Source organism: Eschscholzia californica, unplaced genomic scaffold, assembly GCF_041429995.1.
Source record: "Eschscholzia californica isolate CP2 unplaced genomic scaffold, dmEscCali1.0.p SCAF_5, whole genome shotgun sequence".
Classification (NCBI taxonomy): domain Eukaryota; kingdom Viridiplantae; phylum Streptophyta; class Magnoliopsida; order Ranunculales; family Papaveraceae; genus Eschscholzia; species Eschscholzia californica.
Window position 1 is genome coordinate 42,230,166 of NW_028238472.1, and position 70,803 is coordinate 42,300,968.

Consider the following 70,803-nt stretch of genomic DNA (forward strand, 5'->3'; position numbering starts at 1 on the left):
TATGTTTTGTTATCTTCTCCATCAACAATTTCTTCATCACAGTATATTACTAAGAAGTCAATTGTAAATTCAGTGGAGAGGAGGGAAAAATCAACTGAAACTATTACAAAGATGCCTACATACAAAGTAATTGGCAGAGAATCATCATCATCATCTTCAATGGCTTCATCACATGAGAGTCTTTACTTGAGAAACAGGGAATTAATGAAAGGAGGTGGATGGAGCTTCACCTTACCACACGGGAGGCCAAACATGGGAATATTAATTGGTGTCTCTAACGTGTTCGAGAAAATGCTCCTTAGAAAAATCAATGGGATACTTGCTACATTAACAGAAAAAAGTAATGTGAAGAAAAAGAAAAGTATCTCACCACCAGTTCACTTTTTAGCTTCCGGTGAACACAAAATCGTGATATATTGGAAGATGATTTTGGAGGTCCGATTTTTCAAAGAGGCTATTTTGGTATGTGCAATCTTCTTCATCCCACTAAAAGATGACGGTCGATGTCACAATTTGTTGGATGTTTCTTCACTACTGTGGATTTTACGAATCTCGTCGTGTCAAGGGGTCCGGATTATATTGGGTTCGTTAGTCCATCATTGTCTTCTACCGACTGTCTGCAAATTTCGTTCGAAGTGGGAATTACGGATCGCCATGGCGGAATTCAGAGTATACGGGTGGCTCACATTGTTTCCTTCATCGAAACGGTTCGGGACAAACCTTCTGGGGAAAGGGGAGCTGATGCAGGCGCATACGGGTCAAGGCGGCAAACCCACGCGCCCTTGCCCTAGTCGGCCACGTTAGTGGTCCTAGTTAGTTTAGGATTATGAAATTGTCTTATGTTGGTATTTCTATTATTTAGGAGTTTCTATGCTTTAAGTATCTTTAATATTTAGGAATCCTAGTTTGAGTCTATCTAGGAAAGTTTATTATCCTATAAAAGGAGGTCTAGTCTATTTTGATATTCAGATTGAAGAGAAAAACCTTTGAAGTTAATTAAGTTTTAGTTTATTTATCGTTTTCTTTACAGTTCTTCGTTTATTTTATTGTTCTTATTTTAATTCCGCTGCGTCTACATCAATTGTACAAGCTCGTAATGAGGGACGTGATCGTGCTCGTGAAGGCAATGAAATTATCCGTGAAGCTTGCAAATGGAGCCCTGAGCTAGCTGTTGCTCGATACTGTAGGGGAGGTCCTGCGGAAAAATAGCTCGACGCCAGGATGATAAAAAGCTTAACACCTCTCATTCTTATTACTTATTCAATATGGGGGAAAAAATGAAAAGGTCGTCTTATTCAAACCCCAATCATGACATCCCTTCAAAGGTGGATGCTCCCGCGCGAATCTCAGCAATTACTTGTTCGGATTCTACCCGGTTGCTTACTGTCCATATAATGCATACAACTCTAGTTTCTGGTTGGGCCAGTTCGATGGCCCTATATGAATTAGCAGTTTTTGATCCTTCTGACCCCGTTCTTGATTCCAATGTGAAGACAAGGTATGTTCGTTATACCCTTCATGACTCGTTTTGGAATAACCAATCCGTGGGCGGTTGGAGTATCACAGGAGGGACTATAACAAATTCAGGTATTTGGAGTGCTTTTGCTAATTCGAATTGAAGGGTGATATCAAATTGGTCTATTTCTGGCGTCATATACATAGTTAGGGCATTCGTCATAGTTAGCAGCTCCGGCCTGTTCTCCTCGGTCGGAATAGGTGAGTAAATTCATTTCCTTAGAACCGTACTTGAGAGTGGTTAGGTTTCATGTCAATAAAAAGATTGATTTTGAAACAATCCTACACAATGGAGCGACAAGCATTTGCCGCAATTGGTCGTGTGAACCAAAACCCTATTAATAGATACGAACACGAACATATATATATATATATATATATATATATATATATATTACAAATGTTAATGATGTTCAAATGAAGAGATAGAAAAAGAGAACCTTAATGAACTATAAACTTGAAATAATTGTAATCTTTTATTGGACAAAAAATGGTGTAGAGGTCAAAAAATAAGGCTCTAATAGTGCTAATAGTCCACCCATCTTCTAAAATGTATCAGAAGCCCAAAAATAAATTATAAACCCACATCTAGTCGAAACGAAGATCTCAATGCACCAAATCTCATCTCTAGACAAAAACTTTATTCCTTCTTCCAACTTTTCCACGCTATATATACATATAGACTTCTGCATTCAATATTTGGAATAGTGCATAACTCAATTTATTCATAACCTAATTTTTCAAGTGCTTAGAACATAAATTGACTAACTAGTATGTATTACGCACTAAAATATGCATTGTACAAACTACCCACATAAAATACACAAACATTGAATTAGAAATGCATTACATGTAATATTAATACAAATTCATTTATGTACTCGACATTCTAATAGTTTTTACCTAATTTTTCAGATGCTCAGAACCTAAAGGCATTGAATAGTATGAAGCACACACTTAAAAATGCATTGTACAAACTACTAAACACAATATACAAACATTGAATTAGAAATGTATTACATTTAAATTTCATACAAAGTCATTTATGCATAGTTCGTAACTAATTTTTCAGATGCTAAGAATTTAAACTAACTGAATAAAATGGATTACACATTTAAACATGCATTATACAAACTACCAGATGCAATATACAAACTATCAAATGCATTATACAAACTATCAGATGTATAAAATCTTTTGACTGAGGGTATTTTAGGCATTTTAGACAAAGGACTAAGAACCTATAGATCTTTATGGGTGGATCTTGGACCAGATTTTTCCTAACTTTTGGACTTCCAACCCATGGCCCCATCTTTGGATGGAAAGAGAGAGTAATTGAAAAAAACATTGTAAGAGAATATAAAGAAGAAAAAACACAAGGCAAAATGCAAAGAATGAGTTCGATCTATCCTTAACAAAAAAAAAAAAGATTTCGATCGGTTGATTTCTTCGACTATCAACCATAATGAGAACCCATTTTGGGTGTAAGGGTACATACCCCACAAACCCCTTGGTGGGTCCGCCACAGTTTCTATTCAATCTGAGTCGATTACACCCGGTGTTTGGTGCGGTTGATCTTTATTTTCTATTCAAATTTTCTAAAATGTATGAATAAAAATTAAAGAAAAATCTCATTTTATATTCAGAAAGTGGGGGTCTAAATCAAAAGTTAAAAAAAAACGGGGCGTGTTCCTAATATTGATATAAAAATGGGGTCAATGTCAAAATCTCTCATTCAGAAATGGGGTTTGCTCGGATTGTAAATGAGGTTTGGTTCAGATCACGATCACACCTCAACAACGGATGTGGTTGGCATAGATCTTCTCTCTTAGATACTTGGCCGATCTGAACTGACCGCATCTGTTGTTGGGCTGCTGCGATCATTCCATTTTTTTAGGTTAAGCTTACGAGACCAATTTGGTGGGCTCAAATTTTGGGTCAAGCATAACTATTGTTGTTTCTCTTACTCTTTGTGACAAACATTGAGTTGTGAATTGTGGTGTTTGAGATATGAGAAAGAGGATGAAATAAGATAGAAAGTGAACAGAGAAAGAATGAAAGATAAACGGTTGTGATATAGGCACGTGTAGATGCAAAATTTACTATGTTTCTTGGGATATCTTTTGCATTTATGGACCCCCTTGTGTCCAAAACAGACTTCCCTTTTGGCGTAATTTATTACGCAGAATAGAGAGTATTAATAACCCCTTTGTCTGTATTGGGGATTTGAATGCCTTGGCTAATCGAGAAGATAAATGGGGGGGCAGTTCTAACATTCCATTTATGAATCATTTTCAGAAATTTATTCAGGATGCGCAACTTCTGGATCTGGGGTTCAATGGACCGGCCTACACTTGGACCAATTCGAAAGCGATGCACCATCTTACAAAGGAAAGACTAGACAGAGTTCTTAGCAATGCTAGTTGGCTTATGCAATATCCGGAGGCTGGAGTATTTCACTTGCCGAGATACAACAGCGATCATGCTCCCATCCTGTTAAAGTTAACCACACAAGGAATCTCCACCACAGCTCTGTCCAAGTTTGAAGTTTATTGGACGCACCACTCTGACTATACTAAGGTTTTTCAGGAAAAGTGGAACTCAACTATAGGATCGTTTACAAGCAAGACAAATGACGCTAAAGATGCCATCAAAGGCTGGAGTAAACAGGCATTCGGGACTATCAAGAATCGATTAAATATCCTAAGAAAAAGACTTCTGGATATTCAGGGCCTTAACCCTTCTATGGAAAACTTGGAAATTGAAAGCAAAATTCAGGAGGACATTTTGCATTTGGAAAACATCCAATGTACAAAAGCAGAACAGAGAGCCAAGTCGAAGTGGGTACATAATGGGGATCGCAATACCAGAGCTTTTCACTTAGCTATGTCAGTGCGTAGGCAGAAGAACAAGATTCATCAATTAATTACAGAGGATGGTCAGACTATTAAAGAAATGGAAAATATTTCTAATGAATTTATCAACCATTTTCAGAATTTATTCTCAGCTGAACCAGTGGATCAGCCACCAACCGAATTAATGCATGGTTATAAGGTCTTTTCGTCTGAGCAGCTGACCAACATCTCAAGGGTCCCAAATTCGGAAGAAATCAAGTCAGTCGTCATGAATATGGGGTCGATAAAAAGTCCTGGTCCGGATGGACTTCCTTGCTTCTTTTATCAACATAACTGGGACACAATAGGGACGGAATTGATCCAATATATTCAAGAGGCGTTCATTTCAGGCTACATTGACCCTTCTATTAACCAGACGACAATTGCTTTAATTCCGAAGTTGAAGAACCCGAGTATGGCCTCGCATTTCAGACCCATAGCCCTTTGCAATACGGTTTATAAATTCATCACCAAATTGATTGCAAATCGGATTAGACCATACTTAGATGAATGTATTGCCTGGCCACAAAACGCCTTTGTCCCCAATAGACAGATTTTAGATAATATAATCATCACCAAAGAGTTAATGCACTCCATGAAGAAATGTACAGACACTGTGGGCACTTTCTCTTTAAAGATGGATATGGCGAAAGCGTATGACAGAGTCAATTGGGACTTCCTGTCTCAAGTCCTCAAAGCTACTGGTCTTGATGGACCGATTTTACAGCTGATCATGTCGTGCATCACAACTGCAAACTTCAATATTCAGGTCAATGGGCAAAGAGTTGGTAACTTCTCGGCCTCTAGGGGCCTCAGGCAGGGATGCCCCCTTTCTCCCTACCTGTTTATTCTATCCTCACAATCACTCTCTCTCTTATTTCATTACTATGAATTACAAGGTTTGTTTACAGGTTACAGAATTTCATCGGCCAGTCCAAGCATAACACATCTGCTTTTTGCGGACGACCTAATTGTCTTTGGTAAAGCTAATGATCATAATCTTAACACCATAGTACAACTCATGAATCAATATTCAGCTTTCTCGGGGCAAAAGGTAAACTTCTCTAAGTCGTCCCTTCTATTTAGCAAGAATGTGCCTCAGGAAGTCCAAGATCGATTTGTTCATCTATTAGAAGCTCCTGTGATGCTTGACCACGAGAAGTACCTGGGAGCATTAATTCTCAAAAAAGGAAACCGTATCCAGAGTTATACATGGCTTATTGACAAGTTCAATAATGCACTTTCAAATTGGAAAAACAAGTATATTACTCAAGCAGGTAAGACTACACTGATTAAATCTATATTATCAGCTTTTTGTACCTATCCTTGTAGTTTTCAGTTACTGCCAAAGAAAGTAATTGCAGACCTTGAAAAGGTCGAGAGAGATTTTTGGTGGAATCATTCTCAGCAGAGGACTAAAATGCACTTCATTAGATGGGATATACTAACCAGTCCCAAACACAAGGGTGGTCTAGGTATTAGATCAATTGAAGAAGTCAACCTCTCACTAATAGCAAAAATGACATGGAGGTTTGTGACAAACCCTAATTCGGTTTGGGTCAAAATTCTAAAGGCAAAGTATCTTAGAGAAGATGATTTTTGGAATGAAAACAATACAACCGGCTCTTCTCATTTTTGGCAAGCTATGGCCAAGACTAAAAATGTCATTAGAAACAATGTTCTATGGATAATTGGTGATGGTTCAAGTGTCAACATACGTTCTGATCCATGGATCCCTAACATTCAACATAATACTCCTACAATTATTGTCACTCTACCTTCAAACACCTTTTGGGTTTCGGATTTGATAGATACTCATCAAAATAGATGGAAAGAGGAACTAATTAAGCATCACTTTGATGAGGTAACAGCTACAGCTATTTTAAATATCCAATTACCCACATACAATCAGAGAGACAAACTTATCTGGTGTCCGGTTGATAGTGGAAAGTTTACAACAAAATCATTCTATACTCAAATAAAGAACTTACCCACAATTTCAGAACAGGCAGTAGTGTTCCCATGGAAGCTTTTTTGGAAACAGAAGGTAATGGAACCAAAGGTGCAGTTATTTATTTGGAAAATGGTGCATGATGGATTACCATCTTTAGCTAATATAGGAAAAAGAATCAATCATTTGGATCAAAGGTGCAAGATGTGTAACACAAATCAAACAGAGACTCAACATCACCTTTTTGGAGAATGTCCGACTTTCATTGACCTCGCAACAAGGGCTGGTATTACGCAGTACCTACAACTAGATCTAAATCCGATTACTATGCTGTCTAAACTACTACAAAACAAGGAAAATGAAGAAAATGATTGGCTTAAAGTAGTTTACCTGTTGTGGGAATGGTGGAAAATGAGGAATGAGTTTCATTTCCGGACTATAACCCCTGATCTCTCGAGATGTGTATGGAAATCGATGGATCAAGTCAGGTATATCACTGATCTTAACATTAATGCTAACTCAACCTCGAATGTGCAGGTTAATAGATGGATACCTCCTCCGACTGGAAAGATTAAAATTAACTTCGATGGATCGTACAGAGAACACCAAGCTTCATGTGCAGCTATTGCAAAAACTTCTACGGGAGAGGTGATTGGATCAAAGGCTAAAGTGATAATACCAAAATCTCCGATTTTCAGCGAGTTGGAGGGATTCAAGTGTGGACTGGAGCTGGCGACGGATTTAGGGTTGGAAGAGTTTATAATGGAGGGTGATGCTAGGGTTTTAATTGACGCAATCCTGACCGTTGATGAAGACATACCGTGGCGCTTGATTAGAGAAATTGAAGGGGCGCGTGTACTGATGGCTGAGAAACGCGTGGACTTGTCCTATTGCAATAGAATATTTAATAAGGATGCCCACTCTTTGGCTGCTTCCTTGTTAACCCCTGTTTGTTAATTTGTTTTCTCTTTTGGTCCGACTTTAACTTGTAACTGGTTTGGACGTTATTAATATATTGATTTGCTCTCAAAAAAAAAAATGTACCACATCTCTCTTTTCAGTACTATAGTACTACTAATGGTTTGAGGAGATGCTTTGGATGCTTAATTTCATTAAATTAGTAATTATATCTTCGAATATGGTTTTAATTACATCATGAGAATGCAAAACTGGAATACAATATGGTGACGAAGAGAGTACACTACCATAACATAAATATTTGTATTTTTAGCAGTCATACCAAGACTCTAAAACCGACAGCAAGACAATCACAGGTCATGATTCTTGTCACATAATATAATCAAGCAAAATCGAAGAAGACTGTTATAACATAGATAGTGGGATTTTTATAGGCCATACCAAGACCCTAAGACTCACAACAACACCATCAAAGGTCACGATTTTTGTCACCGTAACATAATACTCAGACCAAAAGCTGAAGACTGCTATAAATCAAATACTTTAATTTTTGAAAGGCGATATGAAAACCAAACAAAGCCATAACAAGAGCATTACATGTCATGATTTTTGTCGTCATGACATGAATACTCTAGCAAAAAACTGAAGAATACTGTTGTCGCTATGTTCAAAAGTTGATTATTCAAAAAGGCATAATCAATTTGATATTGCAAAAACGAGAATGTAGAGGAGATAGATAATTGATAGAAGTTTGTGGAGAGGAAAGTAAGGGATATTCCCTTTCATGAATGAAAGAGTATTTGGCGAATGGATATTGGTCAACCTTCACCAGTCAAGAAGTCAACCGATTGACTTGGATTACATATGCTGAAACCCGAAATATGCACAAGTGAGACTTTAACAAAATCAACAAATATGTGGATCCGAAAGAGCTCTGCCACCTGAGCCCCAAACGATAGGTTGACACGAATCTCCTAATCACCTAGATCTCTGTCATGACTTAAAGCCCAACAAAAGGTGGATTCAAGTCTGCTCTGCAATCTGAGTCCGGGAAGGTAGGTTTAAAGAAGTATGCTCGACATATTGAGCTCTACTCTGTCTAACAGAAACGAAATTTAAGCGGAAGGGCAGAAAGCGCTGAATATTTGCTTGCCATCTCCAGAGATCCGATCATATCGACTACCAGAAAGGTTCTATTTACTGTTTTTGTTTTTAATACAGAGTGACGCCTATCATACCACTTTTTTTTTTGTTATCCATTTAATATTCTGCAAAAATTGTAAAGTATAGGTTTATAACAATCAATTTTTCTTATAATCGTATTTTGAGTAAGGGACAAGACATTTCTAATCGCTTTTGGACTACTATAACAATTTTGATAATTATATATTTTTCAGATAATTTTACCATCATATTTTAGTATCTCCTTTTGATCAAGACAAAGCTGTACGAGTAATGTTTTATAGGCAATGCACATACTGTTGCCATGGTTTTTACACATTTGCATAGATTTACAACCAAGACCAACATAAAATTGGATGGATGAAATTTGGACATCCCTTTAACCCGACTGAATAATTACCCCAACCAAATGGGGTAGGGCCAAGTCCAGAAGCGATTCTCATCAGCACATATTGGGCGAATCCATCACTAATCAGTACCTCCACTGCTGAAGTTCTAGGAGCCTGTACAACACAAGTAGAAAAACAGTCTATTTTCATTCACAAGCTGCAAGGGGTCCAAATGGGCATGCGAATGACACGACAGAGAGGGATGACACACATTGAAATCAGACTAGATTCGATGAATATAAAAGACCTACTTACTAAACCAAACCAGAAAGTTACGTGGAAAGCGCGAAGATTATGGAGTAGAGTCAAGAGGTTTGCGCGACCAATTTGCGAGCATAAAGATCAATTACATATTTCGAGAGTCCAATCAGGTAGCAGAGTTCTTATCAAACATGAAAATGGGTATTGGGAAACTTTTCTGAGCAACAACCAACTACCACCAGAGTTAGTTAATATTATTAATTCAGACACAATTTCAACAAAAAAAAAAAAAATTCAGACACAAGGGGAACTGTAAGGATGAGGAAAGAATGGGGTTAATATGAGTTGTTTTTCCTTTTGTTGGTTTTATCTTGTATTTCCTTTGTAACGGTTTCGACCCTTTAATCCGCTTATCAATTTCAAAAAATAAAACGTAAAATTGGATCGTCCAACTAATCATGTATTTCTTTTGCCCCTTTTGAAAATTGTGGAGGGCATACCAGCAAAGTAACGACATAAAACACAATGTATATAATAAAACAGAAGGGAAAAATGCTGACCGAGACAAATATCAGTTTTTAATAAAGGATATTGATAGAAATCCTTCTCAGAATTTAAAATATAGTCCTTAGAAATAAAATATCCTATCTAAAAAAAATAAATAGGATACTAACACCCGTATAGAAAAAAATAAAATATAGACGTATTGGCTTAGAATTTCGTCAAATTTGATTGATACAACTGTTCATGCTCTAGGACACAGGATATATAATAAACAGGTTTGAAAATAAATGGGGGTGAATTTATAATAAACGGGTTTGATACTCTACTTTAATTACCCCAATTTTGACTAATTAGTAATGACAAATGCTAAATGAAGCTGCATAATTGCTTCAAAAAGCTATTTGCTAGACACAATTGAATGGAGCTATCTGGAGAACGTTATGAATCTGATGGGGTTTTCAAGCACTTGGATCAATCTCATTCAAACTTGTATCTCTACTAGCTCTATGGCGGTTCTCATCAATGGGCGTCCGGGCAGTACTTTCAATGTGAGCAGGGGTATTAGGCAGGGTGATCCTCTCTCCCCATTTCTGTTTGCCATAGCCATGGAAGGTCTTAGTCGTCTTCTAGAGAAAAATCAAAATGCTTCCTCTTTCATTGGCTTTCCCATTCCTCACGCGAACTTCTCGATCAAACATCTCCTTTTTGCGGATGACTGCATCATTTTCGGGCAAAACTCTCTTGAGAATATTTTCAATCTTAAACAAATTCTTAAGGAGTTCAGCGAAGCATCAGGTCAGATGATTAACTATGCTAAATCGAATATCTTTTTCTCTAAAAATTCGCACCCTAAGTTCAAACGTATGATTATCAGAGAACTTAAGGTTCATCAATCGTCGTCTGGGGACAAATACCTGGGCACTAAACTTTTTATAGATCGTAACAAGAAACAAGCTTTTAACTCCCTCATCACCCAAATCAAAAATAAACTTGCCAAATGGCAAACTCATCTCCTCTCGCAAGCTGGCCGCTCGGTAGTTCTCTCAACTATCGCAGCGGCTGTTCCCCGATACCAAATGCAGTGCTTTGCTCTTCCTAAAGGCATTAGTAACGGCATTGAGTCTATTCAAAGGACTTTTTGGTGGGGAAAATCCAAAACTTTCCATACTATCAACTGGAATTCTATTTGCAAACCTCGCAAACATGGAGGGCTTGGTCTTCGCCTACCTCAACTCGACAATCAAGCTTTTTTGCACAAACTTAACTGGCGTATTATCAACAACCCGAATGCTATTTGGGTACAAGTGCTTAAAGGGAAGTATTTTCATAACTCTCATAAACCCAAGCCTCCCAAAAATCACCATTCTTGGCCGTGGAAATCAATATCGAAATACTATCATCAAAGTGAGAGTCTTATTTTTTGGAACATTAACAAAGGAGAGCAAATCAATATTTGGACTGACTATTGGATACCTAATCATCCTCCACCATTTCCGAATGATAGAGGTTGTACTTTTGTTCGGGTTTCTCAACTTATTACGAATGGTAAGTGGAATTTAAATGTCATAAATACGTATTTTAATAATGATATTTGCAGTGCTATTCTCAGCATCAATCTTAACCCTAACGAGGAGGATAAAGCCATTTGGACATTGACAAAATCAGGTAATTTCTCTCTTAAATCCATGTACAATTTTTTACGTAATAATACACTTTATAATACTCAAGACCAGATGGACTGGTTCTTTATATGGAATATGAACACTATTCCCAGGATTAAACTATTTCTTTGGAAATGTTGTACGAACAGCTTACCAGTAAAAGCAAAGATTGGCAAGTTTATTGGTAATAATTACTCCTGTGTTAACTGTAATGAGGAGGAGACTATTGATCATGTTATGCTGCATTGCCCTTTTGCGAAAGCAATTTGGTTTCATTTCCAAGTTAGAACGGATCATATCACTACCACTATTCAATGGATTCAACAATGGAAACCTCTAGAGGAAGAAACTATTAATCTATATGCTAAAATTCTATGGTTTCTATGGAAAGCCAGATGTGAGAACTGCTTCACGACGAATAAACAAAATCTATTACAAATGATAGAAAGGATAAACAACACCACAACTACTCCACTCAGAACGGAGTCTAGCATTACCACTAAATGTAAGGAAAAAATGATTATTCAAACATGGAGACCTCCATCGACACCATATATTAAAATCAATGTAGATGCCTCTTTTGTTAATTTAAATGAACAGGCTGGAATCGGTTACATTATGCGAGATGCAGATGCCAACTTTATAATAGCGGTAGCAGATACTATACGAGGGCAACATGCAAAAGAATGTGAAAGCTTAGCGATATTAACTGGTCTCCTATGTGCGATGCAACTTCAATTATCTTATGTGCATTTAGAAAGTGATAATCAGGCAATAATCCAAGCTCTCAATGGCAATGGAGGAAGTCTTCAATGGCAATCTCAAAGTATCATCCGACAGATTAAAGACATCAAGGACAAATTTACAGGAATTATATTCTCACATGTGTCTAGGAATTGTAATACTTATGCAGATGCTTTAGCTAAATGGGGTCGAACTCACGGTCATAAGAAAACTTGGAATGATGTCGCATCTTTTTTTTCTGAATTTTAGTTGGTTTGTAATAGACGCTTTTGTTTAATGGTATTTCTCTTCATCAAAAAAAAAACACTAAAAATTGATTTATTGGTTTTATCTAGCAAATAATTTTTTGCACCTTAAATTGCTAAATACAACTATGTTTTAACTTCCCAAAATTATTTACTAGACACAACTTTTTTTTTAATTAAATTATTAAATAAAAATAAAATTGGTTGTATTAGTGTTATCTAGCAAATATTATATTGAGGTTCTAAAAAAAACATTGCTACAATTTAGACCCGATAAACAAAAACTACTAGGATTATAGAAGATACTTTGTGATTTTATGTATGATTTTATATATTGCCCTTGGACTTGATAAACCAGACTTCTAATCTATAAATACCCGTTTGATTTAATTTAATGAAATATACACTATTAACTTTTAAACCAAGCTTGACTAAGTCATAATAGTTAGGATTATAAAAGATACTTGTGATTTTATGTATATCCATTGGACTTGGTAAACCAAACTTCTAATCTTTAAAAACCCATTTGATTTAATGGAATATACACTATTAAGGTTTAAACCAAGCTTGACTAAGTCATAGTAGTTAGGATTATATTTGATTTTCTTGTAGTGTTGGTTTAGCAATTTAAGACAATATTCGATTAATTTTATTTAGTTATTTTGTCTAATAATTTTTCTAGAGTTGTGTATAGAATGGAAGAGAAATTCAGTTATACTTGATTTTTACTGTTGGTGTTGGTTAGCAATTTAAGACACTATTTTAATTAGTTTTGTTTAGTTATTTTTGTCCAATAGTTGTCTTTAGTAAAATTGAAGTTGCATATAGTAGCATCCTTAGTAATAAACGGGTTTGATAACTCATACTTTAGTTGCCCTCATTTTGAGTAAGGCCGCGGCTTTGGGAATAAAGAAAATTCTCCAGGGAATAAAGACTTAGTCAATTTTCATTGACCTAGGGGTATATTAATTTTTTGATCCAAAAAATTACCAACTTATCTCTTGCTCCCTAATCTTCATCTTCCTCTTTTTTTTCTCATTCTTTATCTATGTTCTTCAACTCAGATTAACATGAATGGAAGATGAAGATGAATGATTTTCTTTTTTTGCCCAAAATTTTACTTTCTTCAAATCAGATTAGGGGAATAAAGATCTGCTGCCCTGCTGCAATGGAAGACGAAGGGGAAAGCCCCTTCATCCTCCATGAATGGAAGACGAAGGGGCTTTCCCCTTCGTTATGGCTGGAGCAGGGCAGCAGATTTGCTGCCCTGCGGCTTCATAACTAGGGTGAAACCCTTCATCTCCCATTAATGAAAGAGATGAAGGGTTTCCCATCATCTTCTTCAACTCAGATTTTTCCGAGTTGATAGTCTTTAGAGAAAGAAAGAAAGAGAAAAAAGAAGAGGGAAAGAGAGAGAGAGAGAAAAGAGGTGAGAGGAAGATGAAAATTAGGGAGCAAGAGATAAGTTCATAATTTTTTGGATCAAAAAATTAGTATGCCCCCTAAGTTAATGAAAATTGACTAAGTCTTTATTCCCTGGAGAATTTTTTTTATTCCCTAAAGCCGCGACCTTTGACTAATTAGCCTAGCCTATCAAAACATAACCAAAATTGAAATTGACAAGAACTAATGGAATCAGATTCCTTTAGTAGAGTTCAAAGGGTCGTGATATTTTATTTCTTTCTTTTTAACTTCCACCATAACAAATTTCACAAAATTATTTTTTACAGTATATTAGAAAATGGTCCAAAATGCAACTCTGTGATAGGATATACATCTTAGTGAGAGAAACAATAAGTTGTAGGTACTTTTTGTCTTTTCCAGATAAAAAAACTGTGGAAGTGACAACCAGTTTTATTTAACCCATAAATCAACTTTATCTCTTTTTTCTTTCTTTCTCCAAAGTATGGTGTCCATTCATCTCCCTCTCTCTCCAGCGTGTCTCTCTCCCAATTCTCTCAATGTTCTTCCCCCATTCTTTTTTTATCTCTCTAAAAATGACGAATATATAATTAGATGGCCGCGACTCTAGGGAATAAAGAAAATTCTCCGGAGAATAAATTCTCGAGGGAATCCAGATTTTTTTGAAAGTTCTCCGGGGAATAAATTTTTATGGGGATTACAAAATACATTTTTTTGAAAGTTCTCCTCCATCTCATCTGTTCTCTCTGCCACTTCATCTTCTCGCCACCTCATCATCTTCTCCGGCGAAGGTTGCCGGTCGGCGATTTTCAAACATAAAAAAAAAAAAAAAATTCTCTCTCCTCTCTCTCTAAATTTAAAAAAAAAAAAATAATAATAATTTGGAGAGAGAGACAGGAGAGAGTAAAAAAAGTTTTTTATTTTTTTTTATGTTTGAAGGTCGCCGGCCGGAAAATTGGCCGGTCATCGACCTTGCCGGAGAAGATGATGAGATGGCATGAAGATGAGATGGTAGAGAGAGGTGATGAGATGGAGGAGCCTTCTAAAATTTGTTTTATTTTGAACTCCCAAAATTAGAAGCTCCTTAGCAATAAAAAGAAACATAAAAGTCAATCTTATTTGACTAATTTTAATAAAAGTCTTTATTCCCCGGAGAATTTTCTTTATTCTCCAAAACCACGGCCTATTATATTAATGGTAAAAAAATTGTTTAGTTCTTTTTCTTCTAATTCTATTTATCTCCCGTGAATGAAACTACCAAAGAATTTAATGGTGAAGAAATCTGATGATTTTTTAAGTAGTGAAGGGAACAAATTTGTTTTTTTTTTTTAACATGATGAAGGAATCATGTCTAGTGAAAAAAAAATCCCATATCAGTCTATTGAATATTCGAAAAAAATCTGAAATTTTATAAAAGATTTGAATAATTGAAGATTCATACAAGAGCTTAAAGATTCAAACAAGATATGAAATTACATTCCTTAAAAACTGATGAGAGAATTGAGAAAATGTTCAGTACATACGAAATCATTTTATACAATATAGAAAAAATTCACAAAGCAAAAAAATGCATAATAAAAACTTTAGAGTATGTACGGTGTACATTTGTAAATGTCCTCTATATTTCCATATGTCCTATTTGTTTGGGAGTTTCTTTTTTAGAATTTCCTTTTACATTTGATTATGTCAAGTATAATAAATTTTTTTCCATAGAATACAAAAGTTGTACCGTACAAAATAATTTGAAAAATTAGAATATGTACATTACATTCGTCAATGTCCTAAACTTTTACATAGATGTTTGTACAGTTTGAGGAATAAAAAACATTTATGTAGAGGAAGTATGAATTAGAAAGATAAAAAGAAATGTAAATAATAATTGAGATACAAGAGAAATAAAAATTAGAGAGGGTAATTAGAAATTGGAAAGATAAAGTATAAGTTAATGAGAGAAGGTACACGACACCCACCTGGGGCGCACCAATGCTTGCTTGCTCTAGGGGCACCCCTAGAGCACACTGGTGCCTGTTCAAGGCACACCGAGCTGCTCTGCTGCTCGGAGCGGCACAGCGGGTGGCCCAGCATATCCTATTTGTGCAACCCTGTCCGACTGGTTGATTTTATACAAATATTTTTCCTTGACATTTTTTACATTAACTGGCCCAGCTCGGCCTATACTAATTTCGCTGGAACAATAATTGGGAACTTCGGCCTATACTAATTCTTAATCATATATATCTATATAATAAAACAGAAGGGAAAACGATGACGGGGACAAACATCCTTTATTAAAACATCCTTTTTTGATAAAGGATACTGTCTAGAAGCCCTTCTCAAATTTAAAATATAGTCCTTCGTAGAAATAAAGTTACATATTTAAAAAACAATAATCCTTTCTTTCTTAGAAATAAAAATTCTAATTTAAGAAAAAAAATTAAAATCTCTCTCTCAATAAAATAATAACTAACTTAAGAGAAAATAAACAAAAAAAATAATAGAAAAACATAATAACTAATAAAAATCTCTCTTTCTCAATAAAATAATAACTAATTAAAATCTCTATCTCAAGTGTCCGTGCCCTAGGGCACGGGATATACCCTATTATATATATATATATATATTCATGCACAAACATACTCTCTGGCTGTATACATCTTATTCATTCAATCAATCATTTAGACTTATAATCCAAGTTAGAAAATTACTAGAATCTTCTACAACACAAAGTTCACCTAAAAAAGAAGTTAAGTAGGATCATTAATCAGTTCGTTATCAATTTAATCCCGATCTTGATTTATTGTATGTGAAAAGGATTTAACCGGTAGTTAAAAGGGATCTGGGAAACGACACATTTTAGAATGGAATAATGGATTGCTTGTAAAATCAATCAAGCCGTAAGTTTCAAACACAATATGAATAGTTCAAAATTTGACAAAATCATGGGAAAAGAATGAGAGCCCATCATGATTTCTTTGTTTTAAAGCAAATGGATGATGGAAAGATGAAGAAAGAGAAATTTTCTTCATTTTCATTTTGGTTTTATTTTTCTAAACATATTTAAATTCTAAACAAAGTTGTTCATTTTGGATTGGTAAATTCCTTGGGACACTGAGACTAGTGAGTTTGATTCAATGCAGTGATATATTCCAAAATTAATGCAGTTGTGGCTCTCAATGACAGGTCAAGGGTTTATATCTAACTAATGTTTAAATTCTTGGCAAACTTGTAACAGAAACTCCCAAAGAATTTAGTGTTTTAAAAGAAATTATAGTTTTTCTTCCGTTTGCTCCCTCTCCCAGCCTTGCGCCTGATGTAGAGCGACGCCTAAATTGAGCATATTTTATCTCTATTTGCTCCACGTTTTTTTAGGTGTCGCCACATCAGTCGAAAGATTGGAAGAGAGAGCAAATGTACAGAGAAAAAAAATTCTTGATATTTTTGAAGATCACAATGGATCAGTTTGATGAGAATGATTGCAAATGAAAATATACTCTTTTGAGCAGAGGCATAGCCATTAGTAGGCGGAATTGGTCAGTTTGATGAGAATGATTGCAAATGAATATACTCTTTTGAGCAGAGGCATAGCCATTAGTAGGCGGACCCGAGCTGCAACCTGGGATAAGTACTCGTTTTGTTGCCTACTCATGCAAATGTATAGGTAGGACGTTAGTAAATATCTCTTCAGGTCAACCCTTCGATCGTGCTTCCTCCATCCGATCATTTTTCTCACACATTTTCGCCACTTTGATCCCAATTTATTAGATACTTTATAGGATTCTTCAATAAAAAGCCCAAAAAACGGGCTCAAATAGAAAAAAAATACTATCAGAAATTTTTTAAACAAAAAAACTCACTTGTTAAACAATTTTTTAACTGTTGACAACATATATGATGATGTTGTTAACAAGACAATCATATTTTCCCATAATTCTCCTTTTACTCTTCTATTTTACCTGACTTATTATAAACTGTTGACAACATATATAATTGTGACATTAACAAGACCGACTATGTTAACTGTTTTTACTGGGTTTGTCAAACAGTTGCCCCGACTTGTTATAAACTGTTGACAACATACATACAATTATACCATGACTTGTTATAATATGTTGATAACATATATAATTATGTTGTTAACAACGTATATAATGCATTAGCCAAAATGTTATTTATCTGTTAATGGGTTTGTCGAATACAAAAGATAATATACATAACATTTTAGTTTTTGCAAAAGATAAGTCTAAATATTTCTGTCAAAAGCAAAATAAAAAATGCGAAAACCATTGCTTTCTCCGCAAGTCAAATCAATAAATGCTTTAGCCCAAAATGTTTGTCAAATAAAAAAAAACAAAATGGAAGACATTTTGCAAAATCTTTTTTGAGCAAACACGAATTTGTTAAAAAATTTACAAATTTATTAAGAACAAACTAAGATTTGTTTAGAAATTTTCAAAAATGTTTTCACGTTTATTTGGTCAGGAATTGTAGCAGGGACGAATTCGACAACAAATTTCATTTTAGAGGCAAAGTTGTACTTTTACGAAATGGTATCGTATTATCCCCAAGAATTTTGGATTTTTAATTTATCCTCCCTATTTTATATGGGTTTTCAGGCCCCCTAAGATGACTCTAGGAGTCTTTATATGACTTTTAGGTCTCAAGATGTAGTGATTGACAGTTATAGTGCTCATCCAAATTCATGATGTAGTGCATACTATGTTCATGATGTATCAATGCCATTGAGATGTAATGGCTCTTCCAGTCCAATCTTAAAAAAGAAAAAGATACTTTATTACTTTTGATTTTTTTTAAATTGGTCATATTAATTGATTATTTATTTATTTTTTCTAACATTTTTCATTCTAATAAATAAAGTAAATTCCTCAACCATATTAATCAATCGGTTATTTCCCAAGTAGCCCCTAACTTTGTGACCAGCTTCCTGCCTAGTCCCTAACTTTATAGAAAATTCTCAGGTGACTCTTTTTTTCAGTTACCGTTAGAACACCGTTAACCAGTCATCAACTCTCTCTCCTACATCTCATCACCCCTCTCTCCTACATCTCATCACCTCTCTCGTCCACCTCATCTTCTCGCCACCTCATCGTCTTCTCCGTCGAAGGTCCCTGACCGGTCAATTTTACGGCCGGCAACCTTCAAACATTAAAAAAAAAATATTTTTTTTTCACCTCTCTCCTTTCTCTATCTAGATCTGGTTCACCATGAACCAGATCTAGAGAGAGAGAGGAGAGAGAAAATAAATAAATAAATTTTAATATGAATGTCGTCGGACGAAAAATTGACCGGCCGACGACCTTTGTCGGAGAAGACGATGAGGTGGCGAGAAGATGAGGTGGCAGAGAGAGGTGGTGAGATGTAGGAGAGAGAGGTGATGAGATGTAGGAGAGAGAGTTGATGACTGATTAACGGTGTTCTAACGATAACTGAAAAAAAGAGTCACCTGAGAATTTTTGATAAAGTTGGAGGATAGGCAGGAAGCTGGTCACAAAGTTACGGGCTATTTGAAATAACCTTAATCAATTTCTTAAAAACACCCAATTAGATTTGGACCCAATAGTAGAGTTATTGAATAGTGTGAAAAAGATTTGCTTTTGAAATCATATGTTTTCTATTTTACACATTTGAAATCATATGTTTTCTATTTTACACAAAATAATCTTTTGATTTTATATACAAATTATTTTTTAGTTACGCGACGATATTTATCATCCTGCCTCTCCCTAAATTCCCGTCTACGCCACAGCTTTTGAGAAAAAAGAACTTTTTTTTTTTTTTTTTGAAGTGAGAAAAAAGAATTTCTCAAAAGAATTACTACGTACTATTGTACTGCATGGATATATATTCATGTAATTACTTTGTAGTGAAGATATATAAGCAAAAATGAAGTAAAAGGAAAGAAATAAGTGGAGTGCATGTACATAATGTTCAACAACTTCCACCTGTTTTAACCAGTTTCTTTTCCTTTTTTATTTTAGATCTGCTTTTAGACTTTAAGTTTTGCTTCAATACACATTTTTAATTAGGTTTGGGCATTCTGCAATGGTTGTTGCTTCATTCTTTATCTTTTTCATGCGGCACATGATAAATCAATCATTTTGACATTTTTGAATGATTTCAAGACTTGTTTAAGTCAACACTTGGTTATTTAAGTGGTTGATAAGTGTTGACACAAACTTTAAATCTTAGAGATCCCAGATTCGATTTCCACAAGATGTGGAATCCATGATTATTTTCGAGGTTATTATAAGTATAAATAATGTAATAAGTTTGTCGGGTTTTAATTAGGTCTCTTTCAAGTTTTTGGGTTTTAGGCCTCTTTTATCATAAATTTCGCTTCGGTGGTTATCGTGTTTATCCCATCTTCATGATGTATCAACGTGCCTTGTAACGCCTACGTAGATCGTAGTCAATTTCTCAAAAGAAAAAAAGAAAAATCAAGAGAAAAAGACTTGTTTAAAGACCTATTGCCACTCTATCACTATCACCATTATCCACAAGTGGCCATTATATCATAGTTGGCCAGCCCCTGGAGACGGCGGAGATTTCTTGTACCAAGGAGTTCAGAATTGCCCTTTATTAACCCTAAAGAAGCCCAGTTTTGGTGGCGCCTATTATTTTCCTCGACTTGAGTCCTTTTTGATCTGAGAATATTCTAAAAGGAAACAAAAATTGGAGATGCGGGGGATCGAACCCCGTGCCTCTCGCATGCAAAGCGAGCGCTCTACCATTTGAGCTACATCCCCATTTGGTACTTGTAGAAATATTTATACATAAATTATATTTGAACACCAACCCACAATGAAATAAAAACAGAATACAACACAAAGGTTAGTTCTCCCTATCTAGGGTGCAATTTGATTTTAAGAATATCACGACCCAAAAAATATAAACTAAACTAAATAAGAAGAACTAACATGAAGCAAAACAAATACATACGCGAAGAAACATCAAGTGTAAGAAGAAAACGCAAAGGAAATAGAAATAATGAAAATGCGAGAACAAAATATCAACATCACAGCATAGATCCAAGGATCTTATTTGGGAAATTTCATATAGGCTAAACATTTCTAGCTGCTACACTCACATCTTCTTTGACTTGAACAAAAACCACCTTAGATGTGATTGTATATAACAAAAATGATGAGTTCATATAAAATTTCCCATCTTATTTTATCACTGGAGTTTGGTCCAAGAGGGAAGTGTTTAAAGGCGCTCTCAATTTTATTAAAGCCACAAGTATCAAGGATATCACTTTTTTGTTTCTTTTCCTAATTTCTGTCTGCTACACTCAAAACCAATAAGCGATTCACCTATGAAGTGGAGAGCCGGTGGAGGGTGAGGTCGATGTTTTGGAAAAATAAGAAAAAGTTTTGGAGAAAAAAGTTTTGCGGTAAACAAATTATTTTTGTTTCTTCCAAACGTTACCCACTTTTAATGTTTTTATGTTATCTTCTTCCATCTTCTTTTCCACCACCATCAACTCTGACGACCATTAATACCGGCGAAAATAACTCTGACGATCGTCTCTCTCTCTCTCTTCATTTCTTTCTCTTTTCTCTTCTCTCTCCGTCTCTCCTCTCTCTTTCCCTTTCTTATATGATTCCGGAGAAGGGGAGGTCCCTTCGCCAGAACCCTCATCTGGTAGAACCACACTGTTTCACCTGGATCTAGAGTCCAGATCCAAGTAACCTTCGTCTGTTTTCCAACGACTTGAAGGGAGAGGAAAAGAGGAGAGAAAGAAGAGAGAGAGAAAAGAGGCATGTCGGCGATTTGAAGGGTGTGTTTGAAAAATAATTTTTGGATTTTCCATCTTCTTTCCAGAAACAATTTTCGTTTCACCAAAAACAGACCTATAAATATATATATACCCCAAATGAAGGAGTAGACTGATTTTGTTCCATAAGACTGTTCTCTTCTTTAGTGAACACATGTGTTTATAGACCAATTATTGATGCTCCCACTTTCCTTTCATGTCAAATTTGTGTGTTTGGAGCTTAAAATGGAGTACATGTTATGAAACTAGTTCATGAACTCACCGACTTCGAATGGGCTCGTTCACGTACATAACAGATTTACTTTAAAGTCACAATTTGCCGATTTTGTACTATTTCATTAAACTTGCTAAAAAATTTGGATTTTAGTTAAAAAAAGATCAGTCAATTTTTTTTAGTTTTCAACTCCCTGAATATTTTTTAATTTGCAACACCTTGCGACATACAACTTTGCAATAGCTGTAGAGCGCCTTGAGACAGTTTTGCAACACTTTTGTGAAAAATATTGAATTTTTAATCAAATAAAAATACAAATATTTGGATTTTAACAAAAAAAAAAAAAGATTTTAACTTGTCTTTTCAACTAAAAATATTTAAAAATTGGAAAAGACCCAATTTCCTGATTTTATTAAGACTTTTTATTCATCAAGTGGCACTAAAAATTTAATTGAAGTGTGAGAAGGAGAACAGAGAAGCTCGTGCCATTAGTAAAGAAATAAATCTCTCCTAAAATATTATATTCTAAAGAAATCTCCTGTTCTACCTATATAAAAGAGTATGAACTGTATTTTCTTTTAGTTGGAAGAGTATGAACTGTATTTATGTGATGATAATTAACCAATATTACACTATAACATTACAAAAATATGAAATTGAAAACTCATCTTATTTGATCAAGGCGAGTGGTAGCTATTTCTTTAAGACAATCATGTCCCCGCAATGGTGTTAAAGATTTTACAAACATTTGTATCTCAAGATACAAGGATTGTTTCGTACATAAAGATGTACTATAATTATATACGCTCAAACGAATTTTCTAGTTACTATGTTCTTTCATAGATCACCCAACTTTTGACTTCAAAACTTCAACAAAAAGGTGTCCAAAAAATTTAGAAGAAAAAACAGACCAAATTGAGTATTTATAAAATCACTCTCAAGTATCCATTGGACCTAATTTCATTCAAATAAGAATATATTTATAAACAATGGCGGATCCCTGTAGGGTTTAGGGGGGTCTATACCCCCCTCAATTTATACGGTTTAATATACGACATGTAATAAAAAAAAATATGTATTATAATAGAATAAATACATTCAGGTTGCTCCTATTAACACAACTTGTCATTGGCTCAATGGATAAAGGGTCACTTAATGTCCTAAGTGGTTACGGGTTCAAGTCCGATAGTCTTGTTTTTGTGGTGGATTAATTTGAATTTTTAGGGTTTCTAAAATTGGTCGAATTTTTCAAGCCAATTTTAAAATTTTCTAACCTTAGAAAGACTAGTTTATAGATATATCCTAACTAATCTTCAATTCCAGAAAGACCATATCTTTAATCTATAAATTATTATCTTTTTTCTCTCAATACAGGAGTGTCCTCCAAGACTAAGAGATTCCAAAAACACCATATCTAAGTATATAAATTAGTCTATTTGCTTTTGACTTTGGCATTGGTGTTATCTGTCGCAACTACTATAGTTGGGAGATCATTTTCAACAATGAACATTATTAAAAGTCAACTGCACCATGGGATGAGGGATGAATGGTCGAGTGATAGACGTTTGTATACATTGATAATGATATATCTATGGAGATTGATAATGAGATAATTATGAAGAACTTCCAAGCAATGAAAACTCGTAGAGATCGATTATGAATGTACGGAATATTAAAGTATGTAACCTGTCTAAAATATTAAGGTTTGAATCTCTTAGTATCAATTATTTGTGGTTATTAATTTTGTGAATAAAATATTGTCAGTTGCTTAAATTCCTGTGATTGTAATTTTTAATAGAGATTTTTTAGACCTCTCAAAGTAAATTCTGGATACGCAACTGTTTATACGATAAATAATTTCCAATAATAGCGACTCAATGTTTAAAGGATGGATGAAATGAAAACATACAAACAAAGCAAGACAAAATGAAAACGTACAAACAAAGCAAGACGAACAAAAAGGTACCACATAAAGTGAAATGATAAAAATTAGAATAATTTTATTAGAATTTGTGGGGGCATACAAATACTTTTTTTGATTGAAATATTTGCAGGTGCTACTATTGACTCGTGAGTAAAGGTCCTTCCAAAAATCTCACTATTTGTTAACGTGAATTGGTTTTCTGGCTTATAGTCAAAACCTACTCATTTATAATAATGTTATTGCTATTATTATTATTATTATTATTATTATTATTATAAAATACAGTGACTTTCAACTGTTTTTTAATTCTATTCTCTTACTGTAAAATCTAAACACAGAAATCTTTTGCTACACATCAATTGCTAGCGCGAACTAGTTGTAGCTATTAAAAGACATTTGCCATGAAATTCCAATAATCGTAGCAAATGTCGACCAGTAGTTGCAATAGTTATGCGCAATTCATAACTCACTTTAAATAAAAATCATAGAGTTCTTTGATTTAAATGTACACATAATTTTTTTTGTAAATTTTGGGAAGTCTTCCTGTTACAGTTTAAGGTGCATAGGTAGTGCCCATCATTTGTTATGGCTTGACGATGGCTAATGGTCTAAAAGGGCGTATCCGATACTTGTCCTCTTACCTGACACTTTATACAGGTTATATATGTTCTTATGTTTCTTCACTATTTCTTTTATTAGGCTTTTCTCTTGTAGAACTAGTGAAGAAGGAGACTCTCATTTAGTTGAGTGGAATGAGAGTGAAGGAGCAAATAAAAGGTCATATTCAGGTTTTAGGAAGTGTTCCTTAGGTGAAGTGTAATTCGATGCAACAAAAAAACAATTACCGTGGTGTGTATGACCAGATCAAGTTCTTTTCTTGCTAATACTTTCGATTGAATGTTGATGACACTGTAATAAAATGTATACTACTTGCAACTATGCCCGAAGTTGAGGTTCAACAAGGAAGAAACATTGTTATCTTAATCCTTAGTTGATCAAATCTTAAATCTTTTTTCATTGTTTTGCACTCTTTTGTTTGAGTGTACACAAGTTATTATATGGTGGTGTTAACTTCAAATTCATATTTTTGTAATCACGTGGTAAATATATTTGGAGAGCAATGCAACATATGTTTGTCAAAGTATGTCTCGACAACTTCTTTTCAGCATCATTTAGAGTGTTTATTTTAGGTACAATATTTTGTTATTTCCGTGTTAGACTCTTACGATGGAAGGATTTTGGTGACGTATTAATGGATGATCAATATGATTTATTTTTATCTTTATGAGTTTGAATGTGTAGCTTAATTATTTAATAAACTATAGGCTACTGATTGAAGATATATTTATGTTTAGGAACATATTTGCTGCAAGCTTTGTACTACGTCTATATTGTAGTTGAAAAAATTGATATGGAGGTCTTCTTGCTACGCCCACATTGTAAATCAAACACAATTAAGATAGATTTTTTGTTATGCCTAAACTGTAATTGAAGAGAAAATTGATGAGGTACTCTGGTACGTAAATGACATAACAAAAAACATGAGTTACTATCATTTTGCTACGAATTTGTTGTAAGTAAAAAGTACCAACGGTAATATTTCTTAAAATAATTTCACCTATTGTTATGGGTTATGGTGTAACCAAAAGCTACACATTAGCCCTGAAATTTAAGGTCGTAACAAATAGTTCATAACACATATTATTTGTTACGGGACTTTCAACTACGGATAGCGGTCAATAACAAAAGCTTATTTACTACGGATTTTACATATTTGTACGGTTTGTGGCTGTAGCAGAATTTGTGTAGTGAAACTAAGAACAAAAAATGGTGTCTAGGTTGGTCCAAAATGATTCAGTTTGCCAATAACCATTCCTCCAGTTGATTATGTAACTGTTTCAAAAATTTGAAAGTCAGAAGTTCGATTCATAGTGGAGGTAGGATCCGCCCGTCATTTTTTGTTTGTGCTCAAGATTATAAATAAGATGAAGGAAAGATTTAGTTTTCATGTCTACTAGGATAGCCATAGTCTTACTGGTCTTTATATAGCCTACAGGGGTCAAGATGTCTTTGATGATGGTATTGATAAGGTTTATTAAATCTTGTATGTATTCATTATTTATACATGTCATATTAAATGTAATGACTCTTAGAGTATATGCAAAAAAATAAAATAAAATAATGTGTTGGTAATAAAACCTACTACAATAAAAAAAAAAATTAAACACCCTAAACCTAAATTACATAATAACGGTCGGATGTGTGTTATCTTGGACCGTCGGATGTGGTAGAGGGTCGGGCCTCTTAGATGGTTAGATGGTCGATGGTGTCATTGTTTAAGAGCACCCTGCCCAATAATACTACAATAACAATACGCCAAGTCCTTAATAATACGGTGTAACAAAAGCTTATTTACTACGGATTTCTACATATTTGTACCATTTGTAGTTGTAGCAAAAAAGTCTATTGTGTAGTGAAACTAAGAAAACAAATGGTGTCTTGGTTGGTCCAAAATGATTCAGTTCGCCGATAACTATTCCTTTAGTTGATTATGTAACTGTTTCGAAAATTTGGAAACCAAAAGTTCGATTCATAGTGGAGGTAGGATCCGCCCGTCATTTTTTATTTGTGGTAAAGATTATAAATAAGATGAAGGAAGGATTTAGTTTTCATGTCCACTAGGATAGCCTAGTTTTAATGGTCTTTATATAGCCTATAGGGGTCAAGATGTCTTTGATGATGGTATTTTTTTTTTTTTTTGATGATGGTATTGATAAGGTTTATTTAAATCTTGTACATATTCATCATTTCCACATGTTATATTAAATATAATGACTCTTACCGTCTATGCCAAAAAATAAAATAACTTAATTTGTTGGTAAGAAAACCTACTACATATAACAAATTAAAAACCCTAAACCTAAATTACATAATAACGGTCGGATGTGTGTTATCTTTGACCGTCGGATGTGGTAGAGGGTCGGGCCTCTTAGATGGTTGGAAGGTCGATGGTGTCATAGTTTAAAGGCACCCTGCTCAATAATACTACAATAACACTACCCCAAGTCCTTAATAATACGGTGTAATAGCCATTTTGTCCACAATAATTTGGGATAATCGCAATATTTCTTCCAAAATTTACACCACGCTATGTAAATAGTCATTTTTTCAGAATGCCTAGACTGCCCTTCGTTAGTCTAAAGAATAAAATTATGGTTTTACTTTTAATTTCTTTTTTCTCCTATTAACATCGACTCTATATTTTTTTATGGTCAGCGCTTTGGGGAAAGCTAAATAGTTTCCGGGGTGATGAAATTTTAAAGGAAATATGTAGAATTTTAGAAATTTTCCGGGGAAATAAATTTTAAGGGGAAATAAAAAAAACACTCCACCTCACCTCACTCTTTCTCCACCTCACCTCTTTGTCTTCTACGATTATGTCGCCGGCCGGAAAGGCCGGAAATTTTCCGGCCGGCGACCATGAAAAAAAAAAAAAAAAAAAATTTCACTCTCTCTCTCTAGAAACTCCGGCGAAGGGGTTTCCCTTCGCCGGAGTTCCGGTCTGTTCTTCAACAGACCGGATCTGGCCTGTTGTAGAACAGACCAGATCGGTCTGTTGAAGGAGAGAGAGTGAATTTTTTTTTTTTCATGGTCGCCGGTCGGAAAATTTTCCGGCTGACGACCTAATCGGAGAAGATAAAGAGGTGAGGTGGAGAGAATGATGTGAGGTGGAGAGAGAGAAAGCTGAGGTGGAGAAGTATTTTGCTTTCCCCCTAAATAAAATTGTCAAACAAAATTGACCAATTTTTGACCAAGTCTTCACACCCCGGAAACTATTTAGCTTTCCCCAAAGCGCTGGCCTTTTTTATTTATTCAATCTGTTTCTTCCCCAATTTAACATGACTTAAAGAAGACGAAGATTGAACCTCAACATTGTCTTCTTCAACGCATCTTCGTCGCCGTATTTTTATGTTTTCTTTTGAGGAGGGAAAATAGTATCAGTCATTAAGAAATTCAAAGTGGGGATGGAAGCCAAGATGGCTAGCCAACCTTGCAACCGACAATACAAAAAGATCATTTACAAATGGCTTAAAGCCTACATATAACATCTCAATCTCTAATTAATTGACTAAAGAGAGTGCTTTTAGACCAACTGCGGGGGCCCCTTATCCTCAGCGTCTGGTAGAACCTAAGAAGAAGTCTCAGTTTGAGGAGATAATGGAAATGTTCAAACAGGTTAGTATTAACATTCCATTATTAAATGCTATTAAACAGATCCCATCTTACGCTAAGTTCCTTAAAGACATATGTACTAGAAAGCGTAAGATGAACGTGCATAGGAAAGTCTTCTTGACTAATTAAGTGAGCTCTATTATCCAACAAACCCTTCCATCGAAGTACAAAGACCCAGGAAGTCCTACATTACCATGCATCATAGGGGAACATAAGATCGAACGAGCATTATTAGATCTAGGTGCTAGTGTTAACCTTCTTCCTTACTCGGTGTACTTACAGTTAGGTTTAGGAGAAATAAAACCCACTCCTGTAATTCTCCAGTTGGCGGATCGGTCTATTAGGCGACCACGTGGAATAGTGGAAGATGTTTTGATAAAAGTTGGTGAATTCATCTTTCCTGTGGATTTCATCATCTTGGATACCGAACCAGTTCGTGATACCCAAAGTCAAATTCCCGTCATTTTAGGACGACCATTCTTAGCTACATCTGATGCTGTCATATATTGTAGGAGTGGACTCTTAAAATTGTCTTTGGGAAACATGACTGTAGAGATGAACATCTATAAAGCTGGACTTTTCCCAGATGATGTTGATGATTTTAGCGAATTAAATCTGATAGATATGTTCGTTCAGGATTCTTTACCTGAAACTTTGTCCGAGGATCCCTTAGAAACACTGTTGGCTCATTTTGGCTTAGACTTTGATGAGGAGGGAAGTATCAATGAGGTAAATGCCTTGTTGGATTCTACCCCATTACTGGATACTGATAAGTGGAAAGCGAAAGTTGAACCCCTCATTTTGTCAAAGCCAATTGACTCGCCAACTTTAGAGACAAATCAACTATCATCTACCAATGAGTCCAGTGGTCCTTCTATCCCACAGTTGTCGACATCCACAGAAAAATCATGGATTTTTTAGATCTTTAAATATTTTGAACTCTTCTTAACATGGATTTTTCCCAAAGTTGGTGAATTCATCTTTCCTGTGGATTTCATCATCTTGGATACCGAACCAGTTCGTGATACCCAAAGTCAAATTCCCGTCATTTTAGGACGACCATTCTTAGCTACATCTGATGCTGTCATATATTGTAGGAGTGGACTCTTAAAATTGTCTTTTGGAAACATGACTGTAGAGATGAACATCTATAAAGCTGGACTTTTCCCAGATGATGTTGATGATTTTAGCGAATTAAATCTGATAGATATGTTCGTTCAGGATTCTTTACCTGAAACTTTGTCCGAGGATCCCTTAGAAACACTGTTGGCTCATTTTGGCTTAGACTTTGATGAGGAGGGAAGTATCAATGAGGTAAATGCCTTGCTGGATTTTACCCCATTACTGAATACTGATAAGTGGAAAGCGAAAGTTGAACCCCTCATTTTGTCAAAGCCAATTGACTCGCCAACTTTAGAGACAAATCAACTATCATCTACCAATGAGTCCAGTGGTCCTTCTATCCCAAAGTTGTAGATATCCCAAACATATAAACTGAATTTTTTAGATCTTTAAATATTTTGGACTCTTCTTAACATGGATTTTCGTCCTCGTGATCCGCTATGTATCTCACCCATCTTGTTACTAACTTCAGCTAGTACAAAATCATGGTGTCTTATTTAATTATGGAATTTTGTTCCCAGCAAAAACTCGAGAGACACACCCAAAAAGATCTCTACACTAACTACATGCAAACATGAACATATAACCCAATATCTAGGCGTTCTCCCAAAGAATGTAGGATTGTCATGCATGCCACTGAAACTGATAAATTATTCATCTTTTAATGCATGGCCTAATTTTCATTTATTGGTGAATAGTAATTATTGTTGAAAGTTAAGGCAATGCCCACAATTGTTGGAAGGTCCACTCCACTCGGCCAAACCGAGTGGACTTGGTCCAAATAGGGATCCTACTACAACTAGGATTCCTTAGATATTAGGATTATAGTTTAGATTAGTTTTAGATTAGTTTTGTTATTTTAAAACTCTATCATGTAAACCTATATAAAGAGATCATACATCATGTAATATACAAGTTGTAGTGTTAATAAACAAGGTATTTACCCATCTCTCTCTCTCTCTCACACACGATCAACAAGCTCACCAATCTTCATCTCTCGGTTTCACCCGAGTTCATCAACAATCATCATCGGTTATAACCGAGAGCACCATTCTTCCCTCTCGGTTATACCCGAGTACACTCATCATCACTCTCGGCTTCAACCGAGAGTTGTCATACACCTTCTCGGTTATAGCCGAGACTAATACCTTCTCTCCTCTCTCTCGGTTATCAACCGAGACAATCATCTTCTTCGTCTCCACTCGATCATATTCGAGTGTGTTCATCATTCAAAGGTTTAACCTTTTCACATGGTATAAGAGCCTTCAAATTTTTTTTTTTCTCTCTTAAATCATGACTACTCCCGAAACTTCGGAAACTTCTCAAATTCACACTAATCTCAATAGTGGGCCGTTTGATGTTCACCATTCGGATTCTCCTACTACTATTCTTATTACACCACTTCTAACGGGTGATAATTACTCCTCATGGTCTCGAGGTATGTCAAAAGCTTTAAGAGCAAAAGGCAAACTAGGTTTCGTAGACGGAAGCATCGATAAACCCACCGATCCTAATGAATTAGAACAATGGGGACGATGTAACGATCTCGTTTCTAGTTGGCTTATTAATTCGGTAGATCCACCTCTTCGATCATCTATATTATATGATGAGACGGCATCCGATATATGGAAGAATCTTTTTGATCGATTCCATCAAACCAATGCTCCTAAAATCTTTCAATTAAAGAGAGCTATTTCTTGTCTCAAACAAGAGAATTTAGACGTTTCTACGTATTTTACACACCTCAAGGCTCTTCAAGCTGAACTCAATTCCTTGCTAATCACCGAGCCTTGTATATGTGGACATGGTCGCTCTTTGGTTGAAAGAACCAACCAAGATAGAGCTATGGAATTTCTTCAAGGTCTTAATGACCGGTTCTCATCAATTCGGAGTCAAATCTTATTAATTGAACCCTTCCCTTCAATTCTTCGAATACATTCACTTATCAAGCAAGAAGAGGTTCAACAAAATCTCGTTACTCCTATGAATGTTGACTCCAATACTGCTGCCCTTGCCGTTGGTTCCAACGATTACTCACATAACCGATTCAACGGTTCCGATAGACAACGTACTAAACGTCCTCGACCCTTTTGCGAAAATTGCAAAATTCATGGACATGATGTTTCCTCATGCTACAAATTACATGGGTATCCACCCAACTATGGTCAACATGGAAGGAACCGAACACGACAAGATGCCGTGACTGCCTCGGTTATGGACAACAATGGTTCGACCATGAACCATAATGGTTCGGGGGTGCCTGCAGCGTCATCTTTTACTAATGAGAAATATCAAGGTATTTTAGCATTGTTGGACCGAAATAGGCAACCAACCGACAACTCTAACGGCACCAACAAGGATCCCCTCATCAATCTCACAGGTAAGTACTTTTCTTCTTCTCATCCTCCATGGGTTATTGATTCGGGAGCCGCTAAACATATTTGTTCCAATCTTTCAAGATTCTCTTCTTATTCCCTTGCACCACCGGATTTATACGTCCGATTACCGGACGACTCCCGAGTCAAGGTTGATCATATTGGTACCATCTATTTTACGAATAGATTTTATTTAAAGGATGTTCTTCACATCCCTTCTTTTCAATTTAATCTCATATCTATATCTCAGATTTGTAAATCACTTCGTTGTACCGTCCTATTTGACCGTGATTTGTGTCTTTTTCAGGACCGAAAAACGAAGACGGAGATTGGGCATGGTAGTCTTCATGACGACCTTTACTTCCTTCGCATGGAGCGTCCCATCCTTTCAGTTTCAAATCTAGTTCGAGATAATTCTAGTCATGAGTCTTTTGTTTTATGGCATTGCCGTCTTGGCCACCCATCTTTTTCACGTTTTCAATATTTTAATTCTAGACTTCCATGTATGAATTTTAATTTTTTATCGAATAAAGTACCGTGCGAATTATGTCCTCTTTCAAAACAAAGTCGCTTACCTTTTCTAAATAGTACTACTACTTCTTCACGTATTTTTGACATAGTACATATGGATTTATGAGGTCCCTTTCGGGTTCCCTCCACCTCCGGGTGTCGTTATTTTTTAACCCTTGTTGACGATTTTTCACGTTGTACTTGGATATTTCTCATAAGTTCCAAATCGGACTCAAATACGTTAATTATGAATTTCTCTAATTACGTAAACACACAATTCAATTGCAACATTAAGACAATTCGATCGGATAACGGATCCGAATTTATGAATAATTCTTTACAACGTTGGTTTCTTGAAAAAGGAATTTCCCACCAACGTAGTTGTACCTATACACCTCAACAAAACGGAGTTGTTGAGCGCAAACACCGTCACATTCTTGAAGTGGCACGATCTTTACGTCTTCAAGCTAATCTCCCTCTTTCCTTTTGGGGAGAATGCGTTCTAACCGCCGTCTATCTCATTAACAAGTTACCTACACCTATCCTTGATGGAAAATCACCTCATGAAGTCCTCATGGGTTCCCCTCCGAATCTTTCACACTTACGTGTATTCGGATGTCTTTGTTATGCCCGAATCCCTTTGGTCAAAACTAAGATGGACGTTCGTTCCTCCGCCGGCATCTTCCTTGGTTATCCAAATGGACAAAAGGGTTATCGAATTTATGATATCTCCACACGACGCATATATATTTCGCGTGATGTGACCTTTTTTGAAAATCGTTTCCCGATGTCATCCAAACCGACGGTCAAACCCTCTATCTCGCGACCGGAACCCTTCATCTTCATCGATGACGACGACACGTTTGTCTTTCCGGCAAACGATAAATTTCAATCCATCTCACCGCCGGACAGCAGCAGATTCACTGATGAATCTGCTGTTCCTGTTCCCGGGAGTCTGGATCCAGCGACAGGGGTGCCTTCAGACACCCCTGCTGGCCCGACTTCAGGTCCAACTAACAGTGGACCGCCTTCCCCATCAGGGGTGCCTTCAGCAGACCGTGATGAAGACCCTGGTCCTGGTGTGCCTCCAGAGCAGTCTATCCCACCACCGAGCAATGACTCCTCATTGCCGAATCCTTCACCCGACGTCCGGAGCTCCGACTCCGTCGTTGCCGATTCCGGCCGACCGGTTCTGTCTCGCCGCCCACCTAGTCATCTAGACGACTATGTGTGTTCCAATACAAACACTATTAAATATCCTCTTGAAAACTATTTTTCCATAAATTCGTTTTCCAATTCTCATCAACAATTTCTCTCTTCGGTTTTATCAACTACCGAACCAACCTCTTTCACTCAAGCAATGAAGTCCCCCCATTGGAAAGAGGCCATGGCCAAGGAAATTTCAGCCTTGGAAGAAAATAAAACCTGGACAATCACTGGTTTACCACCCGGCAAAAAGCCCATCGGTTGCAAATGGGTGTATAAAATTAAATTCAAATCCGATGGATCTATAGAGCGATATAAAGCCCGCCTAGTAGCCAAAGGCTACACACAAATCGAGGGGTTGGACTATAATGACACTTTTGCTCCGGTTGCTAAATTGGTAACCGTTCGTGTCCTTCTTTCTCTTGCCGCCATTAAAGGGTGGAGTCTCCATCAACTGGATGTCAATAACGCCTTCCTTCAAGGCGATCTTAATGAAGAAGTTTACATGAAATTACCCCCCGGTTTTTCATCTCAGGGGGAGTCTAAAGTATGTCGTCTCCATAAATCTCTCTATGGTCTCAAACAGGCCTCTCGACAATGGTTTTCAAAATTTTCCTCCGTTCTCATCGAACGTGGCTTTTCTCAGTCTAAAAGTGACTATTCTCTTTTTACTTTTAGATCTCACTCCACTCAAATCTATGTCCTTGTCTACGTAGACGATATAATTATCACGGGAAATAATGATCATGCTATCTCCCAGTTAAAAATATTTCTGAATAAAGCCTTTTCACTAAAAGATCTGGGCCGTCTACAGTACTTCCTTGGTATCGAAGTATCTCGATCATCACAAGGCATTTTTCTATATCAAAGGAAATATGCTCTTGATATTTTGAAAGATTCTGGACTCATCGCTGCACGTCCTTCTGAGTTTCCCATGGAACAAAAACTCCGTCTCAGTCCAACCGACGGTACACCTTTACCAGATCCGTCAGTTTACCGTCGTCTCATCGGCAGATTACTTTACCTAACAGTTACACGGCCAGACATCACCTTCGCCGTAAATAACCTCAGTCAATTCATGCAAACACCTAGCCAAGTACACTTAGACGCAGCTCATCGCGTTCTACGATACTTGAAGGGTACTCTTGATAAAGGAGTCTTCTTATCCGCAGACAGCTCTCTCCATATTACAGGATACTGTGATTCGGATTGGGCTGGCTGCCCTTCAACCCGTAGATCTACAACTGGATACTTCACAATGTTGGGATCCAGCTCTCTCTCCTGGAAATCAAAGAAGCAACCCACAGTTGCCTAATCTTCGGCAGAAGCAGAATATCGAGCTTTAGCCATCCTCACATACGAATTATAATGGCTCACGTATTTACTACTTGACTTTGGAATCAACCACTCTGACCCGATGACAGTTTACTGTGACAATCGGGCTGCTCTCCACATTGCTGATAATCCCGTCTTCCACGAACGTACAAAACACATTGAGATAGATTGCCACATCGTTCGTGAAAAGATTAAAGACAACGTCATTGCCACACGCTTCACCAGTACAGAAAATCAGTTAGCGGATATCTTCACAAAGCCACTTGGGGCAGAACCGTTCAAGAACATAATTGGCAAGTTAGGCGTTACTTCCATTCCCGCTCTAACTTGAGGGGGAGTGTTGGAAGGTCCACTCCACTCGGCCAAACCGAGTGGACTTGGTCCAAATAGGAATCCTACTACAACTAGGATTCCTTAGATATTAGGATTATAGTTTAGATTAGTTTTAGATTAGTTTTGTTATTTTAAAACTCTATCATGTAAACCTATATAAAGAGATCATACATAATGTAATATACAAGTTGTAGTATTAATAAACAAGGTATTTACCCATCTCTCTCTCTCTCTCTCACACACGATCAACAAGCTCACCAATCTTCATCTCTCGGTTTCACCCGAGTTCATCAACAATCATCATCGGTTATAACCGAGAGCACCATTCTTCTCTCTCGGTTATACCCGAGTACACTCATCATCACTCTCGGCTTCAACCGAGAGTTGTCATACACCTTCTCGGTTATAGCCGAGACTAATACCTTCTCTCCTCTCTCTCGGTTATCAACCGAGACAATCATCTTCTTCGTCTCCACTCGATCATATTCGAGTGTGTTCATCATTCAAAGGTTTAACCTTTTCACAACAATTAATATCTATGTCATATAGGCCTAGTATGACATAAGTTGGGAAATGATTTATTTATCAAAAAATTATATACATCCCTCTATTTGGTCTCTCTCTCACTCTCAGCCCTCCGTTTAATGTGGCGATGTCTCATTGGAGTATATACTCTTGCTATTCTCTCCATTTATTCCATTTATTGGTGAATAGTAATTATTGTTGAAAGTTATTGGTGAATAGTAATTATTGTTGAAAGTTAAGGCAATGCCCACAATTAATATCTATGTCATATAGGCCTGGTATGACATAAGTTGAGAAATGATTTATTTATCAAAAATTCTATCCATCCCTCTATTTGGTCTCTCTCTCAGCCCTCCGTTTAATGTGGCGATGTTTTATTGGAGTATATATTCTTACTATTCTCTCCATTTATTCCATGCTCAAGTGAACTGTCGCCACATCAGTTGAAGGTTGTGGGAGGGACCAAATGAAGAGATGAATATAATTTTTCTTTATTTATTTATGAGTGAATTTATAAGTTGTGAATAATATGTAGAGCGATTCTATTAATACAATAAACAAACGGGAAATATTAGATAACCCATCAAACTCAATCCACTTGGTTGACAAGTATAGATGGACCTAGTGGCGGATCTAGAAATTCATTCAAGAGGAGGCTAAATATTTAAGAATTCTTTTGACGAAATCCAGAGTTGTTGAAGAAAAGTTTCCAAAAATGATTTAAACTAAAATCACTTATAAATGCAAGACTAGTATCTTATTTGACCAAAAAATTATAGTTGAAGTCTTAAAAGAATTACGTAAATAAATTACTCTCAATTTAATTCTAATTTAGACTTGTATTTGTTATTTCGTATTTATTTAAAATTTAATTACATTATGTATAACAATAAAGAACAATACAGACTCGAATTTTCACCCTAAAAAAGAAGAGGAAGTCCAGAAAGATGGTGCAGTATAACTTACGATAATAATTACAACAATTAAATTTTATTTGTGGAAAACACTAAAAAGTATAATTGTCAAACAAACTTATTTTGGTTGAGTAATCTTAGTTTTAAATGATAAAATAAAATCAAGCTAAAAAAGGTTAATGCAATAAGTAATTTTTGTTTGTGGCGAATAAAAGTATTGATGGAAGAAGAGTAAAAGAAAAAAATGAAATGTTGGGAGAGTTTGAAGCCAGAAGGATACGAACCCTGCCAATGGCACCCCGAATCCAACATACTTCCATTGGGCTAAACACCAGTTTTGTATATAATCTTCAAAGCGGTAAATATTGTACATTCAAGAGAGGTATAATCGTCTTTCAACACTAAACCGTTTAGGCTCTGTATAGGGGTGAGTGGGCCTATAGACTCCCCTCGCCCCTATGTGGATCCGCCACTGGCTGGACCACAAAATAAACGATCCAGATTTTATCTTTTGTTTTCTTTTTCCAAGTGTGATCCAGGTGTACTCGTCAATCAAGTAGGTTGAATTTGCTAGGTTATCTAGCATTTTGGTAAACAATATATGCAATAAATTCTATTCGTGTAGTTAATAGTCTCTCGTGTAGTTAATAGTTTCTTCAACAGTCCAAAAATGAAATGAAAATTAGGTGGATGAGTGGATCGATCATACCCAACTCTAATTGCAATTTGTTTCTGCTTTATTTGTAACTATCAAAGTGGTTGATTAGAAATCAATGGTAATTAAAACACCATATTTTACACACTAGCAAGGGAGATTAAAAACATTGCTTTATTCATGAGCCCACTCCGACTAGACTTCCACTAAAATTTTCCATTCTTTGTTTTACTTTTTTTACATAGTTTGTGACTAATATGTACTTACTTTACTTATAACCTTCTAATGCTTTCTCATCAACACGTTTGATAATGTATAATCTCTTCTAAATAAAACAAAGCTTTAATTACTTTTCGTGATAAATACATCCCAAATGGGTGAAAAATTCTTTAAATTTCAAGAAAAAAATGCTATCTCTATTAATGATATTTTAAGTGGACACCGTTGTAGATCAAAAAATTAAAGAAACGATTTCATATTGTACTCCACGTACACGATATGTCAGAAGGGAGAATTTGACCTGTTCATAAGAGAGAATGACAAAATTTGTGAAGGTTTAAGAAAGAAATCGATTTTGTAACATATGATTTATTGGTGAGGACCATTTTATAACGATGGCATAAACGTACTCGGTTTTTTAATTTTGTGTTTACTTTGGAATGGTTTGGTCTAGATGTAACTTGTCTAACTTTTGAACTGATTATTTTGTCTTACCACAATCAACCTCTTTAGGAATAAAATTCTAAATATTATCAAAAAGATTTAGAGAGAAATAGTTAATTCATGACATATGAGTCACATAAATAGTACCTTAGGTAGTTGCCTAATTCAGTTTGATACAATGTTACTATGGTATATAAAAAGAAAAAGATGTACATCGGGTACGATTAATTGAGTGACATGGAGAAGTCTTGTGAAGCCCACTTTGGTTAGACGATAACTTCATGTGTATCTGTCGAATATAAAGATCAGTGAGTCGAATCTTACTGTATGTACAAAAATCTAGCCGATCGGCTCAAATTGATCAACCAACATGCAAACAAAATCTCCAAGAAATTTGCTGAGGGAGCAAATTTCCAGAGAATGCTAAGCAAAATCAATCCCACCTTGCATGAGATAACTTAATTAATTATTTTTACATGTTTTACATTCATAAATGTTTTAATCATTTCTGTCCTCATTCAATTATTGATCTGGTGCATTATCTTCACATATATAGAGCATGGTCTTATTACATTGGTTGAGCTCGGCACATGTGGATTATACGTGTGAACATGATTGAAAAATCTATATAAAGGGCCTTTCCTCAGTATATGTTCTTCACCACCTTTCTTACTTTCCTAGCTACTTTATGGTGCCCTAGCTTTCTTTCCCTGTTCTCTCCTTGTTAATTTCCAAAACCCTAATTTCAGTTTTCTTCTATCTAGCTATCTTCCCCCATTATGGGTTCCACAAAGCCTTACGTTATTTACCATCCTGAAAAACTAAGACTTTTGGACATAGTTAGTATCTTGTTCTTAAGAAGAAAGTTATCAAGTTCTGAGTTTGTCGAAATTCAGACTGATGATGCTAAGCTTGAAGCAAATGTTGCTCTTCCTAACTTGATAACCCTAATTACTTTGATCATTCAGAAGATCTTGGCTTTAATTAACACTCCTATGGCTTTACTTGGGAGGATAGTAGAGTTCATCTTGAACTTGGTTTCACTTAACGGTGGAATCCTTAAGTTGATTTTTCACATTATCACATGTAGGTGTTAACTTGATATACTATTTTAGTTTCATTAACAAATTCTACACATTATGCAAGAACTTATATATAATAGCACATATATACATATTTATATACGTATATACATAGATACATATCTATCTACATATATATATATATATATATATATATATTTCATTATATCTACATATATATAGAGTCATTATTTGTGCATGGAATTATATTATCAACCATGATAGCATGCCCGACCGTCTCCTGGCTGAATCCGGACCAGAGGTCATTTGTCAAATATTATAAAGAACTCCATGCATAATCATCTATATAGCCCTAACTTGAGTACGTATAATATTAAGCTTACCATGCATAAGTCTCTCTCTCTCTCTATATATATATATTATGGAAAAAGCAAAATAGTCCATTAAGAAACGAAGAAATGGTAGCCGAAAATGCTACAAAAAACTCTCTACAACGATACACGCCAATACAATGAAAGGCTTAAAGCCTAGATAAAGCAACCTAATTACAAATAAAATCACTAAAGTTTGTGTTCTTGATCCATGGTTGTTTGATTGCCCAATGGAACACCAACCCCTTGATCTTAACAACTATATTTCTCTGGTTTCTTCTTTTTCATTTTCCGCTTCAAGCAGTCTAGTATTTCTTTCACTCCAAACGGTCCAAATTGTAGCCGGTATATACATGGTTTTTGTTGTTATTTCATTTTATTTATCTTGTTACTACTTACTACCAATTACAGTATAGAAAGTTAATTATGCACTAATGCAGATCCAGCATTGTCACTCTAGGGGAGGAAATAAAATGCAAGGGCTTGCAGGACTGTGTCAAGCCATTCTTACCCTTTATGTCTCATATAATAATTAAGAGCATCTCCAATGCAAAACTCAATCTTAGAAACTCGGAGTGCCACATAGGATTTTCTGAGTTTTTCTTAAAAAATCATCACCAATGCAAAACTCAACTAAGATCTCAAAGATGATGTGTCGAGAGTGGAATAGAGATATCTCAAGAGGACACTCTATTTTCAGAGTGTCCTCTTGAGATATCTCTAATTGTCCAACTCACCAATATTTAAATTTCAACCAATAGAAATCCAGTCTTTGTATATTTCCAAAATAACTAATTATTTTTTTACAAAAATAACCATGACACGTAAGTAAAATAAAAGAGTTTAGAGTGTTGCATTGGAGACATACAAGAATTGAGGATCTCTATTTTCGACACCTAGGAGTGAAAGTCTCAAGTGGAACTTGACAAATAGGACGAATGAAGATTTTTTTGAGTTTTGTATTGGAGATGCTCTAAATGAACAGACCAAAAATCCAAATAAGTGGTTTCTATTTCCATTTCTATAAGCAAATGCTGCTTTTCTTGTTAAACCTTTTTTTTTCCCCTCAAATATCAAAGTTTTAATTGGTAGTGAGTTTATGAGTTTAGGATATTTCAGTCACAACAACCTTCACGGTTTCCATTAAATATTCTTAATTTATTACATATTTTAGAATCCTATATGAGCATATGGAATTATATATGAAGGGTGTTATACATAAGTTCGATTGAGTTTGATGTTCCATGGATCGGATTAGTAACTTGGATTCAACTAATTCACTTTTGAGAAGACGAGTGATCTGATCCGATACAAAAGAAACCACCATCCTCACTATGTTGCTAGGAGCTCCGACAAAAGCTTTTGGTTTTATTTGTATTTAGTAGCACTCTTCTAACGTTTGTTTTCGTATTTTTAAAACGTATTGATTAATTTCATTCAGAAAAAATACCTCACTATTTTTATACGTTTTTTTTTCTAAGGCTTCTTCTAACTCCACGAACTATCTGTTGCTTTAAAAACTTAACGAGAATGGGACTACGCCCTGCCTATCTCCTACTGAATCCCGGTCGGGTGATGTGGCTACACAAGATCTAGAGAAAGACTGGCTACGTCACCCGGTTAGGATTCAGAAAGGAGAAGCCTAGACGTTCTTTCAGAATTGAAAAAAGTCTTAATAAATATTTGATTTTTAGTGAAGATGATTAATCGAAAGTAGATGTCCATTAAAATTAACATGGACAACATCTCCATGCTTGGCTAAAAACTATACGAAACCGTATAAAATCATCCCTTCTTCTCTTTGTTATATATATAGATAAATATTGAAATAATAAAAGGGGTGAGTTCTTAAGTTGGTTAATTATTATTGATGAAGGTAAATTGGTTATACCAAAAAAGGATTCAGCCGAGTATAGATCGATGATAGGTTTTATAGATGGACGGATGGATCTGGACAAGGCATCCTCATATCTTAGTTATTTCCCCAAGTTGGGACCTGTTGATAGCTCCAACGAAATCAGAGTGTTAGATCTGTGCATGATGTCTGCCAAGGTCGTCTATGAGAACCAAGCCTATGTCAGAAATGTTGTCACAAATCACTGGAAGGTAAATGGTTATTTGATTGTCCATAAAATTATATTTCAACCACTTTATATCAAAGTTGCCGCCATTTCGGACTTATAAAGACGATCTATAATAAAAATAAAATATGAGCAAATATAATATTTTCATGTTGCGATAAGAGTTCCTCTGTATAGATGCACAGATAAAATGGGTTTAAAATTTGTGCACAATTAGGGTTCACTACAAGCCTTGTTGTGGCGCCACAGACCGTGGCCTGGTAGCCATGCCATTAGCCGTTTCACCATTTGGCTTGCCACGAAAAATGTATCACACCGGTCTAACGGGTCTTAATGGGTTGGGATCAGGGACGAAACTGTGTGTAGACCAAGGATTTTCCGAACAAATCTCGACATCTGACACGGCTCACATCAGATGTTGATCGTTGGCGTGTATGTTGTTGGAAGCGTTATAAAACTTTTACAATTAATATTTCATTGTAATACCTCCCGATTATTTTCAAATTTTCTCACTACCACCCCTCTAGGCTTATGATAAAATTATATACCTTCCATGCATTTATTCTTATTTGGACCGCCGACCATCAATGAACGGTTCAAACATAGTGGTGGTAGAGCAAGCTCATCACAAATTGGAATCCAGAACTTTTAGTGAATATTGTGAAATCAAGCTTCCGATAAAGTATACCACGACGAGTCACGTCAATAAAATTTGGTTGAGGTGATAGAATTTTGCATTTTTGATTTTTTTATATTTTTGGATAGTATTTTTCTGTAACTCAAATCTTTTCAGCCCCCGTCAACCAAAACATCTGGTTACTTCTCTGTTGGGATGTTCTACTGTTGGGACACCTTGGCCCATTGAGTAGCAAGAATATATGAGAAATTTTAGAGAAAAAGTAGGTGGACTTTGTTTATAGTAGTAACAATGGTGATGATATGCCCGGCCGAATCTCAGTCGGTGACGTGGCAGGTCTGAATTTAGAGAGAGAATTTTTCTTTTTCTCTCTCTAAATCTGGTCCGACCACGTCACCCGGCCGGGATTCGTCCCGGAGATTGGCTCGGCGTACCATCAGTTTTTGTAAAGTAATCCTTATTAAACTTTCATTACCAAAAATTGGATTGAGAAAATGGCCTTGCCAGTACTTTTTCTTTATTTTTTTAGTGAAAGATTTGAGTTCATCTCTACCATAAAATAAATGAAAGAAGGGGCTTATGGATAGCCCTTCCAAAAAAGTAAAGATGCACTTTGTCGGGTTCTATAACTTCTATAACAGTAATTTGATGGTGTGTTTTTGAATTCTGTCTATGCAGATGCACTTTGTTGGGTTCTATAACTTCTATAACAGTAAGATTAAGAATATCTCTTCTTTTTTTTTTTTTTTTTTTTTTTTTTAATCCTTTTCTTTTTATCATGCATCCATATGGAAGAAAAACAAAAGGCTCGTATCAGACAAAAATTACGAGACAGACAAAAATAAAAAATGATGAAACCTCACTCAAGTTAATTTGGACCTCAAATCAGAATTGACATCTGATTTAAGACACGAAACGAAGACTAAAGTAGTTGCTTGTTGGATCGATAAGAACAAAAAAATAATGTATTATTTATTTGTTTATTTAACACGAGTTATTGTATGATCGATTTACATAAGTATGATTAATCTTAATTGGACTTCAAAATATGCAGATTATCTTAAATCAAGTGCAACCCAAGCTTTCATATTCTGCGATGCACCGACAGATGCCAAGCTAATCGTTGTTGCGTTCCGTGGTACGGAACCATTTAACATGCAAGACTGGTCCACAGATGTTGACCTATCTTGGTTCTCTATGGGTAAAATGGGAAGAGTTCACCTAGGTTTTATGAAAGCTTTAGGTCTTCAAGATGATAAGGATTATTTGAAAGGTTGGCCTAAAACATATACAGGAGATAAAAACTTAGCTTACTACAGCATAAGAGAACAACTAAGGACTTTACTAGCCCAAAACAAGAATGCAAGAATTATAATCACTGGCCATAGTTTAGGGGCAGCCCTTGCAGCTATGTTTCCTTCACTACTAATTTTACACCAAGAAGATACAATCTTGAATAGCATTTATGGTGTTTACACTTTTGGCCAACCAAGAATTGGTGATAAGGATTTTGGGGAGATAATGGCTGCAAATTTGAATGTGGTTTTTAAGAGATATCATAGAATTGTTTATAGGTTTGATGTTGTCCCAAGAGTTCCCTTTGATGATCCCATCTCTCAGTTTGCTCATTTTGGTGGGTGCCTCTATTTCAGTAGCTGGTACAAAGGAGAGGTAAACTTTTCTTCGTTTTTTTGGGTTTACTTAACTAGTACTATAGTTGGCTTCGTACATAATATTTCGGTAGTCTATTTGAGATTTATTGACGACCACCAGGTATCTAATTGATGATTCATTTCCACTTCTCAGAGATGCTAGGTTTACAAAAGAATGTGACAAAATTTTTGCTGAAATGACGTGCCAAGATTCATTTCAAAGTTTAAATGAATTTGGACCGTTCTCTTCATGAGTCGTTCATGTTTTAACTGTCATCCGTCGAACTTTCAAAAGAGACTTGCCACATCATTTCGGCAAAAATTTTGTCAATTTGTGTTTTTTTATGAACATAGCGTTTCTGCTTCTTAAATACCTTGTACGCGAGAGAGTTTGATAGATGATCAATACCCCAATATTGATTTATTACCACATATATTATTTTAATATTTATTTTTTAAATATTAATTTGTTCTAATTTTTTGTGGGGTTGATGGAAAAATTGAATTGTAGGTGATGAAGAAAGAACCAAATCAGAATTACTTCAATCCATTGTACTTGATACCAAAGTATTTCAATGCATGGTTAGATCTATTCAGAGGTCTTTTTGCAGGGATCACATTAGGGAAAGATTATCAAGAGCCCTTGGTTTCTATCCTCTTTAGACTTGTTGGGCTTCTGTTTCCTGGGCTTGCTTCTCACAGCCCAAGAGACTCTGTCAATGCTACTAGGCTTGCCAAAATCATAGTAAATGAACAAATTGATGATGAGGAAGTGGTATTTGTTTGATGTGATCTCTCTCTCTCTCCCTCTACTAGAGAATTAAGGATATAATGCTATGTAAACCTTTTTACTTAGAATTAAACCTTTGTTTAGGTTTAATTTGGGTACTAAATAAATGGTTTTATTTAGCAAAGGAAACCCTAATAAATAAAGTTTTAGCTTCAAATAATGCCGATTAATTATTAGGGAGAGGTCATCTATGGAGCTTGTGTTTCATATAAGATGAAATTATGTAAGAAAATTAGTGTTGTTTTTCATTGACATCTTATGTATTTCGAATTTTTATTTCAATATAAATGAAATTATGTAAGCAATTTCTTGCTTATTATGAAAGGTAACTCCTTACTTTACAGCCAAAACTAAAAACATACTTTGCAGGAATGGGATTCTAATGTCCACTTTAAAGGAAATAGGGAGTGTAATGTTGTACTTCAATGAGAAAAAGAAGAGTTGTGGAGAGACTCAATCCATAAAAACGGAGGAAAGAGTTGTGTTACAGACTTAAGAGAAACAAAAATTTTAGTCTTTGTTGCTGAAAAGCTTCAACAATTGTTATTAACGGAGTAAACCGGGGTCTTGAGGGACCATATATGCATGTAATAAGTTACGGAAAATCAAGTTGTCTTATTCTCTTTTTAGGGTTCTGTATATATACAAGTAAAACTAACAAAATAAAAGGATCTTATCTTGATCCAGAATAACAAGAAAATATATACGTACAACTATTATCCTAAAATTTAAGATACTCCTGAACACATTCTTAAATACAATATTTTTCTAATATTCTCAATACTACATTCCTAAATACAATATTTTTCTGATAGTCTCCAAGACCAAGGCCAACTCGGACTATCCGGACGCGTCTAGTAGCTTCTTGGAAGTTTTCGAGACGGTCTCGGTCTCCCAGAGCGGGACGCGTCTGCTGGAGCCGGTCGGTCAGGAACCTTCCCAAGCATCTTGGCCGGTTTTTAGGAGTTTCTAAAAAAATCCAACCGCGCTCCTCCCCCCCCCCCTTTCTTTTTTCTTTCCCTAGTTACTATTTCCAACTTTTAGAACTCTTTCTAAAACTTACCAAATTTTGTTCTCAAAACTTCTAAAACTCGAAAAACAACTCTTAACCAAAACCAATTTGGATCAAAATTCATGTTTTTGAAACTTTTTCAAAGAACAATTTTGAAAACAACTTGAATAATCTTTGAATCTCATTCAAAGTTATTCAAATTCATATGCCCAAAAACACTTTTAGACATAACTATCTATCTAAAATAACACAGATTTGTCCGAAATTTAGCCAAAATTAGCTATGTGCAAGAGGCTCTGAAGCCACTGTTGGGTTATGACCTCTTCTAGTGTTCTTAAGCGGAATCTCAAACATCTAATTTCTAACACTAGTATTTCTAAGATCTCATGCGTAAGCTAATAATGATGAACTAAGAAAACCAGTTGCATAAATACCTTTATCGTTAGTTTTTCCTCGAACCTTTCAAATCGCTATTGAGAAGACTAAGAGCTTTGATTGTAGCTCCTCTACTTGAGACGCCGAGCAGTCATCTTGATCTCCCACCTTGTTGCTAGCTAGAACACCAATGGTGGTTAGATGAAGAACACCTTCTTCTTTGACTAGATAGATAGTTGAGAATTAGCTCACTTTCTTCTTTCTACTTGATGTGTTAGAGTAAGAAAGCTTAATGAGAAATTTCACACCTTATTCAAGTCCCTAAGAGACCTTATATGGAGTTCTAAGTTAGAGTCCAACCCTACTTAGATCCCTAAAAAGTCCCTTTTGAATAAGATTAAAGAAATAGTGTATCTGTCGAATATAAAGATCAGTGAGTCGAATCGTTTCAAGGACTCTTGATCATTTGTTCTTTTCGTGTTTCTTCTCAAATCAGATTTGGAACTCCCTTACCCCATCTTTTATCAAGCTCTCAAATTCGTCAAATCGTTTCAAGGACTTAGTCGACTCAAATACTCTCCCTAAGTCGCTTGATAGGAAAAAAATTTTGAGATATGGAGTTCCTTATGCTATAATTTGGAGCTTATGGGAAGAGAGAAACACAAGGATCTTCGAAGAAAAATGTAAATCGATAGAAAATCTTATAATTTCGATCAAAGCTCTCCTTTTTTACTGGTCTACAAACCCAGAATGGAAGTCCTTCACCACTTTTTCAAAATTAGTTTTTAGCTGGGATGCTCTAATTAGCATGTAATCTTTTCCTTTTTTTCTTGTTTTCTCTTTGTAGTTGCAACCTTTGAAATTAATGAAATCTATTTTACCCTCTTCAAAAAAAAAAATCAGTGAGTCGAATCTTACTGTATGTACAAAAATCTAGCCGATCGGCTCAAATTGATCAACCAACATTTCACAAACAAAAACTCCAAGAAATTTGCTAAGGGAGCAAATGCTCAGAGAATGCTAAGCAAAATCTTGCCTAAGATAACTTAATTAATTAATTTTTCATGTTTTACATTCATAAATGTCTTAATCATTTTTGTCCTCATTCAATTATGGATCTGGTGCATTATCTTCACATATATAGAGCATGGTCTTATTACATTGTTTGAGCTCAGCACATGTGGATTATACGTGTGAGCATGATTGAAAAATCTATATAAAGGACCTTCACTCAGTATATGTTCTTCACCACCTTTCTTACTTTCCTACTTTATGGTGCCCTAGCTTTCTTTCCCTATTCTCTCCTTGTTAATTTTCCAAACCCTAATTTCAGTTTTCTTTGATCTAGCCATCTTCCTCCATTATGGGTTCCACAAAGCCTTATGTTATTTACCATCCTGAAAAATTAAGACTTTTGGACATAGTTAGCATCTTGTTCCTAAGAAAAAAGTTATCAAGTTCCGAGTTTGTCGAAATTCAGACTGATGATGCTAAGCTTGAAGCAAATGTTGCTCTTCCTAACTTAATAACCACAATTACTTTGATCATTCAGAGGATCTTTGGTTTACTTAACACTCCTATTGCTTTACTTGGGACGATAGTAGAGTTCACCTTGAACTTGGTTTCACTTAATGGTGGAATCCTTACGTTGATTTTTCACATTATCACATGTAGGTGTTAACGTAATATACTATTTTAGTTTCATTAACAAATTCTACACATTATGCACAAACTTATATATATATATATATATAGTCATTACTTGTGCATGGAATTATGTTATCAACCGTGATAGAATGCCCGACCCGTCTCCCAGCTGAATCCCGGACAAAGGTCATTTGTCAAATATTATAAAGCACTCCATGCATAATCATATATATATATAGCCCTAACTTGAGTACCTATAATATTAAGCTTACCATGCATAAGTCTCTCTTATATATATATATACATGGTTTTTGTTGTTATTTCATTTTATTTATCTTGTTACTATCAATTAAAGTTTAGAAAGTTAATTATCCACTAATGCAAATCCAGCTTTGTGACTTTCTCTACGGGGGGAAATAAAATGCAAGGGGTTGCAAGACTGTGCGAATCCATTCTTAGTTTCTTACCCTTTAAGTCTCGAGAGATGCTAGAATCACAAAAGATTTTGACAAAAAAAAGTTCTCAGCTGATGTGGCGGTTGTGATTTTCATCTCTCAACGGCCTAGATTTGGTCAAAGTTTGAAACCACACCCGCCACATCAGCTGGGAACTTTTTTTTGTCAAAATCTTTTGTAACTTCATCATTTCCCTTATGTCTCATATAATAATTAAATGAACAGACCAAATATCCAAATAAGTGGGTTTCGATTTCTATTTATATAAGAAAATATTGATAGCAAATTTTTTGGACTATGACCGACCTGTCTCCTAGATGAATCCCGACTGGATGACGTGGCCGGACAATATTGATAGTAATTTAAAGATGAAAGCATATAATTAAACTGCTCAAGGAGTCAAAAAGTCTTAAATATTTATTTGATCTTCTGTGAGAATGATTAATCAAAAGTAGATTTCTTTTGTGCTTAAAAAATATTATGGAAATTGGAAAACATCTCCATGTCTTGGCTAAGGTTTTTTCAAAGTTTGACTACGGTGGGATCGCTTTTATTTCTAAATGAGGAAATATGTCACTCTATCATTTCCCAATAATAAAAGGGGTGAGTTCTTAAGTTGGTTAATTATTATTGTTGAAGGGAAATTGGTTATACCAAGAACGGATTCAGCCCAGTATAGATCGATCTTAGGTTTCATAGATGGACGGATGGATCTTAAAAAGGCATCCTCATATCTTAGTTATTCCCCCAAGTTGGGACCTGTTGATAGCTCCAACCAAATCAAAGTATTAGAGCTCTGCATGATGTCTGCCAAGGTCGCCTATGAGAACCAAGCCTATGTCAAAAATGTGGTCACAAATCACTGGAAGGTAAATGGTTATTTGATTGTCCATAAATTTATATTTCAACCACATAATATCAATATTAAAATGACGTTCAAAATTAGGGTTCACAACGGGCCTTGTCGTGGCGCCATAGGCCGTGGCTAACAAGCCACGCCATGAGCCATTTCACCATTTGGCTTGCCACAAAAATGGATCGCACCGGTCTAACAGATCTTATGAATGGGTTGGGATGTTCTATTGTTCGGCCAACTTGGCCCATAGTGGTTACTAAGTTGGTTTCCAGTCTATAAGTTAAGGGTTCGAGACACGGAGTTATACTCCTTAAAGTATGCTGACATTTAAAAAAAAAAAAAAAAAAAAAACTTGGCCATAGTGTAGCAAGAATAGATGAGAAAAAGTATGTGAACTTAATATGGATAGCCCTTCCCATTTGGGAAGTTTTATAAGGCCTCCCCAATTTTGTTAAAAGACCTCCTCATGAACCATTTTACTTGGTAAATTATCATTGAGGGGGGCCTTTTAACAAAAATGAGGGGGCCCTATAAAATCTCCCTAAAAGTAAAGATTCGGGTATTGTGTCGAAAAAGTAGTAGTCAAATTTTTAGTAATTTGATGGTGTGTTTTTGAATTTTATCTATGCAGATGCACTTTGTGGGGTTCTATAACTTCTATAACAGTAAGAATATCTCTGCTTGTTGCTTTTTTTCTTTTATCATTCATGCATATGCAATAAAAACAAATGGCTCGAATCAGACAAAAAATTACGAGGCAGACAAAAATTTAAAATGATAAAATCTCACTCAAGTTAATTTGGATCTCAAATTAGAATTTACATCTGATTTAAGAAACGAAAAGAAGACTAAAGTAGTTACTTTTTGGATCAATACGAACAACAAAATAATTTATTTGTTAAATTTATTTAACACGAGTTATTGTATGATCGATTTACATAAGTATGATTAATCTTAATTGGACTTCAAAATATGCAGATTATCTTAAATCAAGTGCAACCCAAGCTTTCATATTCTGCGATGCACCGAAAGATGCCACGCAAATCGTTGTTGCGTTCCGCGGAACCGAACCGTTTAACTTGCAAGACTGGTCCACAGATGTTGACCTATCTTGGTTCTCTATGACTAATATGGGAAGAGTTCACCTAGGTTTTATGAAAGCTTTAGGTCTTCAAGATGATAAGGATTGTGTGAAAGGTTGGCCTAAAACATATACAGGAGACAAAAGCTTAGCTTATTATAGCATAAGAGAACAACTAAGGACATTATTAGACAAAAACAAGAATGCAAGAATTATAATCACTGGCCATAGTTTAGGGGCAGCCCTTGCAGCTATGTTTCCTTCAATACTAATTTTTCACCAAGAAGACACAATCTTGAATAGAATACTTGGTGTTTACACTTTTGGGCAACCAAGAATTGGTGATAAGGATTTTGGGGAGATAATGGCTGCAAATTTGAATGTGGCTTTTAAGAGATATCATAGAATTGTTTATAGGTTTGATGTTGTCCCAAGAGTTCCCTTTGATGACCCCATCTCTCAGTTTGCTCATTTTGGTGGGTGCCTCTATTTCAGTAGCTGGTACAAAGGAAAGGTAATATTATTCTTTTTTTGATATATTTTAATATTTATTTACAAAATACTAATTTGTTCTAATTCTTTTGTGGGGTTTGGTGGAAAAAATTGAATTATATTGTAGGTGATGAAGAAAGAACCAAATCAGAATTACTTCAATCCATTGTACTTAATACCAAAGTACTTCAATGCATGGTTAGATCTATTCAGAGGTCTTTTTGCATGGATTAAATTAGGGAAAGATTACCAAGAGCCCTTGGTTTCTATCCTCTTTAGACTTGTTGGGCTTCTGTTTCCTGGGCTTGCTTCTCACAGCCCAAGAGACTCTGTCAATGCTACCAGGCTTGCCAAAATCATATGTCATGACCAAATTGATGATGAGGAAGTGGTATTTGTTTGATGTGAATTAAGGATCTAATGCTAAGTAAACCTTATTAATTAGAATTAAACCTTCGTTTAGGTTTAAATTGGTTACTAAATAAATGGTTTTATTTAGCAAAGGAAGCCCTAATAAATAAACTTTTAGCTTTAAATAATGCCGATCATTACGGAGAGGTCATTTACTGAGCTTGTGTTTCATATAAGATGAAATTATGTAAGAAAATTAGTGTTGTCTTTCATTGGCATCTTATGTATTTCGAATTTTCATTTCAATATATCTGCTTCTATAATTTCTTGCTTATTATGAAACATAACTCCCTACTTTGAGCGAAAAATAAAAACATAATGGTGATCTAAGAGCTCTCGTACTTGGTAAAAGTGTAACCATTTTGAAACCTTATGACCTATGAAATTGTTTTATGTACATATAAGTCTCTACAGTAGTAGATAATGATAGGACAACAATGAGTACTCAATACTGATAAAAGACTCCAAATTAGTTTTTAATTCCATGTTGGTTAAGGCACTCGGTTTTTTGTGTTATAAGCGGACGACTCTATTAACACTCGAGTTATTTTGCAAAAAAAAAATCTATAAGCACTACCCTTTTCTAACAACACCCGTTGATCCTTATAAATGACGTACTCAAACATCAGTTAATGGGTTAGGGATTGTTTATATCTCTCGTTAGAGTTTTTTTTTAACTAAAATCAATCGGAAAGAACTCTTATTGATTATTTTCAAACTTTTGGGAAGAAAATATAGAAAGAACTCTTACATTATGAGTGTTTATAAAGTGTTTGGGTCAATATTTGTTGACTATAGTCAAACTAATAGGCCACCTGCTTAGAGCACAAATGTCGGGTGCTTTTAGCAACACCCATTAGTGATGTACAATTTTTTTTTGAGAAACCGACTACGATCAATGTTAGTCGCTACAAGGCATTGATATATCATGGAGATGTGATAAACACGATAACCACCTAAGTTCAACCATTAATGAAAGAGGCCTAAACCCAACAACATGAAAGAAACCTAAAGCCCGACAAATTTATTACATTATATATATCTTTAATAACCCAAGTTCAACAAACCACGGATTCCACCTCCTCTGGGAACCGTACATGGGACCGTCAGGATTTTGTAGTCTATATCTACACTTTCAACCACTTGGGGCATTGACTCATTGTACATGGGAGAATGGGTATCTAGCAACCAAGAATATAAGGTCTAGGTCCTCTCCACTCATTGCCAATTGGTTTTGAGTTGGATGACCACAAAGTTAACATAGTATCAGAGCTAGACCCACGCGTGATAGGCTTAAAAGCCACACATTCTCATCGTCGCCCGAAGAAATACACGTGCGGCTTAAAGAACCCCACACGTGAGGGGGCGTGTGAGAATAGTCCTACGGTCACTGGGGGTTAGGAGTTGTAAATAACAGAAAAGTTAGACGGTTCTGGCTGCCATAATTGAACTCCTTTATTACTCTGCTCCTCAAGCAACCTCGGTTCATAAACAACAGGTGATTCTATAAATCCAAAAACACAGGCTCTGCCAAAGAGCTTTAGTCATAAAAGCTGCTACTGCCACCAATTAAAGAAAAGCCAAATAAGATCGAAATTGTACATGTTAAAATCTTCTCGTCTCTTTACCATAATAGAATTAGGGTTTGGATGAGGAGAACCATTTAACTCCACGTTTATTTATTAATATATTAGATTACAATATGGAAACATATTAATAGAGATAAACTCATAAACATAAATATACTAGTTATTGTAAAACAAATTGGTTGTGGTCTTGGAGATATAAACATATGAAAAGATTTCCAGTCAGCAGTGCGAAATTGAAGAGTATTTTGGACGATGCAAAAGCTTCATTGCTTCAAAAGAAGTAAAAAATTGTCGGAAAAAGCTTTCTCAAACAGGACAAAAGTCGACGAAAATGAAGTGTCGGTTATATTAGCGTAGGAAATATCACTATTTACGACGGTTTGTATCTAATATGCCGTCAAAAATAGTGATAGGAATATGTATTTTCTGCCAACACTTTCCCTCCCTCATAACTGGTCTAGGAGCCAAGTTATTGTATGTTATTTAAATCACACCACAAACCACAGTTATAATTTTTAGTAAGTTTCTAATCCTTTTTTGTTTAAAACTTTCTATTTTCTCTTAACCTCCTCCCAAGGGTTGAAAAAAAATTAGAAACAAGGGCCAGCTTGAATCATCTCATCAGCTATAAATATAGACTTTCCCCCACCACCATCTCGACCCCCACATAACAACACTCTTCTTCTTCTTCTTCTTCTTGATTTCGATTCAAACCCTCTACTTGATTTCGATTCAAACCCTCGACTGAAGACTAGCATAATTTCATCTCTCTACTTGATTTTTTTTGGTTTGAAATGTCTGCTTCAGAAGTTACTGATGATGAGTTCCACTTTGAGTTTGAAGGTTGTCATCTCTATAATAGATTTAGGTTAGAGAAAGAAGATCAAACAGAGACCACTAGTAATAGTAATAATTCATCAGCTAATTTCTTGTTTGATATTCGAGTGTGCAAGAAAACTCAATGGATTATAAGATCGCCAGAAATCGAAGATTTTGTTTATGATGAAAGTTATGAAACAAACAACATTGTGCGCAGATTTTGTCTCGATAACTTCAAGTATTGTGCAACACTCCGTCGTAATGTATATAATTATCTCTCTTCATTCCATATCAAAAATAGGAACACCCGATGGGATATAGTTGACACCATTACAAGCTTTGCAACCGAATTAGCCAATGAAGAAACCAACAAAGGTCAGATTAATAAGTATCTAATTCGTATGGATTTTTTGATATCTGATGTTTATCTTCATGAAGCAATGTCTGAGATCGAAAGCGCTTTGGAGGAATCAATTAATCAAATAAAGATGGTTCCAGCTTCTCAATCCTCAATCGACAAATTAGAGAAAATCGAATTTGATTGTGAAGATTCTCAATCGTTGAAGCATTCTAGTTGCAGCGTCTGTTTGGAGGAGTTCGAGAAAGGTTTAGTACTAACAGAGATGCCATGTTCGCATATATTCCATAGTGATTGTATAACTCAATGGCTCCAAACGAGTCATTACTGTCCTATTTGCAGGTTTCAAATGCCCATTTAAACTGTCATCTAACTCGGTTTTCCTACTCGTTGCACAGAGATGTTTCCTCTATTAATGAAATCAATTCTTTTCTTGTTATTGTTTTATTTTTTTTTTATCAAATTCCTATGTTTTGGATGTTTGTTCTTCCTCCCGGCTTTTGGTGGGGAAAACTTTTATTGATATTTATGGCTTGTACCAACATATGTCTTCTTCTTCTTCTCCCTCTGTTTTGCCGATCACTATTGAGCCTTGCGAGGGAACAATATCCTTCTTGTTCAAATTCACACACGAGTCACTCTACTGTTAAGACGTTTGACATTATTATACTAATGAATCAGGCAAGCAAGTGTTGACTAGTTATGTCCAAATTAGATATAATGAGTTCGTCTGAGAATCTTTGACGCTCCTTATACATCTATAACACTTATAACAGGCTTGTTACACCAAAATCAAATGAACAAAGAATCATCTAAGTATATATACTATATAGTTCAAGTGCATCATCAAATTGTTCATCATCTAAGTATATATACTATATAGTTCAAGTGCATCATCAAAGAACATTCCGAGCAACGAGATGATAAAGAGGAAAATTTGCAAAAAGTCCTTACAAGATAACCAACAATGTAGAAAGAAAGAATTATAATTACCAAGCGCATGTAGTTAGGCTTCGTTTGTATTTTCACTTATTAAGCATGGGCCGACAATTTTAGATCGTTTGTTTTTTCACTTAATAAGTGAAAATCACTTATAAGTGATGGCAAAGTAAGTGCTAAAAATGATATTTGTATCCCTCTCCCAATATAATAATTCCCATTATGATCATAACTAAAAAGAAAATCTTAAACAACTGATAAGTACAAAACTTTTCATGACTTTACTGATGACTCTTCTCTTTTTTCACTCATCTTTCACGTAAGTTTTTCTCCTAAATTTTTTCACATCTCTTCCTTCACTAATCACGGAACTACTCAAACTCTATGATGCAACATAAGTTCTTTCTCCTACATAATTATTTATTATTTGCGGTCAATATTTCCGCCACAAAGTATTCATAAACCTTAGTTCTCTTGTACCTAAACTCCCGAGCTTAATGAATTAGTATAGAATGTGAATATGTAAAACTTTTAAGGTCAAAATAGGCAAATTCTCATCATTATAACTTTTCGAATTAATATAAACACAAAAATCAAGCACTTTGAAGTGATGGAAAACAAACGTCATAGCACTTACAATTGATATCACTTACTGAGTGACTGTACTAGAAGTAGTATCACTTATAAGTGATACCACTTATAAGTGCTAAAAAATCAAACACCCTCTTACTGGTTGGACACCCACTCCACATACCGGAGGTCCCAAGTTCGATTCTCATTGAAGTAGAAATCCATAATTTATTGAAAATGGACATAAATAAGATAAAAGTATGAATACATGAGCTCTCGTGTACCATGTACCACAGGAAGGTCTTAAAGGTTATATATGGTCATGAGGGCCATAATTATCTTTGAGATGGTAGTTATTGAGCTAATTTTTTTTCTATTTGAAACTGTCAACGGGTTGAAGGGCCTAACCTTTTACATATATAATAAATCGAAAAATAGAGAATAAAACAATAAAAACTTATAAAGAAATATATAAATCAACAAAATTAAGTATGCCTAATTCTAATTACACCCCTCTGGTCATCTCTCAATAGCTTATTTAATTCTCAGGCGTTGCTTGTGGGTTAATCTCGATCATTCCATTTGCGGATAATGACAGTGAACCGGTGGGACTCGGTTAGAGTCTCACCCAAGTAACAATCTTGGGAATATCCTTTGAGATGTTCTTACATTTCTTGTATATCAAGTCTTTCCTTTATGTATATTCCTTATTATGTAAAGTTTCCGTTTAATTGTAAACCCTAGTAGTATAAATATAATACAAGGGATTGGTATACAACCATCCTGTTTTACGGTATCTATTGAATTGTTTCATGGTATTAGAGCCGTAACTATTTTACATAAAGTATTGTGGTTTTTTTTTCCGATCTCTAATATCGGTTGTCTTCTCCGATCGCTAATATCGGTTGTTTGTCTGGTTTCAAGTACTCATCTTGTACTTGTTGTTTGGTATTTGGTATTATTTTTATCGGTATTCGTATCACTTGTTTATTATTTCTCAGTATGACTACTCATGTTGAATCGACTATGTCGACTGGTTCTTCTTCATCTCCTACACCCACTATGGTATCCTTCCCGCAAATCAGTTCCATGATCAGTCTTAAGTTGTCATCCGACAACTATCTCCTATGGAAACCACAATTACTATCCCTATTGGAAAGTCAACAATTGCTGCCCTATATTGAGAGCTCGGTTATTCCCCCTTCTCCAACTATTCAGACAACTGACGGGTCTCTTGCTATCAACCCTATATATGAATCTTGGAGAAAAACGGATCGACTTGTGTACTCGATTCTTTACAGCTCGTTAACTCCGGAAGCCATGACTGAAATCATGGGAATTACAAATGCAGCTGAGGTCTGGTCTCACTTGGCGCAGACTTATGCCAATCCTAGTGTTACTCGTTCTCTGCAGCTTCAAGAAGAAATTCAGAATCTACGAAAAGGTACTGCCTCTATTACTGACTTCTCTCGCACCTTTCGTACACATCTTGAATCACTTGCAGCTATCGGAGAACCTTTATCAGACCCGAAGAAGGTTTTTTATTTTCTCAAAGGGTTGGGACCCGACTATGCCTCTCTTGCTGAATCTATACTATCTAAGAGTCGTCTCCCGACATTCAAGGAACTTCTACCTATGCTCCAGTCACAGGAAGCACTTCGGACATCGTTTCGATCCTCTCAACCAATCATTGAAGGTGCGTATTACTCTCAAACATCTCGGACTTCTAACCGCTCTCAAAATCCGAGACAACAGTCTACATATCGGTCTCAATCTCCAAATCGTGATCGACGACAACAACCAAAGTTTCGACCCCCTTTAACTGTTGATAGGAGGGACTCGGGTTCGGCCAAACCCGTAGGTCCTCCGTATCTCTGTCAATGGTGTGGACGTAACGGTCATACTGCCGACCGATGTTATGATTTGATTGGTCGCCCACAACGAGACTCCTCTCGCCCTGCTACTGTTGCTCGTCGTCCGTCTTCTAGTGAAGCCCATGTGGCTGAGCACACGGTCTCGGAAGATGTTACAACAGCTCTAACTGCACTTCAAGTTACCGATCCCCGAGACCCAGCCTGGTATGCGGACAGTGGTGCTTCTAACCACATGTCTTCTTCTTCTGGTATGTTCACTCATATTACTCCTTATACTGGTCAGAGTCATGTCAAAATTGGTGATGGTTCTCCTCTCTCTATCTCTCACGAAGGGACTCTCACTCTTACTACTTCCCATGGAACCATTACTTTACCTAATGCTCTTCTTGTTCCGTCGCTCAATAAAAATTTGTTGTCCATTAGTCGTTTAACTGATGACTTTGACTGTTTCATTCTCTTCTCTAAGACTGGTTTTGTGTTATTTCAGGCGAACGGAAGGACACTGGGAACCGGCAGTAGATGCGGAAATCTTTACGTATTAGACTCTTCACACCACTCCTCCTTATTCAGTTCAACCTCCATCTCTCTCAAGGCACCTCCAGAAGTTTGACATTCACGTTTAGGGCATATCTCTTCTCGCATTTTAGAACTTTTAGAAAAACAATGTTTAATTCAGTTTTCGTCTAAGTCTAGTCCGATGACTTGTACTCCTTGTCAAATGAGTAAAAGTCATCGTCTTCAGTTTAATTTAAATGAAAAACGTGCGGATTCACCTCTTGAACTTATTCATATTGATGTATGGGGCCCCGCACCAGTTCTGTCTTCTCATGGTTTTAAATATTACATTATTTTTGTTGATGACTTCAGTAGATTTTGTTGGTTCTACCCTCTTCGTTTAAAATCTGATTTTTTATCTGTCTTCATTAGTTTCAAATCGTTAGTTGAAAATCAGTTTGCTACTACTATTAAAACTCTTCAACTCGATGGAGGAACTGAGTTTTTAAGCTCTAACTTTTTAACTCTTTTAAATAAATGTGGAATTGTTCGACGTTTGTCTTGTCCCTACACTCCGGCTCAAAATGCTAGAGTTGAGCGAAAGCATCGACATATCACAGAAACTGGTCTCAGTCTCCTCTTTCATAGTAAACTTCCGTCCTCCTTTTGGGTGGATGCCTTTCAGACTGCTGTTTATCTCATTAACCGCATGCCTACGCCGGTTCTCCAGGATGCCTCTCCGTTCTCCACTCTATTCGGTAAGTCTCCCTCTTATTCAATGTTACGTACTTTTGGTTGTCTTTGTTTTCCTTACCTACGTCCTTATGCTTCTAACAAATTGTCGCCTCGTAGTCTTCCATGTGTCTTTATAGGTTATAGCCCTCACCATAAGGGGTTCAAATGTCTTGATCGCTCTACGGGGCGTGTCTATATCTCCCGTCATGTAGTTTTTGATGAGTCTGTTTTCCCGTTTCACACTGGTAATGTTTCCTCCACCTCCACAGACCTCTTAAGCTTTACTGATTTACCAGATTTGGCCTTACAACCAGATCCGACTCCACCATCTGCCTCAGTTGAGACGACATCACCGTCTCGGACAGTTCACCTTGACTCGTCTGTCCCGCTACCCGACTTGGCCAGGTTTGAGAGTCCCAATTTAGCTCCACTACCCTTAGTTGCTGATAATTTAGGGCTGGATTCAGATACTAACCCGATCACTCCACAACCAGAATACGTTCCTCAGGGGCGTGGACCAGACCCGCCCTCTCCTCGGACACCTGGTCCGTTGTTTCCATTGTTTGTATCTTCCCCGGTTCAGTCCGGATGTGGTTCGACTTTTACTGCCTCGTCTACCAGGTCTGGCTCGGTCTCGGTGCCTTCATCTGTGCAACCCACTGCTGAGTCATCTTCGCAGGCTCTGTCCTCACTATCTCATGGCCCACGGGGATATCGTGATGTGCAACAGTTGCTGGACGAAACGTCTCCTATGGTGGATCAGTCTTATCTTGCTTCACAGGTATTATGTCGTTACCCCATTCCTCCTCGAGATTCTACTATTTTTAGTGATGTTGGTTCTTGTTTCTTTGCTGCACTTTCGGCTATTAAGGATCCACGAGGTTATCGTTTGGCTTCTTCCTCTCCTCATTGGCAGTTGGCCATGGAAGAGGAGATGGCAGCTCTTCGTAGACAGGACACTTGGACACTTGTTCCTCGCACCCCCTCTATGAATGTCGTTGGTTGTAAATGGATTTATCGGACGAAACTGAAATCTGACGGGACTATTGATCGATATAAGGCTCGCTTGGTGGCTTAGGGTTTTACCCAAAAACCGGGACTTGACTTTGATGAAACTTTTAGCCCTGTTGTCAAACCCACTACCATTCGTATCATTCTTTCACTCGCAGTTTCCAATAGTTGGTCTATGTTTCAGTTGGATGTGAAGAATGAGTTTCTTCACGGGGAATTACAAGAGGAGGTCTATATGGCTCAGCCGTCTGGTTTTACTGACCCATCCTACCCGGAATATGTCTGTCGCCTTAATAAAGCTCTATATGGCCTCAAGCAGGCGCCCCGTGCTTGGTATGATCGTTTCAGCACTTATCTCACTCGTCTTGGTTTTAAGACAAGCAAGTCTGATACATCTTTGTTTATTCTATCTACCGCTGCTGGATTTGTTTACTTACTTTTGTACGTTGACGATATTATACTTACTGGTGGGAATTCTTCTGTCATCTCCGATATTATATCCTCTCTAAACTCAGAATTTGATATGAAGAATTTAGGCTCTTTGCATTACTTTTTGGGTATTGAGGCAACTCCGAATGAGAAGGGTCTTTTACTTACACAGTCTAAGTATGCGCTGGATATTCTTAAGTTTCTCAACATGGATGGGGTCAAACCGTCACCGACTCCTTTGTCTTCTGGCTGCCATCTTACTGCAAGTGGGGCTCCCTTCAGTGATCCCACCTTATACCGTAAGATTGTTGGTTCTCTTCAGTATATCACGTTAACCAGACCAGATCTTGCATTCTCCGTTAACATGGCATGTCAGTTTATGCATGCCCCGACTCAGGATCACTTTCAGGCGGTGAAACGAATTCTTCGCTATCTCAAGGGGACTATTCATCTTGGTTTACAAATTTATAAGGATTCTTCTAGTACTTCTCTTTTGGCGTACTCTGATGCTGATTGGGCTGGGTGTCCTGACACTCGTCGCTCCACTACAGGTTTTTCTATTTTTCTGGGCTCAAATTTAATTGCTTGGAGTGCGAAGAAGCAGCCCACAGTCTCTCGCTCGAGCTCTGAAGCTGAATATCGAGCTGTTGCTGCTACGGCTGCTGACTTGACGTGGATAAGTTTTGTTCTAATGGAACTTGGTATCTCTCTAACTTCACCTGCTCGAATTTTTTGTGACAACAAAAGTACGATTCAGATGACTGCAAACCCGGTGTTTCATGGCAAATCTAAGCACATTGCTTTGGATTACCACTTCGTTAGAGAAAAGGTGGCGGATGGTTCTCTTCTTATCAAGTTTGTTCCGTCACAAGATCAGTTGGCCGACATTCTCACCAAAAGTCTTTCTCATTGGCGTTTCCTGGATCTTTGTCCCAAATTGAATCTCCGGTCCAGTCCGGTGTTCAATTTGCGGGAGGGTAATGACAGTGAACCGGTGGGACTCGGTTAGAGTCTCACCCAAGTAACAATCTTGGGAATATCCTTTGAGATATTCTTACATTTCTTGTATATCAAGTCTTTCCTTTATGTATATTCCTTATTATGTAAAGTTTCCGTTTAATTGTAAACCCTAGTAGTATAAATATAATACAAGGGATTGGTATACAACCATCCTGTTTTACGGTATCTATTGAATTGTTTCAGCGGACTTCATTTTTTTGGGGTTGCCTGGTTATTTCCGCATACACGTGCATAATGGAACACTCCTCGAATTTCTCTTATAGTAGTTTGATTTCTCGGACCAGTCTCTTGATCATCTGCCACGGGGACAAGGGGGTTCTTTGGGATTGTGAGGATTGAAACAATAAGCAAAGAATTCATTTCTATCTTGACCCGTGATCTGCCATATTTCAACGCCCATTGGAGCCTTAACCGGACTCCATGCATTTCATGAGCTATTACTGACTCTCCTAATGGTTGCAGCTGCGACAACCGTATCTCCATCATTATTTTGCAATATAGCACCAAGGCCTCCATACGAGGAATCAAAAGTGTTATCTTTATTTACAAGAATCTGACCGAGTTAAGGACCCTTCCATTTACACATAGTTGCGATTTTTGTGATAAGTTGGAGTGCTAGATTCCACTGATCCATCACTAGTTGTGCCTCACTCGTTTGGGTTGCTTTCTGTTTCCATGATGTAACTTTAATTTTGACTTCGGTTATCATTTCCCTTAAGATTTTCTTGTTCGACCTCTCATCACCTCTAAACACTCTGTTATTTCGTTCTTTATATATATTATAAATATATGTTGCAAACACCAGTCCTACCTTTTAGCCAAGGAGTGAGTAACCACGAAATATATCTACACTCCAATCAATTTCCTCTACCTAATAACCTGAGTGATTGCGGTGCATGACATCATAATTTAAGATGTAGTATGTTCATGATGCATCCATGCAATATAAATGACTCTTGAGTCCATATCAAAGAAAAAAAAAGTCACAAGGTTATACGTTTCACCAACATAGCTAAAAGTTTGTAAGACATTTTAAAATTTAAAAACATTTAGAGATAAAATTTAAAATTTCAAATGTTATAACTAATTGTCAGTTATGGTAGAGATGGATTTCAAATTTTAATTTTGTAAATTATTAGAAAATTTAACCATTCATACTAAACTAACAAAATATTTATAATCGCCAACAACTAATATTTATAATTTCAGCAAGTCATCAATCCACTTCAGCAAAGGGGTGCCCACAAATATTAGGGATGTATACACCTCACAACTTCAGGCACCTTTGATGAATGATCAATCCAAATACTTGGGCTCTTTTCTCCTCAAGCCAAGCAACAGAGTCAAAAGTTACCAATGGTTAGAAGAAAAATTTATCAAATCTCTCTCAAATTGGAAACTAAAATATATCACTCAAGCAGGAAGAACGGTACTCATCAAAACTATTCTTTCTTCTTTCTGTACTTATCCTTTTAGTTTTCAAATTTTGCCTCAGACAGTTATAAACAAGCTAGAGAAAGCAGAAAGAACTTTTGGTGGGGTCATGAGATTACTGATAGGAAATTGCATTTCCTTAGATGGGATATACTCTGTAGTCCAAAACACAAAGGTGGACTTGGTATCAGATCTTTAAGGGAAGTTAATGAATCCCTTATAGCCAAACTAACATGGAAACTACTCACCAATCCTAACAGCATATGGGTCAAGCTAGTTAAGTCCAAATACATGATGGATGATGATTTTTGGACTTTTGAAAGTCCCACATCCACTTCGAATTTCTGGAAGGCTATTATCAATACAAGGGACACTATACATATTAATTGTCTTTGGATGATTGGCGATGGTACCAATATTAAAATTAAACAAGACCCATGGATCCCTGACATTCAAGGACATAAATTAACCACAATTTGTACAAGAACTCCCTACCAACTTTTTCTGGGTAGCAGATCTTATGAAGAGAGATTCAACGATATACCAATGCGATCAGGAAAGATTAATCACATATTTTGATGATACCACAGTACAAGCTATCAAGAACATACCCATTCCTCAACATCAACAACATGATAAACTCATTTGGACATGTGTGGAGAATGGCAAATTCTCACCAAAATCATACTATCAACAAATCAAGAATAGTTCAATAATGTCAGATCAAGCACATAATTTTCCTTGGAAGAAATTTTGGAAGCAAAAACATATGGATCCTAACATTCAAATATTTATATGGAAATTGATCCATGATGGTTTACCCAACTTAACCAATATTAGTAGTAAGATTCCGAACATACCTAACTTCTGCATTATTTGTGATAGACAAGAGATCGAAACCAGAGACCATTTATTTAGTACCTGCAAGGTCTTTAAATATCTTGTTAGTTATACAAATAAGTCAGATCTTCATCAACTTACTATAGATCTGGTTGGTGCTCTCAAAGATATGCTTTTAAAGGACAAAAATAGTTCTCACATGTGGTTTGAAGCTACTTATCTGATATGGAATTTGTGGAAGATGAGGAATGATTTAATTTTCAACAAAATACCAGTTGATATAGCTAGATGCTGGCGACGCACTCAAGAGTCTCTGAGGTTAGTAATCCCTAACTCTACCCCTAATATTTCTAACAATTTCTTGCAGGAACAAGATTGGATTCCACCTCCAGTGGACAAAGTAAAGATCAACTGTGACGGATCTTTTCGATCTAATGGTGGATCTTGTGTCGCGGTTGCTAGAAATAGCTCAGGCACCATCATCGGAGAAAGAACCAAATTAATCGCACCAGCAACTGCCCTAGAAAGTGAAATGCTTGCCATTTCCTTAGGGTTGGAGTTGGCAAATAATCTGGAAATAGAGGGTTTTATACTGGAGACGGATTCTAGGGTTATGGTTGATTTGATCACAACCATCGATCCTTCAATCCCATGGCGTTTGTGGACGGCTGTTAATGATCTCCGTGCAAGAATATCTTCCGGACGCGTGGATATTATCTACTGCCCACGTTCACAAAATCAACTTGCACATAACTTAGCCTCTTCATGGTTCAATCCTCCATAATAAACTTTGGTCTGTCTTGACCCCTAGCAGTTAACTCGTTACTATGTAGTCCTTTATTTTTTATTTTCTCTTTTTAAGGACATCATTGTAATCGTTTTACAGTTTAATGTTATTTCCGTTCAAAAAAAAAATAGTTCATGCTGGTAGGGCATGTGGTTAGATGGATTTTAAGCCATTAAGTTAATTGGACTTTAGGCCCGCGTCTTCAAAGTTTCAGTTCGGTGATTATCGTGTTTAACAGATCTTGTTGATCTATCAATATCTCTTTTAATGACTATCATAATGACGTAGTCGATGACAAAAAAAAGTTATTAGTTGTCTAAATTCCAACCTACTTTATGTACAGAATTCTTTGGGAAAAACTCACATTGACTGACCAACATTTTAAGAATATGAATTCTAAGAATTTGGTAAGCTTTCACAAAAAAAAAGGTACTTCTTTTTTGGCCCCTTATTTTGTGACCAGCTTCCTTCTTGGCCCCCTATCTTTCATAAATTCAAATCTGACCCCCTATTTTCAATTAAATGCCATAACTGCAGGGTCGTGCCTGACAATTTAGGGACCCGGTGCCAAATTTTGAAGAAGGTTTAATTTTCACGTAGCATTGTTTTGGAATAAGAGAAAAATGTAACTAAGTGATAGGATAATGTCTTAACACTATATCAACAAAAAAAATGTTTTTAACACTTAGGTAAAATGAAACACAATAGTTTTATGAAGCTACCAAATGTTAATATTTGAAAAGACAATGAAAAAATTAGGGTTAATTCCGTTTTGGCCCCCATATTGTGACCAACTCGCCGTTTTGGCCCCCAAAGGTGCAAACTTTTTACCAAACTCAGGGCCCAAAACGGAATTATTTATGAAAAAAAAGGAAAAAGACAAAAAATCCACATCACCTATTTCTTTCTCCTCTACTTCACCTTATCTCTCCTCCATCACACCACCTCCTCTCCACCTCACATTTCTTCTCCGGCGAATGGTCGCCGGCCGGAATAAAAATTCCGGCTGGGGTCACCTTCAACATAAGAAAAAAAAATTTCTCTCTCTTCATCTCCTTCTTTCTCTCTCTTTTTCTTCTTTCTCTCTTCTTCTTCTTTCTTTACCTCTCTCTATCTCTAATCTTTCTTTAATCCCTCTCTCTCTCTGTATATAACTCCGGCGAAGGGGAGGAGCCCCTTCGCCGGAGACCCAGATTCGGTCTGGTTTCAACTAACCAGATCCCGCGTTCTGGTTGGTTGAAACCAGACCGGGATCTGGACAACCAGATCCTGGTCAGGTTTGAAACCAGACCGAATCTGGTTTCACTTTGAAATCAGACCTTCAAGGTATGGTTCTCCGGCGAAGGGGCTCCTCCCCTTCGCCGGAATTATATATATAGAGAGAGAGGGATTAAAGAAAGATTAGAGAGAGTAGTTAGAGAAAGAGAGAGGTAAAGAAAGAAGAAGAAGAGAGAAAGAAGAAGAAGAGAGAGAAAGAAAGAGATGAAGAGAGAGATTTTTTTTATGTTGAAGGTGACCGGTCGGCGACCATTCGTCGTAGATGAAAGGTGAGGTAGAGAGGAGCTAGTGTGATGGAGGAGAGATAAGGTGAAGTGGAGGAGAATGAAATAGGTGATGTGGATTTTTTGTCTTTTTCCTTTTTTTTCATAAATAATTCCGTTTTGGCCCCCGAGGATAATTCAGTAAAAGAATTGACCCTTTGGGGCCAAAACGAACTGCCGGACACAATTGGGGGCCAAAACGGAATTAACCCAAAAAATTAAGCTTCTCACCTTTGTCATGTGCAATATCTAAAATTATGAATTTACACATAATTAAGGAGGTAAATAAATTTCCAAAGAAAAAAATTTTGAGAGAAGAGTGACCTTAATGCTTCATTTGGAATGAATATACTATACCTAACATTAAAGTAAAGAGGGACTAAAACATGAAACTTGCACGTACGCTTTCAAAAAACAACTGAAAATTACAAACAGTGTTAGGAGTCGAACCCATGACCTACACTGCTACACTACTACCATAACACGCTTAACCAATTGAGCTATCATGCATCATTTGTGGAGATTTGCACCTCCATTTCTAATGTTAGTATTGTAGTTCTATATTAGGAACTTCTCAGGAGTAGGCCCCTTGTGGTGGGGGGCCCTGGGCGAGCGCACGGCTCGCATCCCCACCACACTACCCTGCATAACTGCCTTCCTAATTGCAAAATAAAATATAAAAAAAAGAGATATTCCACCTCATCTATTTTCAAGTAAATGTCATAACTACCCGGAAAATTTTCTTTATTTTAAAAAATATTTTAAGTATTTTCTTTATAGTTTTATTTTGAAATTAGGAAGGATAGTTATGGCATTTACTTGAAAATAGAAGGTCAAATTTGAATTTTGGAAAAATAGGGTGTCAAGAAGGACACTGGTCACAAAATAGGGGGCCAAAAAGGAAATAACTAAAAGAAAAAATATTAAGAGAATAAATTTTGAGAGAATGAGAACCTGCCACCTTGCATGAGACCACTTCATTAAATAATTTTGAGAGAATGAGAACTCTCATTTTAATTTTAATCATTTTGGTCCTTAATTAATTATTGACCTCGTGTTTCACATATTCGAGCGTCCCAGTTGACAGGGGGCTCTCCCGCACACTCCTTGGTGTACTCCCTCCAACAGGATAAAGGGTATTTCAGTCTTTTTAAAATATGAAAACAATGTGAAAAGACTAAATACGTCATCTTGTTACCCACCTCAACAATGAGGTATGCCAGGGAGTACCCGGGGTAGTCCCTTGTTCCAGCATGGTCTTATTACATTGGTTGAGCTCGGCAGGTACGAAAGTATAGGCTGTGAGCATGATCGAAAAATCTATATAAAGAGCCTTCACTTAGGTGCTGTTTTTTTTTTCAGATCTGAAATCTGAATCGAGACATAATTCAGATTTCAGATGTTTGTTTTTTATTTTTGAAAAATCTGAAAATATAGCTGAATTAAGTTGTGGTCTGAATTGGCTGAAAAAAAAAACCCATATATTTCAGACTTCAAAACAAGCCTGAAAAAGATACCCACAAGCTGAAATAGGTCAAATGACCTTTATACCCCTCTGATTTACAGAAATTTTCTCATCCACATATGCAAGTCAGACGACCACCACCGTCGCCACCACCTAAGTCAGATCGCCACCGCCACCTAAGTCAGACCACCACCACCACCACCGTCAACATAACACCAAAGCCACCACCGAAGACCTAAGGCCACCCCCGTCAACACAACAACATAGCCACCACCGGAGACCTAAGTCAGGCCCCACCGTCAACACAACACCAAAACCACCACCGGATACCTAAGCTAGACCACCACCGTCAACACAACACGAAAGCCACCATCGTCAACACAAGACGAAAGCCACCATCGTCAACACCAAAGCACATCAACACATATCACGACCACCGCCACCACACCTCACGACCACCACAACCACACATCCCGACCATCACCACACATCACAGTCACCACAGAGAAAAGGAAAGAGAGGGGGAAGGGAGAGACCCTCGCCGGATATGGTGAGGGTTCGCTTTGTTTACCTTCGGTCAGAGAGGGAGATTGAGAGATATCCGGCGAGAGTTAGCTAGAGAGAGAGATCCGGCGAGGGAGAGAGATAAATAGATCTGGCAAAGGAGAGAGATTTGGTGAGAGAGATAGATCCGGCGAGGGAGAGAGAGATCTGGCGGTGGAGAGAGATGTCCGACGACGGTTATGGCTGGAGAGAGAGATCCGGTGAGGGTGAGGGAGATGAAAGACTTCTGGAATTTTTTGGTTTTTTGTATACAGAGAATGTATCCCTAGGTTATTACTTTTTAGGGTTCTTACTTTTTAGAGTTTTTATAAGTTGTTTTTATTTGCCAGAGAGACTAAAGATGAAAAAGAAATAAATTTCATATTAATTAGGGGTATAAATGTAATCTTACTTTTTCAGACTTCATAATTCAGATTTACAAAACAAACATCCAAATTCAACCAATTCAGATTCGGTTAATTCAGATTCAGCAAATCCTGATTCAGCAAATTCAGATTCAGACGTAAATAAAAAACAAACAGCACCTTAGTATATGTTCTTCACCACCTTTCTTACTTCCCTAGCTACTTTATGGTACCCTAGCTTTCTTAATTCCCTGTCCTGTCCTTGTTAATTTCAAAAACCCTAATTTCAGTTTTCTTCTATCTAGCTTCCTTCATCAATGGGTTCCACAAAGCCTTATGTTATTTACCATCCTTAGAAACTAAGAATTCTGGACATAGTTAGTATCTTGTTCCTAAGAAGAAAGTTATCACGTTCTGAGTTTGTCGAAATACAGACTGATGATGCTAAGCTTGAAGCAAATGTTGCTCTTCCTAGCTTGATAACCCTAATTACTTTGATCATTCAGAATATCTTGGCTTTAATTAACACTCCTATGGCTTTACTTGGGAGGATAGTAGAGTTCATCTTGAACTTGGTTTCACTTAATGGTGGAATCCTTAAGTTGATTTTTCACATTATCACATGTAGGTGACTAGGTGTTAACTTAACATACTATTTTAATTTCATAAACAAATTTTTGAGCATTTTGCAGGTACATAACTACAATATCTGCATACATATATACAGTCATTACTTGTGCATGGATTATATTATTAAGCACATCATGCATAATCATATATAGGCTTAACTCGAGCAAGTATAATATTAAGCTCATCTCTCTCTCTCTCTCTCTCTCTATATATATATATATATATATATATATATATATATATATATATATATATATATATACATATATGTATTTGGTTGTTGTTATTTCATTAACAAAATTTATGCATTAGTACATAAATCTACGTATATACAGTGATTACCTGTGCATGAAAGTACATTATTAGAGAAACTCCAATGTCAGTCTGTCTTAAACCTAAAAAGTCACTTTTTCAACAAAAAATTTAAGCCTCAATGCACCTCAAAAATCAAACTCCAATCCATTGGGAATAATATTGTTTTCAAATATTTTAGTTATTAATGCGTCAGTTTAATTAGAGTTTTAAAAAAGTTAAAATTAATTGAAGTAAAAAAAATTAGAGTTATTTTGTAAAAGGGGCAAAGAGAAGTACCAGGCGATGCGTTTGGGGCATGACTTTATATTCTTTTGAGTTTGGGGCATAGATAAGTACCAGGTGATAACTAACTGTCCTCTTAATCATATAATTAATTACATTAATTTTTGGTGTTTCTCTTTAAAATTCGTTTGGATTAATGAAAACCTAAAAAAAATTATTAAACAAACAGTCGAACTTCTTCCCGCCTAAACAGAAAGATGAGAGGAAGATGAGAAGATCTTCATCATCTCCTACCATTTTTTCAGTACCAAAAAGCTATAATCGAAGGGATTTTCTTGGAGATTCTTTTTTTGATAATGGGTATTAATTTTCCCATCTTTTCTTTGTTTTTTCTACACCTATAAAATCAAATCTAGCATTACGAGTTTTAGTTTTCAACTCTTGAGATAATAGGATTTTTTTGTCTCATTTCTTGTTTTGATTGAATAATCCTAGATGTTTGGATATTATGAATGAATGTTTAATCGATATTATATACTCCATAATTTTGTGTATTGATTCCTCTTTTGATACTTAGGGTTGGCTCAATCAAAAAATAATTTTGTTTGAAAATTTTGAATTGGATAAATATGATATCATTTCACTTTTAGGAGTTTTGATTGTTTAAGATTTTTGATTTATTTAGGGTTTTGATACATAACCTATGTAGGTTTGCACAAGTGTTATGAGAGAAATCTAAGTTTAAGAAATTATTATTTAGGACAATAAAAATTTGAAAAAATAGTGTTTAGGGCATTTACAAAAGAATTTAATAACTGACAGTTACTTTTTGATGACAAAGTTAGTCAAAACTAGTCAAAGTTAAATCATGCCCCAAACTCAAAAAAATTCAAAATGGTACCCCCAAACTCATTTTTGCTCCAACACCTTTTTTGGAGTGAGTTAATGCCAAGTTCACCAAAATATTTGACTAATTTTATGTCGAAAAGACGTGACAAGTTCTCTTTTTCAAAGTTTGACGATATCTTAGTCGTTAAAAGTTGAACGATCCAGATTCAGTCAAACTTTTATAATGAACTTGCCACATCATTTGGCATAAATTTAGTCAAATTTTCTTGAAACCTACTCCCTCCGTCCCATTTTGTTTGTAGTTTTATGGAATTCAACTTATTAAGGAATGATATTTATTGTTGACAAATATTAAGACTTTCTCTAAACTACCCTCATTTAATATAGAGTATTTCAATAAATACAACATTGGTAGAAGCGTGGAACCAATTAGAACCTTTGAATGATATTCAAACTAAAGGGTAGTCTTGGTAGTTTCATCATTTTAATAATTAAATAAATGTTATAAAAGGAAAGTGACCAAACATTTTGGGACATCCATAAAAGGAATAACAACCAAACAAAATGGGACGGAGGGAGTAGCATTTTTGTTATAAATATTACAAATTTTGGTCATAAAACTTTTAGTGTTTCTACTAAATATTTTGATTTATTTCATATTTATGATTAACTTTCATTACAAATTTGAGTCACATGGTTAATAAAAAACTGTGACCTTCATTATGTGATTAGATTTTTCATGCGTACGTGTGTATGTATATATATACACTAGGGTATATCACATACCCTAGGGTACGGACACTTGTATCAATCAAATGTAACGAAATTTATTGTTATATTTTATTGAGATAGAGAGTTTTTTATTAGTTATTCTTTTTTTGTATTATTTTTTTGTTTCTTTTCTCTTAAATTAGCTATTATTTTATTGAGAGAGAGAAGAGAGAAATTTATTTTTTTATTTGAAGGTTGCCGGCCGGAAAATTCCGCTCAGCGACCTTCATCGGAGAAGACAGTAGTGAGTTGGAGAAGAGAGTGATGAGTTGGAGAGAGAGAGGTGAGTTGAAGAGAGAGAGAGAGAGAGGTGAGTTGGAGTGAGATAAGTGGTGGAGAGGGAAGTGAGGTGGAATTTATGTTTTCTTTTAATTTTATTTTGAAAAAATATTTAAAGGAATGGTAGTTAGGACATTTTCATAAAAATAGGGAGCCATATTTGAATTTACAGAAAATAGGGAGTCATAAAGGAAGCTGATCACAAAGTAGGGGGCCAAATAGGAATTAACTCTACTCGTTACTATAAATCTACTGATAACTTTATTTTAAAGAGGGTTCAACTTTTTCATAGTACGGTAAAAAAGTTAATGAGGCTAAGAGACCAATTTTCATGTATAAATAACACTTATGTATTGCGAGTATCAAATCAGGCATTGGACTTCTTTTCAAACATGAAACTGGACAGCGGAGAACATTTTATGAGCTCAACACAATTACCACCAGAACTTGTCAATATTATCAATTCAGACACAATAGGGACAGTGAGAATGCGGAAAGAATGAAGCTACCCGTAAACAATGACTTGTTATCCTCTTTTGAGCGCTTTTCTTATTATTTATTTTTTCCATTAGACTTTGTAATTGGCCGGA

At 36.0% G+C, this 70,803-nt stretch overlaps 3 protein-coding genes and 1 non-coding gene across 5 annotated transcripts; 3 read left to right on the forward strand and 1 right to left on the reverse strand.

Annotated features, from left to right (window-relative positions):
• Window positions 1-20,317: 20,317 nt before the first annotated feature.
• Window positions 20,318-20,390, reverse strand: TRNAA-UGC (transfer RNA alanine (anticodon UGC)). The gene has a single exon. It is a non-coding gene; the product is annotated as a tRNA-Ala (tRNA).
• Window positions 20,391-38,084: 17,694 nt separating this feature from the next.
• On the forward strand, window positions 38,085-44,328 carry LOC147539340 (triacylglycerol lipase OBL1-like). Of its 2 annotated transcripts, none has more exons than XM_086643951.1 (5): window positions 38,085-38,516; window positions 40,721-40,950; window positions 42,241-42,274; window positions 42,617-43,233; window positions 43,726-44,328. In XM_086643951.1, the coding sequence occupies exons 1-5, from the start codon at window positions 38,210-38,212 to the stop codon at window positions 43,999-44,001; spliced, it is 1,464 nt and encodes a 487-aa protein (XP_086500077.1). In that variant the 5' UTR covers window positions 38,085-38,209; the 3' UTR covers window positions 44,002-44,328. The 2 variants fall into 2 exon arrangements, with proteins under 2 accessions (XP_086500077.1, XP_086500078.1); XM_086643952.1 differs by lacking the exon at window positions 42,241-42,274 and adding an exon at window positions 42,169-42,202 and having other exon boundaries at window positions 38,102-38,516.
• Window positions 44,329-46,558: 2,230 nt separating this feature from the next.
• LOC147539341 (triacylglycerol lipase OBL1-like) lies at window positions 46,559-50,596 on the forward strand. The gene is made up of 5 exons (XM_086644711.1): window positions 46,559-47,061; window positions 48,133-48,362; window positions 48,981-49,014; window positions 49,328-49,944; window positions 50,050-50,596. The coding sequence occupies exons 1-5, from the start codon at window positions 46,755-46,757 to the stop codon at window positions 50,323-50,325; spliced, it is 1,464 nt and encodes a 487-aa protein (XP_086500837.1). The 5' UTR covers window positions 46,559-46,754; the 3' UTR covers window positions 50,326-50,596.
• Window positions 50,597-62,375: 11,779 nt separating this feature from the next.
• Window positions 62,376-63,230, forward strand: LOC147539342 (uncharacterized). The gene has a single exon (XM_086643108.1). The coding sequence runs from the start codon at window positions 62,376-62,378 to the stop codon at window positions 63,228-63,230; it is 855 nt and encodes a 284-aa protein (XP_086499234.1).
• The last annotated feature ends 7,573 nt before the right edge of the window (window positions 63,231-70,803 follow it).

Bases quoted from the DNA above. Each gene is read 5' to 3' on its own strand.
- LOC147539341 (XM_086644711.1), top strand. From the start codon at position 46,755: ATGGGTTCCACAAAGCCTTATGTTATTTACCATCCTGAAAAATTAAGA. The intron at 47,062-48,132 runs GTAGGTGTTAAC...TTATTGTTGAAG, and splicing joins GATTTTTCACATTATCACAT to GGAAATTGGTTATACCAAGA. The intron at 49,945-50,049 runs GTAATATTATTC...ATTATATTGTAG, and splicing joins GTAGCTGGTACAAAGGAAAG to GTGATGAAGAAAGAACCAAA.
- LOC147539340 (XM_086643951.1), top strand. From the start codon at position 38,210: ATGGGTTCCACAAAGCCTTACGTTATTTACCATCCTGAAAAACTAAGA. The intron at 38,517-40,720 runs GTAGGTGTTAAC...TTATTGATGAAG, and splicing joins GATTTTTCACATTATCACAT to GTAAATTGGTTATACCAAAA. The intron at 42,275-42,616 runs GTAAGATTAAGA...CAAAATATGCAG, and splicing joins GTTCTATAACTTCTATAACA to ATTATCTTAAATCAAGTGCA.
- LOC147539342 (XM_086643108.1), top strand. From the start codon at position 62,376: ATGGATCCTAACATTCAAATATTTATATGGAAATTGATCCATGATGGT.